General features: G+C 41.1%; 8 protein-coding genes and 1 pseudogene across 9 annotated transcripts; 5 read left to right on the plus strand and 4 right to left on the minus strand.

Annotated features, from left to right (window-relative positions):
• Nucleotides 1-8539: 8539 nt before the first annotated feature.
• LOC307077638 (olfactory receptor 2C3-like) lies at nucleotides 8540-10349 on the plus strand (the record flags this gene model as incomplete). The annotated part of the gene is made up of 4 exons (XM_079739067.1): nucleotides 8540-8916; nucleotides 9110-9336; nucleotides 9712-10014; nucleotides 10339-10349. The coding sequence occupies 4 exons, from the start codon at nucleotides 8540-8542 to the stop codon at nucleotides 10347-10349; spliced, it is 918 nt and encodes a 305-aa protein (XP_079595193.1).
• Nucleotides 10350-12039: 1690 nt separating this feature from the next.
• On the plus strand, nucleotides 12040-12981 carry LOC307077639 (olfactory receptor 8G17-like; the record flags this gene model as incomplete). The annotated part of the gene is made up of 1 exon (XM_079739068.1): nucleotides 12040-12981. One exon carries the CDS (start codon nucleotides 12040-12042, stop codon nucleotides 12979-12981), a length of 942 nt encoding a protein of 313 aa, XP_079595194.1.
• Nucleotides 12982-17736: 4755 nt separating this feature from the next.
• Nucleotides 17737-19931, plus strand: or6at1 (odorant receptor, family 6, subfamily AT, member 1; the record flags this gene model as incomplete). The annotated part of the gene is made up of 4 exons (XM_079739069.1): nucleotides 17737-17779; nucleotides 18079-18266; nucleotides 18646-19308; nucleotides 19770-19931. The coding sequence occupies 4 exons, from the start codon at nucleotides 17737-17739 to the stop codon at nucleotides 19929-19931; spliced, it is 1056 nt and encodes a 351-aa protein (XP_079595195.1).
• A 1571-nt stretch (nucleotides 19932-21502) lies between these two features.
• LOC307077642 (olfactory receptor 52D1-like) lies at nucleotides 21503-22453 on the plus strand (the record flags this gene model as incomplete). Its single annotated transcript, XM_079739073.1, has 1 exon — nucleotides 21503-22453. The coding sequence occupies one exon, from the start codon at nucleotides 21503-21505 to the stop codon at nucleotides 22451-22453; it is 951 nt and encodes a 316-aa protein (XP_079595199.1).
• A 2096-nt stretch (nucleotides 22454-24549) lies between these two features.
• LOC307076799 (olfactory receptor 52N5-like) lies at nucleotides 24550-25476 on the minus strand (the record flags this gene model as incomplete). Its single annotated transcript, XM_079737950.1, has 1 exon — nucleotides 24550-25476. The coding sequence occupies one exon, from the start codon at nucleotides 25474-25476 to the stop codon at nucleotides 24550-24552; it is 927 nt and encodes a 308-aa protein (XP_079594076.1).
• A 1050-nt stretch (nucleotides 25477-26526) lies between these two features.
• LOC307077643 (olfactory receptor 52N4-like) lies at nucleotides 26527-48751 on the minus strand (the record flags this gene model as incomplete). The annotated part of the gene is made up of 3 exons (XM_079739074.1): nucleotides 26527-26538; nucleotides 28328-28643; nucleotides 48465-48751. The coding sequence occupies 3 exons, from the start codon at nucleotides 48749-48751 to the stop codon at nucleotides 26527-26529; spliced, it is 615 nt and encodes a 204-aa protein (XP_079595200.1).
• Nucleotides 35459-38625, plus strand: LOC307077524 (olfactory receptor 8G17-like; annotated as a pseudogene). The gene is made up of 2 exons: nucleotides 35459-36255; nucleotides 38479-38625. The product of its transcript is annotated as an olfactory receptor 8G17-like (transcript).
• Nucleotides 48752-54180: 5429 nt separating the features above from the next.
• On the minus strand, nucleotides 54181-55119 carry LOC307077644 (olfactory receptor 52D1-like; the record flags this gene model as incomplete). Its single annotated transcript, XM_079739075.1, has 1 exon — nucleotides 54181-55119. The coding sequence occupies one exon, from the start codon at nucleotides 55117-55119 to the stop codon at nucleotides 54181-54183; it is 939 nt and encodes a 312-aa protein (XP_079595201.1).
• Nucleotides 55120-56843: 1724 nt separating this feature from the next.
• LOC307077645 (olfactory receptor 8G17-like) lies at nucleotides 56844-57830 on the minus strand (the record flags this gene model as incomplete). Its single annotated transcript, XM_079739076.1, has 1 exon — nucleotides 56844-57830. The coding sequence occupies one exon, from the start codon at nucleotides 57828-57830 to the stop codon at nucleotides 56844-56846; it is 987 nt and encodes a 328-aa protein (XP_079595202.1).
• Between the last annotated feature and the right edge of the window lie 14259 nt (nucleotides 57831-72089).

Raw genomic sequence — 72089 nt, forward strand, 5'->3', positions numbered from 1 at the left:
GTGAGCTGCAATGAAGAATACTGCAAAAGTATTAAGCTGAATGGTTATTGTTACTTATTTGTTAGCAATAATGAGAAATGGTTATATGAGAAATGGTAATCATGTAATCTATTTTGTATAATATTTAGATACAACCAAATAGAGAAAACTAGTCATATCATTACATTGCATTACAGCCCCCTCTTCAAAGGGAGTCAATTGCACCAACACAATTTATGCACAGAAATTACAATAGTTACTTTTCTGTAATTGTTTGAGCGTGCTCTCTGCATGTGCAACCCAATAATACAACAAAACTTGAACACGATTGGTCTGTCTAGCGCATAAATATGTAATTTTCACGCTTTTTCTACGAAAAGAGTTAACACCTTTAACACGCTGTTTTTGAATAATGGCAAAACAGCTGCAGGTTGAAGTGAACTACCAGTAGAGGGCGTGAGGCTACTGTGTCTTAAAATTGCACCAACATTACACTCTATTTACCGACTTGTTACAATCATATCACACTGCGTCGTAAGAGCTTCATTAACCTCACACAGCCATGAACACACCAGTCTAAATACATAAGTCTGAATGCACGTAACACAATTATATAATTATTACATTATTTGAGACTGCAAATTAAACAGACACCGGCAGGTGGAGGTATAATAGTGCCAAATGTACTCCAACCAGTGCTGGTACAAGCATACAAATATATGCACGATGAGGCCTGATTTATAATGGATAAAGTGTTTTAGTAGGCTCTTCATACAGAATGAAATCATGATCAGTATATAATTAGATCAAGTGTTTTGGTCCAAAACTCTGCTTTATAAGCTATGAGTTGTATTGAAGCCAGTGCAGTGATATGAGCATTGGAGTGGTCTGCTTCGTAATTTTAGTTAAAACTCTAGCAGCCTCATAATGGATGAGGTTGAGCTGTTTAAGAGCTTTTTTTGAGAATACGAACAGACATTTTTTGGCTATAAAAAGCATTTAACATGGTATCCATGTATTTAAAAAAGTAACATAGCCCTGAAAACATTATGACGAGATTATATTTATGTACCTGATCTAATGTAGGTTACAAGCCTCTTGAGGAATCCTGAGATTCACTTTGGAGTTTTGCAATGAATATTGGTCTAACCTTGGACTGCTGCTTTAAGTTGTTCAAATAACTCTTGTTGTAACATCTTGTCACTTGTTGTAATCTGAGAATTCCCTGTAATGTAGAGTTCATCTTTCAATGTTCAGTCTATTTCGGGTGAAATTGTTTTGATTGCTACACTTCTCGTTGGGCGCCGGGATTATTTTCTTTATTTGGTTTACTGCGGCGCTTCTCCTTTGTAATGACCTCAAATCTCCACCACCAAGCGCTGATTTGTCCTGGCCTTCAAAAATTTTTTAAGACCATTTCCAATGACGAACGTGGCCTGAATAGCCTATGCCGGCGACCAAAGTACTTCCATAATGATGTCTCGTCTACATAAGCGTCCAGTGGCGAGGTGTCATGAGGTTTCTTGATCGATTTAGTATGCAGTCTGTAAATGTTAAACTATAGGTCATAGCTAACAAGTTTAACTCTGATCTACCTGTTTACCTATAAAATAATTAGAAACCATGGAGCTGATTCGGACTGTAGGCCTACACAAACACACCCACACACACACACACCCACACACGCACACACACACACACACACACACACACACACACACACACACGCACACACACACACAAACACACACACACCGATATCCGTTTGTGAAGCTCCGTCTGGCCAGTGGTTAATTGTTTATTCAGAAAATACTACTTCTCGATAACAGCTATAATCGCTGTTTACATGTTGAACCTGCTAGCTTTACAACGGTAAAAAGCTGCAAACTACGTGACCAGCCGAGCTCTGGTGTGGGTATATAGCATATTAACTTTATAAAAATTCAGATTAACACTGATCATTATCCAACTGATTGGATAATTATTAATAGGCACTTTGCACTCAGGCGCCCCTGTGAACTTATCCACATTACCCATATGGTAGATTCGATATAGCAGTACACTTCTCCACTCCCTTGCTCGACACTATTGTAAGCTAGACCACTTCCTGCCTCAATGTTTTTAGAGGGCCTTAACCATGGTTAAGGAACTACTGAGGGGGGGGGGGGGGGGGGTAAATTAGGATGATTCCAGGGGCGCAGCACTGACGGGGGCGCCCCAGAGGACACTGGTATTATTACAACTATATGCAAGTAAATGTTGGCGAAATATTGATTCATATTTCTTTTAATTTTATTTTTTGGATTAAATCATCAAATTAAATGAACATGTGGTTTGTTTCTCCATTTTTACAAAATCATTAGAAAGTCTTCACCCTATTATCACCCCTCTCATTTGTCATTATTTGGTACAGCCCAAGTCTCACGCTACTGCAGAGCAAAGTAGCCAGGCAGATCGTGGTGAAGCAAGTGCAGGGGGGGGGGGGGGGCTCCACAACTGAATTCTGTCAGGGGGCCCAGAATTCCTAGGGACGTCCCTGCCTACAAACATATCCTAAGCTATACACTACTCATCATCTGTTATTAAATACACACAGACGGACTTGTTGTCAAAAAATACTTTTATTAAAACTGCAAAAATTGATCACAATTTACTCTGACCATTTGTTTGTGTGTGTGTGTGTGTGTGTGTGTAGCAGCGGCGGCTGGTGGCTTTTAAAGTGAGGGAGTAAGGACTGTGCGCTTGGTTGCCATTGGCCTGCTTGCACTGTTGGTGTATGGTGGCATAAGAATGTGAGACTCAAGTTGTTTCAGGGTGTTTTTGTGAACTACAAAATCGTAGGGAGGAATAGTTTTGTGAATAAAATTGATACAAAGCCGTGGCATCACTGTCATTTGAAAGCTGGTGGGCAGCATGTCTTTGAAATGGACTACAAGGGCAAAAGGAAAGGATGCAAAGCCCATTAGTCAAATCAGGCCTACTCTTGAGAAAAATTCTGGGTCTACTTTTGCCCTCAATGACTGAAGTTATTGGTTGTAATTTGGCTATGTTTATTTTCAGTTACAATTGTTTTAAGAAAAGACTCAAGACCAAAAGTGATGCCACTTAGAATGCATCATGCTCTGAATCATTCACCCTTTCCACAATATCAAACAGAACGGTCAGAGTAACAAACTAGTAAAATAACGAGAACATTATTTCAAACAACCTGATCTATAGGCATGGTGCCTAGCAAGGAAAGTCGCATAGCACCAGCGTGAACTTGACACTTGTTGTGGCGTTTGGTTGATCAGTGAAACCATGAACAGCCCACGTTGGAGATTTGTCATTATTCATTAGCAAACAGGGCCAGCAATACAGTCGATTGCTAGTAATGCTACTAGTGAGCCATGAGTACCTAGCAAACCATGTAGCATCCACAACACTGACGTTGCCATTACTTTTGGTGATCTCGATTTTGCGAAGTGGTCGCTAACTTAGCACTGTAACTCAATGAATGGAATGGTTTGTGTTATTAAACATGAAAAATTTTCTGTTTCCAATGTTTCCATTGTACACTTTATTCGCAAATGTTAGAATCTCGTTATCCTTCAGTTGACTTCACCGGCTTTGCGTCTCTTAGACTGAGCGGCAAAGCAGGCAGAGCGGGTTTATTATCGACAGCGTTGCCAGATTGGGCCGATTTCCCGCCAAATGATAATTTTTCCAGCCTAACGTGGTTAAAAGTAGCCCAATTGGGTGGGAAATCTGAGCAATCTGGCAACACTGCTCACCAGCCAGGGATCCTGCTTATTGGTTCATACGCAGCGCGAATAGATTTTTGCGCGAATCAGACGCCTTAAGGTACGGCCACACTGAACGCGTTACGCGCGTAATGCGCCTAACCTGTGTGTGTGTGTTTGTGTGTGTGTGTGTGTGTGTGTGTGCGTGTGCGTGTGTGTGTGTGTTTGCGTGTGTGTGTGTGTGTGTGTGTGTGTCCTGCTCTTCTGATCTTCTGTCTGTCCTGCTCCTATCTTTTCTCCTCCTCTCTGTACTCCTCCTCTGTGTCCTGCTCCTCTCTGTTCTCCTCCTTTCTGTTCTCCTCCTCTCTGTTCTTATGACTGTTCTCCTCCTCTCTGTCCTGCTGCTCTCTGTTCACCTCCTCTCTGTCCTGCACCTCTCTGTTCACCTCCTCTCTGTCCTGCTCCTCTCTGTTCTCCTCTCTGTTCCCCATCTCTCTGTTCACCTCCTCTCTGTCCTGCTCCTCTCTGTTCTCCTCTCTGGCCTGTTCCTCTCTGTTCTCCTCCTCTCTGTTCTTATGTCTGTTCTCCTCCTCTCTGTTCAGCTCCTCTCTGTTCTCCTCCTCTCTGTTCTCCTCCTCTCTGTTCTCCTCCTCTCTGTCCTGCTCCTCTCTGTTCACCTCCTCTCTGTCCTGTTCCTCTCTGTTTTCCTCCTCTCTGTCCCGCTCCTCTCTGTTCTCCTCCTCTCTGTTCTTATGTCTGTTCTCTTCCTCTCTGTCCTGTTCCTCTCTGTTCTCCTCCTCTTGGTTTTCCTGTCTCAACTGCTCTATGTTCTCCTCCCTGGCCTCATGGTCAAATGTTTCTTTGATTTCTTCTTGTTTAGTTTTTTACAAATAAATCTAGTGTATTGTTCTATAATCTTTTTGGCATTCTTCTCCTCTTACTGGTCTGTATCTCAAAGTTCTGTCTGACCTGTTTTCTGTGAGAGGATCAGGGGGGTTGTAATACCTTATTTATACATATTATGTTGATTTAAGATATGTAACTAAGGGTTTGAATGAATGCATGTAATTATTACGAAAATATAGCAAGAGCAATAACAAATAACAAATAAAACAACATAGAAGAAAAAAAAACGTCCAGGTTCTGCTATGAAGGCTATAGGTGTATAACATTTAAATAATCAAAGTACTTGAAGAGTAGTTCCTTCAATCCTTCACAAAAAAGTACCCGCTGCCAGGGAGGAAACTTAAAGGGACACAAAACAGGAAGACAGTCAATTGTTTTTTTTTGGTTACTTAGGTAAGCATTTGGACATAAACAAATTGTGATTGACGGATCGGATAGCAATGCCAAGTTCAAAAACTGTTGCGGGAACACGCTGGCTTTCAGAGGTAGGGGAGAAAGGATAGATCAGACGTTTTCAACTCCTGATTATAGGACCATTAATATCAGGAGTTTATTATATAGTGGTTGTTTTTGGAAATGATCACTGAGGTGCTGACCTCGGTGACCTCATAGTTGGCTACGGCCATGGTGGTTGGATAGGAAATATAGCAGTCAAGTAAAGGGACATGTGGGTCTAGGGGCCTGAGGCAGCAAATGGATCATTATAGTGGTGAGGGAATCCATACATAAATCTCAAAACATAAATTGCATGACCTTCACCATAGGTCATGAAGGATGGGTGATGACCGAGATTGCGGGTACAAGCGGCCGAGATGGGTTTGCTCCGGAGGGTGGCTGGCATCTCCCTTAGGGATAGGGTGAGAAGCTCAGCCGTCCTTGAGTAACTGGGATTAGAGTCTTAGAAAAGAGTCAGTTGAGGTAGTTTGGGCATCTGGTAAGGATACCCACTGGGCGACCCCCTTGGGGAGGGCGACCCCCCTTGGGAGGTGTTCCAGGCACGACCAGTGGAGAGGAGGCCTCAGCGAAGACCCAGGACTAGGTGGAGAGATTGTATCTCAACACTGGCCTGGGAACGCCTCGGGATCCCCCCGTCAGAGCTGGTCAATGTGTCCCGGGAAACGGAAGTCTGTTGTCAACAAAGAAGTTGATAACAAAGAAGTTATCAACTGTTTCTGATAATAATTAATCCCATAGGAAAGCGTCTGATAATGGGAGCTGAGTTTCGGATTGAGTTGGAGAGAGAGAAGTATGACAAGGTTATAGAAGTATGACAAGGCCATAATAAATTGCAAACTAGTCATTACCTAACCCGTGTTAATATTTGTTAATTGTTACTAAAATATCTATTTGGCACAAGTTAATATTTTTTTCAAGATTAATTAAATTTTAGTTGTTTGCATAACCCTAACCCAACCCTAACACACGACCCTAACCCTAACACACAGCAGGGTCATAGTTTAAACTTCGAAATTCGGACTTCCTGCAGCAGAGCAGGAAGTTCAGACTTCCGGGAAACGGAAGTCTGGGCCCCTGCTGGAGCTGCTGCCACCGCGACCCCACCCCGGAGAAGCAGAGGACGATGAAGATGAGGATGTTTTTTAAGTCCCCACAAAGAACACCAATTAGTTTATTTATTGTACACTTTATAGCTCATATAACAAAACAACGCAGCACTGCATAGTCCGATTTAATAACTTGAATTAGGTTTAACCCTTACCCTTAAAAAAATTGAAATCTGCTACTGTTAAAACCAATTTAAACTTACATCCACCTCTTTGATACTTGTTGACATCCCAAGGGATCAATAAGCCATCATAGGATTTGGTTTCATCAGAACAACATGTTACTGTTTCATCACATCAATAGAGTGGCCCTGAAAACTGGGCCACTAATGAGCACACACACACAGACTCCCTCCAACCCTCTGGGGATTGTTATTAATGAGACCTGGCTGGAAACAAAGAAGTTATCAACTGTTTCTGATAATAATTAATCCCATAGGAAAGCGTCTGATAATGGGAGCTGAGTTTCGGATTGAGTTGGAGAGAGAGAAGTATTGTGGAAGCAATGGGATTATTTGATTGGCATAACTCAGGATATAATGATTTTTTTTTGAAAATTATTGATGTATTTACTGTGTAACCACACACACACACACACACACACACACGCACACACACACACACACACACACACACACACACACACACAAGATAGACGAAAAAGAGAGAGAGAGAGAGTAAGGACGAGGGACCAGGCTTTTGCCCCATGGAGACTGGCCTCTGGCCTCTGGCCTCTGGGGCCATAGGTCTCCTCTAATTCTATCAGCCGGTGGTCACTGGGAGGCCATGTGGACTGATCATTATATGCCATACCATGGTAAATGAAGTATGAACCTTTTCAGATGGCAGTCCTGTCAAGACCAATGGCTACAGCATGGAATGCCATCTACCAGGGTTAAAGCTTTGTTGAATTCCACCAAATGGCATGTATTTTTATAATTACATAATAATAATAATAATAATAATAATTATTATTATTATTATTATTATTATTATTATTATTATTATTATTATTATTATTACTATTAATAATTAACTATTATTATTATATAAAAAAATATATAATTAATGCTTTCACCTCATTTCACCTCATGACAAGGTTTGGTAACACATTATAATAAGGTGACATAATAAATTGCAAACTAGTCATTACCTAACCCTTTGTTAATATTTGTAATTGTTACTAAAATATCTATTAGCCGTCCTTGAGGAACTGGGATTAGAGTCTTAGAAAAAGTCAGTTGAGGTGGTTCGGGCATCTGGTAAGGATGCCCACTGGGCGATCCCCTTGGGGGGGCAACCCCCCTTGGGGAGGGCGACCCACCTTGGGAGGTGTTCCAGGCACGACCAGTGGAGAGGAGGCCTCAGCGAAGACCCAGGACCAGGTGGAGAGATTGTATCTCAACACTGGCCTGGGAACGCCTTGGGATCCCCCCGTCAGAGCTGGTCAATGTGTCCCAGGAATCTGAAGTCTGTTGTTAACAAAGAAGTTGATAGCAAAGAAGTTATCAAATGTTTCTGATAATAATTAATCCCATAAGAAAGCATCTGATAATGGGAGCTGAGTTTCGGATTGAGTTGGAGAGAGAGAAGTATGACAAGGTTTGGCAACACATTATAATAAGGTGCCATAATAAATTGTACTAGTCTAATTGTAATAAGTGTACTGTAACTAGTCATTACCTAACCCTTTGTTAATATTTGTTAATTGTTACTAAAATATCTATTTGGCACAAGTTAATATTTTCTTCAAGATTAATTAAATATTAGTTGTTTGCATAACCCTAACCCAACCCGAACACACGACCCTAACCCTAACCCTAACACACAGCAGGGTCATAGTTTAAACTTCGAAATTCGGACTTCATGCAGCAGAGCACAACTTTGGACAAACAACGTCCAGGCCTCATCATCCACAGGCCAATGCCCACAGGAACAGGAGACACGTCCAGGCAGTGCCAGAGTCTGCTTGTCCCCTCCTGTCTCTACTGGTGCCACTCCAGAGCCCACAGCACCACGTAACCCAAGGTCCACTCCAGAGAGTTAACCCGGATCAGCAGGGCTGTACATCTCTTGGGAGACTAGCTTTAGCATAAAATAGACATTCACAATCTGGGCAGGACATTGCTTCAACTTCACAAGTAAAACACGCCTCTACACTTCCACACTTGATCACGTGATCGCAAATCTACTAAATGCATCCATACACAAAATGAAATGTGATAACCTGCAAGTTTTTGTCTTCTTTAGAGAATTGTTTGAGAATGCAATAACACATTATAGAATATGGTTCTGTAGCAGTATTTTTTAACTACCAGCATCGGGAATTTAAAACAAATATATTGACTTTTTGTTTACATTTTAGTTTGGATGGAGAACTTAACCAAGCCTACACCTCTGAAGCAGCCGATTGTGTTTGAGCTAGAGAGCTTTGAGGTGCCCCAAGACCAGGCTCCTGTACTCCTCTTCCTGGCTCTTTTCAACTACATGGTGGTGCTTCTGGCCAACGGGCTGGTGATGAGCATCATCGTGGCAGACAGGACCCTGCACAGACCCATGAATGTGTTCATCTGTAACCTAGCAGCCTGCGACCTGCTTGGAGGCACTGCTGTGCTCATACGGCTTATAATGTACCTCGCCACCGGGCAGAAGAGGATTGCGTATGGCGAGGCCATTGCCCAGGCCTTCGCGGTACACACCTACGGAGCTGCTGTTCAGACCATTTTGGCCACTATGGCTTATGACAGGTGTGGAACTGCATTAATATGATTTAGAAATGTGAGTGAATATGAGTATGACCTGATTCTTGATTAGCTCCTTTCAATTGGTTTAGGCTCATGATTAAGCAATGTGTTAACGTTTCCTCTAAACAGGTATTAGCAGTGTGTAACGTTTCCTCCCTGCAGCTATTAAGCATTGTGTAACATTTCCTCTATGCAGGTATCTAGCAGTTTGTGAGCCACTGAGGTACCATGCCCTCATGACACCGGCTAGGCTACTCTTCTCTTGGGTCCTGGCCTGGGTGGTGGCTCTGCTCTGTATCGGTGTGCTCTTTGCCTTGAATGTGGGAACCCCCTTGTGCGGCACCGTCATCAAGCACGTCTATTGCAGCAACCGTTCAATTCTGTTCCTGGCCTGTGAACCGACGCCAATAAATAACATCTATGGTCAGTTTCAATGCGGAAATGAATATCTTTTTGTGGAATATGGGAATTGTAGAATGAAGAACAACAGGCATTGTTTACCAATCATTTATAATTATAAATTAATCTAAGCCATGATATTTTTTTATAGGAACATATAATATGCATTACGGTGATCACTGTCAAGGTATAAAATAAGAGTTCAAAGAAAAAAAGTAAAGTAAAGAAGGGACTGTAAATATGTCAAGAGTTGTCTTCCTACATCTTAACAGTAGAGAGACACACATATCATTGATATTGGTGATTGTCTATCCTAAAATTTAAGCAGTAACTATGAAAGGAAAGCTTTCCATTGTGAGGAAAAATGTACACATTTTAATGTAATAATTTCTTCCCTAGGTTTGATCATGTCTTGGTCTTTAAGTACAGGATGCTTCCTTGTCATCGCTTTCTCTTACATCAAGATTCTGCATGCCTGCGCAAAAAACAGCAATGATGGCACCATGCGGAAGAAAGCTTTCCAGACCTGTGCTTCTCATCTTGTCATTTATTTGATCTATCAAATTGGCTCTACAATCGTAATTCTGTCCCAAAGGTTCACCTCAGCATCTCCAAATCTCAAGAAATTCTTCAGCATACTGATTATTATTATCCCACCTGCTGTGAACCCTGTTATCTACGGCCTTGTTACGAAGGAGTTACGTACCAGCCTATTGAAACTGTTTAAAACTAAAGTCCAATCCAGGACCCTGTTCAGTACATCATAATTCATAAAATAAATAATGAATTGACCATATTTGCAAGGACTACAATTTATTCATGCTGAATATAATATCAAAAACATTGTGGCAAATGTGGGAAGAATGTATATTTTTTATACTTATAAGTAAAATCAATCAGGTAGTAAAAGTTATGCTATAGCAATATTTATGTATGTAAGTCATGTAAGTCATAATATTTACTGGTGATAAATAAATAATTTTAACGCACCATAAGTGACTGGAACGCACTTATGGTATGTTCCAGGCAACCCGTAACCCGTGTTTTCACAACCTTCTAGCCGTGAAAGTGCCCTGGAACGGCAGTCAAACCCGCAACTCACTACCCGTGAACTTGCACAAGATAGATGTACTCCCAGTTCCAGCTCCTAACTTACGGGCTAAAAAGTGTCACTGGAACGCATCATTGCTCCCAAGTCATTCTGTGCCCCTGTTGTGTTTGCATAACTTCCTGTAGGTCTGGGACCCACATATTGATAATTTAAGTAATTTTTAAAAAATCTTTTTCATTTTCATCCTTTTAACTTATTGATGTACTAACACTTGTACTAAAACGTTAAAGCGGGATTCATTTGCATGATTATCTTGTACAACAAAATGCATACATAAAATAAAATTTGGAATGGATTTTTTGGCGACGCAAAGCAACCATAAACTTCTGGTTTGCCCCACAGAAACACGTCGGCCTAGTCTGTCCCACAGAAGAAGAAGAAATGTCCAACGCGGGTCACTGGACAATCGAACAGCGGAATTCATATTCCTGATTATCCTATTGAAAAAATATGGATTCATAAAATTAACCATTCAAATGGATTTTTCGGTTGAAAAAAGGCAAACGTTGCTTCACAAAAGAGGTCATCCTCATCCGTCCCAAAGAAGATTAAATTTCACCCCTGGGTACACGTTTTTCTAATGAAAGAACATCAGTTACATCAAATAACACAAAACATAGCAGCTCAGATAACCTTACACAATGGTAAGACAATGATTCAAACAACATGTATGTGTGGTTTTTAAGGGATAGCAGCATCGATACGAATCACCATGGAAATTATAGAAAATGTTCTATTAGCTAACAAACTAAACATCCTATACATTCACTGACTTTATTGCTAGAAGTGTTATCAAAGCGCATTTTATTGCCGAAACTACCTTAAAATGTTGCTTTTTCCACGTCGTTGAGGTTGGAGATCAGGTTATGTAGTTTGCATTGCTAGGGTTACTTGAGGAAGAATTGTTATGTTCAGGAAATAAGTATTTATGTAGTGCCTGTTACAGTTAAGGCGTCTACAGTAATGACGTCTAAATGATTATTACTGCAATAACAATAACAGTACTGTGATTATTAATCTAATAACATTTATTTTAATTTGATGGAACTGTGATTCAATGTGCAGTAAGCATACTGTGGAATGTTCTAAAGCAATCCTACTTTTTTTTTACCTTTCATAATGTCACGTGGTATCTTGTAAGGTCAATCCATTAGATTGATTGAATGATCCCTAATGATAAATAAAAAGTAACAGGACGACAAGGGGAGCATCCCAGGTGTTAGCCTGGTGTGCAAGTGGTGACTGCAACCAAAAACTTCAGCAATTGGAAGGCAAACAAGAGAAGGTACTATGAAATACCAATTTGAAATTACAAGTAGACAAGTCGATCATATTTATACCAATTTTATTTATATTATATATTTACTATATTTTCCTTTTTTAATTATTCAAAAGAAATAGTCAATTTCTATTATTATTGTTGAGTAAATAATAGAAAATAATAATGATCAATGCAAAATTACGTTTCTAATTAAAATTGTATTGTCAATATTGGCATCTTGTAATTAGTGATGACACATATTCATTATGGTCTTAATATTGTCTTACCGCTACATTAACTACCCAAAACTTTTCAGATAACAGATTTTCTTTATTTTGCATTTGGTTTCAGCTCAATGGAAAACTACACATACAACAGTTACATGCTTCATTTGGAAGGGTTACAAGTGACAAAGGACACAATGTACCCTGCGTTCATCTTCCTGCTGTTCGCCTATCTTTTCATCATATTTGTGAATGTGGGCATGGTAGTAATAGTGTTCATTGAAAGATCCCTTCACCAGCCTATGTATTTCCTTTTTTGCAACCTGCCATTCAATGACATATTAGGGAACTCCATCATGGTGCCACGGCTGCTTGCATACGTCTTTGTGCCTCCTTCTGAACGCTTCATCAGCTACTACGAGTGTGTGGTCCAGGCCTTTACCACACACATGTTTGGCACAACTTCCCACACCATTATGATGATCATGGCCTTTGATAGATACGTGGCTATCTGTGTTCCCTTGCGCTACGCCACAATAATGAGTAACAAAATGGTTATTAATCTGACTGCTGCAGCATGGGCAGTTGCGTTTGTTTTTGTGATAGTTCTCATAAGTCTTACCTTACGACTCAACAGATGCAGGGATGTCATTGAAAATTATTACTGTGACAACGCTAGCTTATTTAAACTTTCCTGTGAAAGTGTTTTTATTAATAATGTGTATGGCCTCACATTTACTGTGCTTCTATTTGTTGCATCTCTGGGCAGCGTGCTCCTTACCTATGCTAAGATCACAGCTGTCTGTTTGTCAAGTAAGAACAAGGCTTTGAATAGTAAAGCCTTAAAGACTTGCAGCACTCATCTGTGTCTCTATTTGCTCATGGTGATTAGTGGTTTGTTACCTATTGTCCTCCACCGTTTTCCCAAGTGGACACATGAACGAAAGATTGCATCAATCTTGTTCCATATAGTTCCAGGCAGCCTCAACCCAATCATTTATGGCTTTCAGTCAACAGAGGTCCGAAAATTCTTGTCCAATGTGTTGCGGTCCAAGAAAATGTCATCTGTGTGAGGTTGTAGCTTTTGTTGTTGTAAATACCAATAGCGGTAATAAGACAGTGAATGCTATCCTCACTTCCTAAGAGGCCTTATTTGTATCTTACCTATTTTTTTACTCATGTGTTTAACTTCTTAATATAATAAACATGCATAACACAACATAATTGTCCCAGTATATTATTTGCACTTCATGCTGCGTTAACCATCAGGTTTCTCGGATCCATAATCTCCGAGACCCTTAAGTGGGATTGATTAACTAGTTTAGGAAGTCCAAGCCTCCTCAGGAGATTCTGATCCATTTTTAATTTGCAATAATCAAGTTCTCTGCACAACCATCACGGTCTGTTTTGGCCAGCAATGATGCAGGAACAGACTATAATGGACAGTCAGGACTATAGAAAATGTCTGAGTCAGGAGCACCGTACACGATAATCAGACACAAGAAAGGTTTCTTTCCACAGGTCGTCGCTCCAGTGAGCACTTTAACTGCCATTGAGTGTCAGTAACAGTCCCCATGCGAATAATTATAACACCATCAGCAAACGGTACATACAAATTCAAACGTATATATGTTGTAGGGTTAGGGTTAGCCCCAACCCTACCGTTTGAACACCATTTTTTACATATCATTGAAAAATATGAACTAAAGCATGCTGTTTATATATTGTATATTGTATACATGTGTATACTGTCATGTCAACCAACCATGTTTATATAAAATAACCTGTTAATCATCCCATATTAATGCCATCATCTTTGCAATCGCTTGCAACAAACTCAAACCATGGACTTATGGCCGTCTACGCTCATATATTTTGCAGAAAATATGCAACAGCGACCACTGGGGTCACAATCTACAATGGGTAACAGATTACTGTGAAGCTCCGTCTGAGCTGCGATTTATTAAATGTCCATGTCCGAGTGAGGGTTAGGCTTCTCGGAAACCTATAGTATAACGCTACGATGTGTGGCACATTTCATATACAACATATAACAGTCACACAATTACGGTACTAAATAAAGTTCCATAAAGTCGGCGTGGGACCATGAGGATAACACGTCCCCCTGTTTTCTAAAACTCTCAGCCCAAAACGCATTTATTAAAATCTCGTGATTTTCAAATTCCATCTGAAACAGTGGGTTTAGTGGCTCTCAAATATATCCAACCCAGTCTCACACCAAAATGTATGCGTGTATGTCCAAGGCCAAGTTACCATGGCCCACGACAGCCAGACAGTTACCATTATGGTCACAAATGATAGGGTTACCATCAGTGTTGGGAAAGTTCACTTTCTACGTGAACTAGTTCAAAGTTCAGTTCACAAATTTTAAAATGAACTAATTCAGTTAAACGTTCATAATTCAAAACTTTGAACTAAGTACACAGTTCCAAAAAATTAACTAGTTCGTAATTCTTTTTTTCAATATGTTGCTGTGAGCTATTCGTTTTTTCCGGCATTTTGAACATTGAGCCCCCTTTGAGGTTTGTCTAGGATGAAATAGAGTGGTTGAATCAAGTATTGTAGCTTAATACAGTTTCTATCGTGTTTTATTGCACATTTAGCACATTTTGTAAATCCCATTGTTATCTGTTGGAAGACTCATTGCTCCTTGGCCGGAAACGGAGAGGGGGGGTGTTCACGTTTGGTTGTAGTATTTTCGCTCGGTTCTAGCCCTACTACTCCGTTTCCGGCCAACAAGCAATGATTCTAAGAGGTATTCTAGTCCGCTGAGCTATGAGCCAGAGAGCTAATGTTATGGATTGTACATATTTATAATTCAAAATTCGTCTCAGCCTTTATACCACAGATACTCTAGGGTCTATAGCATATAACCGTGTTGTCTGATTACAGCTTAATTCATTTTCCACAATTTAATAGCTCTCGTTTTGAACAATAATCACCGCGCCATTCGTTTCAATGGGAATTGCGCCGGTCTGTACTTTTAAAATAAAGTGTACATCTTTATAATTTGAAATTCATCCCAGGCTTTATACGACAGATACTATAGGGTCTATAGCATATAACCGCGTTTTCTGATTATAGTTTAATGTAACAGTAAACTGGCAACACCGCAACTGCAAATTAACCGCACAGAGATTACCATGGCAACCGGTCAAACAACACAGCGTTCTGCGAGCGTATCCGCCGTGTTGATAAACAAATAACCCCCATATTGATCGAAGTTAAACTGAGTGAGCGTGCCATTCACAGACACCAGAATGAACGAATTCACAGTAAAGTTCATCAGGCAGTAATACAGTACGTTCAGTTCACGTTTGCCCAAAATATGAACGAGTTCATGAACTATCGTTCAATGAACGCGTTCAGGCACAACTCTGGTTACCATTGACCACTTTTATATGAATGAGGGCATTAAACTCTACTAAAACTATATGTTTGGAGAATCTAGCCCAACTGGAAGTCACAGAATTAGTCTGTGATCTTGGGGCCCAGTACACTTGGGAACGACGTAAACACATGTCTTTATTTTCAATATGAAAGAGGGCCTAGCCGTTGCCAGAAATATTTTAAATTTGTTGACAAGAGATAGAAACTTGTCCATTAGACCTTCAACCAGGTTGCATCTTGGGATTGCTCTGTATTGTGGGTCTCTTGGCAAAAAAGGCGGACCATAACCTCAGGCCACGGGGTTCATCAGGCCACGGGGTCGTCCGTGGTTTAGGGTTGCTAAACCACGGACGACCCCGTGGCCTGATGAACAAGGTTTGTGTGGGGGTCCCAGTCAGGCCTTTGAATAAGGTTGTCAATTCTTAGGTCGGTAAGACCTTTCTATCTCCAAAACTATATTTTACACCACATTCTGATCAACTAGGTCTTGCAGGCAACACTTAGTAAAAAAAACAGACCATTTGGAAAATCTTTTTCTGTAAGCGAAGATAGAAGATATGTCAACCACGGGACCCAGGGGAACATGCATTTGCATTTTGGTATTTTTAGCCAACTCAAAAGGGTAGAGGGGCTAGACCTCCAACAGTAGCGTAAATGGGGATAAAACATTGAGCAGTTTATAGTTCCCCATTTTTGATAGGATGGAGAGGGACATTTGTGCCTGAAGGTGTGTAGACACAGCTGGCCTGTCTACAGTTTTTCAAGGCTGGGTTCAAAAGGTTAAAAGGAGACGGCACCACGGACCCTTATCAGATAAAAAAAGTGAATGTGCATTACGCTCATAACTTTTTGTCATTATAAAAGAGAGGCCTGATTCTCAGATATGCATATTGGATGGTTAGGGTGTAGGTCTGGGAAGAAATCTTGCAAGCGAGCTGCTGGGTGCCATGAGATGGAGCATTTGCTAAGGCTTAGTGAGTCATTTCTTGTTGGGCTGGAGCCCCCAAATCAATAACCGTATATGTCCTTTGAGACCCTCTTAGATATAAAAGAAACCCCAGGTTATAGCTGACTTGTTACTGTCATTGACTCAGAAGTCACCTACTCAATGCATCACTTCCTGTAGATCTTAGGCCTCCTAATTGATCATTGTAATATATTTGAATGCCCTCTTTCATATATATGACACCACCACCACCGGGTGTGGCAACAATTCTCCATATCCATATGGGGAGGGGGGGGGGGGGGGGGGGGTGCTTCAATACACACTCAGGATGAAGAATGACTTCTCACACACAAAATAAAACCCTATTCTCAAATAAAACCTTCAAAAATATAACGGATAGTGCCACTGGCATTACACAAAGTGGTTATCAAACAATAAGGATATTAATTGAAAGCATCACATAACCCCCATAAAAAAACTATTATAACTAATTGGCTTTTCCTTCTAGAAAGAATAAAAGCTGTGGTATTGCTCATTAAGCACCCATATCCTCCCAATGGACTGTCACGCTGTTTTGCGCGCACAATTTTACCACCATGAAGATTCGACAATCAAAGATGAGGCTTTAGCAAAGATTCAAATCTTAAAAGTTCCAGTACATAGCACATTATTCAGAGTGAGTAACGCCTTAGCATTAAGTGGTTGAGACGCTATGTACGGGCAAGATGGACACTTTTAAGCCTTTCCCCCAAGTTAAAGCAATAAATCTCTCTCTCTCTTTCTCTCTCTCTCTCTCTCTCTCTCCCTCTCTCTCTCTCTCTCTCTCTCTCTCTCTCTCTCTCTCTCTCTCTCTCTCTCTCTCTCTCCTACACACACACAAACACATGTCTGTAATTGTGTTACTTATTCATTTAGTGAAAAAAACAACTGTTACCATGACAATAGACATTTCCCCCATTTAGTTTCCCTGTATGGTAGCCAGGGTCATTAAAAGGTCCCTAAAGCCTCTTTCACCAAACTGGGTATAATTAGCATTAACTAATATAGTGGGTGTGATTTAACAATATTGGAGGTTCGGAGGTGGACTTGATCGAGGTCAAATGTGTATTTAAGATTAAATTTTCTTTTGGCTAGTTGTGACCAGTGACATTTCACCAAGCAGTGCAAGGTGTAGAGGAGTTGGTCGCTCAGGTAGGATCTACGGACAAATAATATTATATTACTCCACTTTGCAGGTATGTAAAGATAAAGTTTGAATGTTGTCTGTACATACCGGCAATGTTGTCTACATACCTTATACAATTGTATGCCTCTTGACTTGTATTCTAAGATGTATAGCAATCAGGAATAAAAAAATGTTATTCCTGTTCCATGCATGAAGAAAATAAGTTGTTATATTTTACATAAAGTGACTTGTGATGAGACTGTTTTACGTTTTGTGTTGTAGGTGTTTACCTGTCTACTGAGTAGAATGGACCTAAGGACGTTTGGAAATGTACAAGGCAGCCCTACTGGTAAGTTGAATACTGAATATAGGCCGGCCTACTAGATAAACTAGTATATCTACAGTGAGTTCAGTTTGAAACTACATTTCTATGTATGATTCTGTTGCTACCACATTTCAGTTTTACTAACAATGTTTACTCAATTAAAGACCAATCAATTGCATAGGGTTCTGATAGTTGTATTTCACTCCCAAACTCAAAATTGTTATCTAATATCAATCAAAATGTATTATAGATGTAACAGTTTCCTGCTGGTATATACCTTGTTTTGAATGTAATGTCATTATTCACTGTGCCCGCTTCTTTAGATGTCCATGTGAGCTGGGCTGGCGGTCAGAGAGCCATGACTCAGAACGGCAGCCGGCCGCCTGAAGTCCTGTCCTACTTCATTATCCAGGGCCTCAGCAATCTGGGGGAGACCAGGATCATGGTTTTCTATATCTTCCTGGTGGCTTACATCTTCATCCTGGTTGGAAACAGCATGATCATATTTATGGTAATTCACTTCTTATTCCCATGTTGAGCTGCAAGTCATCATTTATATGCAAAAGTGTCTTCCTCAAGTGCATGATAATATATCAAATAGTTCTCTCATTGGACTCGTTTGTAGATTAATCTATTTGATTAAATCTGTCTGCTCTGACATTCGTTCACAATTTAATTTTTTGCCCATTATTCCAATGTTGCTGTTATCGCGTAAAAATATTTTGTATATTGTATAATCCAAAAAGATATATGTATATATTATTCAAAACATAGGTCTAACATGATCTCTAACGTTGTCATAATAAAGGGATTTTAATTAATTTGTCTTTCTTCAGGATTTGTCCTGATCTCAACAGTTTTGTTTGTCATTGTTTGTCATTTGTATACAGAGTTTGACCAACCCAAAGCTCAGCTCCCCCATGTACTTCTTCCTCCACAATTTGTCCCTGGTCGACATCCTGTATACCACAGTCACCATCCCCAACATGCTCTCTGGATTATTGACCAAAACCCACACCATCTCAGTCCGTGGCTGCTTCGTCCAGATGTACTGCTTCATCCAAATGGCTGTCACTGGACGGGGCATCTTAACGGTCATGGCATATGATCGCTACATGGCCATCTGCAACCCATTGCACTACACAGCGGTCATGACCAGGCCCTTCCGCTGTGTCCTCATCGCAGCGGCCTGGGTCTTTGGGGCCATATGCAGCCTCCCCGGGACGGCCCCTACCTGGAACAAGACCTACTGCGGCCCTAACATTGTGCGCCATGGCTGGTGCGACCCGTCATCCGTGAGACGTTTGGTCTGTGGTGACACCTATTCAGATAACATTCTCTCACTCTCCTCTGCCTTGGTGGCTCTACTGCTCACCGGAGTGCTTATTGTGACCTCCTACATTTTGATTGGCTTGTCGTTATCCAAGATGAACACGGCTGAAAGGCTGAAGGCCTTTGGTACCTGTGCTGCCCACCTGACTGTAGTGTCCATCTCCTATGGCTCGGCCTCCTTTGTTTACATATCTTACCGTGTGGGAAACTTCCCTGCAGAGGTAAGCGGCGTTCAGTGCGTTCCTTCTGCTGTTATTCAGACTTTATTATTATAATTTTACATTTTTGACGAATGCCTAACCATTAAGTTGGTAGTAGTCTCATATCTACAATCTCCATATTTTTGCAAGCAACTCAGAGATAACTTGTCTATAACTTGTAATATTTTTATACATTTTATATATATTTAGCATGGAGCAAACTTGCTTCAGCTATCTGCCTGTTTAGATCAAAAAGCACAAAAGATAGAAAATGAGCATATCATGAATAAAACTCAAATTGTTTCTAATTCTAACATTCTAATTTGGTTGAGTATCCAGCCAGTTCAACCTACTCAGCTGCTACAATACAGATCTATCTATATAAATCCATTTAAATACGTATTTGAATAACGTTATTCGATATAGTATATTCAAGTGCTCATGAACTATGTGATTTAAACAATGAAACTACTATGTTACAGGTCCGCATCATTGTCTCTGTTTTGTACACGGTGCTCACCCCCTTCCTCAACCCCGTCATCTACAGCCTGAGGAACAAGGAGCTGAGAGACGCCATCAGAAGCACCTTCTGCAGGCGTCCTGCGCTAGCTGCCAAAAGGCTAATCAACACAGTCTATCCCTGAACTATCACACTAAAGTTGTGGCCTAAACATTTTTTCCCTGCTGCAAACTGCAGCAGGCTGTACATTTGATTTCATCCGGTTATTCTGCAGGTTATTATGAAAACTTTTATTGCACATTTCCGTTGTAGAGCAAAATTGTTATAATACAATTATTATTGGCCTTTATAATGTCGGCCTGTTTGAATGTGTGCATATCCAAATGTAATGATGTATATGAGGAAGAGGATTCATAAATGATCTGTTTTTGCCCTTTTTAGATCTAAATACAGATTTCAGTGTTTTTTCAGTAGCCATTATTTAATCAAATCATGCATGCGATTTGATCAGTGGGCACTCAACTTCATCTAAACAAATTGTTAAATGTAAAATTATTATATTGTTTTCACAGATGTATTTCATGTGAAAATTACACATTAACTTTGAATGAATCTACTTTTGTGAAATGATGTCACAGATTTTGCTCCTGTTCCTATAGTTCCTGTTTTAATTAATTAACACCACCTGTGTAAATAAAAATGTGCTTTGCCTGTTTTTGTGGCAAGTTAATTCATTATGAACTTATTACATATTGCAAACTATTATTTGAACTGTCGTTATTTCTTATTCTATCGCGTTATGTCTCATCTGTGCTTGGATTCAAATCTATATGTTCACTGACATGCATGGCATTATATGGTGAAATAACACTCTCAATAAACTATATTCAAAGGTCTCCAAGTTCTCCTCATTTCATGTATAATAATGATAGGGATTTTGCAAGTAATCCTGACAGGGTGATCCAAATATGATTGGAAATAGTGTCTATAATTTTAAACCTCCATTATACTGTGTGAAAGTGACCAATGTAACATAATTAGTCAGCTAACAAAGCAAATACTAAGAATGGTCTTGATGCAGGGGGCATGGCAAAAACACAAGCTGATTGGATACAAGGGTTACATGAGCAGCTTGCCTCAAAGCACAGGGGGCCAAACTCATTCACCTTATAAAAGGGTCTGCCTTTCACCTCTGGTCCAAGGAGGAGGAGGAGGAGGGTCACATCAGGCAAGGTAAAGCAGTCAGAAACAAATTGACAATCTTGTATGTTTGGCAGGAAGATCATCTGTGCCATATAATATGCATACAAGTAAAGAATACAGGATTTCCACTGTAAGATCGTAATGCGTACAATTCAATAAGGTTTAGGGCTTAAGTTATTAAGTTCTGTCTTGAATTTATATGTTTGGACATTGATGTAATGACTTTCACTTGATTAAATGTTCAGTTACACATATTGATACTCAACAAAGACACATCTCTGTATCTTACAAGCTGCAGTATAATAACAATCCTCCTGTTAGTTGTCATCTTTGCCTCTCATTTACATTCAAGGGAGAGAAGGTGGTTGATTTATCAGCCCCCAACAAAACATAAGAAGGCTATTTTTTTTTTCTAATTCATAGTTTTCCCTTCATCTATTAATGTGCACTTTGTTAATGTTGTTTATGCTATACGGTTGGTAGGTAATCTACTCTATACACTCTCAACAAATATTCTCTACAATTTCTGGCAGGTGTCCTCGATATTCCAATATGGAGAACCTGACTTTCAACGCCGACATTCTTTTCCTAGAGGGGTTAAAAGTCACCCCACAATCTTCTTTTCCTGCTTTCATCCTCCTCCTCGTCATATACATCTTCATCATGGTGTCCAACATCGGCCTCACGGCCATGATCTGCCTGGACAGGAGCCTTCACCAGCCCATGTATCTGCTCTTCTGCAACATGAGCATCAATGACGTCTTTGGTGCATCCACCGTCATACCCCGCTTGCTGAGTGACATCTTCATATTAACAAAAGACAGATACATAACCTACAAAGAGTGTGTTATCCAAGCCTTCTGCTCTCATTTCCACGCTGGCACCTCCCACTCAGTGCTCATGGTCATGGCCTTTGATCGCTATGTGGCCATCTGCAGCCCATTGCACTACGCCACCATCATGACCAACAAGATGGTGCTGAAGCTGACTTTGTTGGCATGGCTTCTGGCCCTCGGTTCAGTAGTGATCCTCATAGGCCTCAATGTACGTCTCTCGAGGTGTAAGAGGGCTATATTTAATCCATTTTGTGACAATGCGTCCCTGTTTAAACTGTCCTGCGACAACATCATCATCAATCACATCTACGGACTTGGCAGTGCTGTGGTAATCCTAGGCTCTTCCATTGGCAGCATAACTATCACCTACTTAAAGATCACCATGGTGTGCTTGACCAGTAAGAACAGGGTTTTAAACAGCCGAGCCCTGCAAACCTGCGCCACACACCTAGCTGTGTATCTCATCATGCTAGGCTCATCCTTTGCCCCAATGGTTCTACATCGTTTCCCTAAATTGTCAGACAGTGGAAAACTAGCTTCCATCTTGTTCCATGTCGTCCCTCCTGCCTTGAATGCTGTTATCTATGGACTGCAAATTAAAGAGGTGAGGCAGAGGATTATTAAAGCTCTTTATAATAATAATAAAGTTTCTAACTTCACTTGTTAAATTATTTGCAAAAATGTCCTTTCCCATCATGTTTATTGGAATAGTTAAGTTTTATTTAAATGTACATACATTCCCTTACAAAACCATATACCAAGGGCTAATATGGAGCTGTTCTACCTTAAAAGGTCTTACACTGCAAATACGTAAAAATGATTATTGGAGTAGTTTTGTCTACCTGTGGGAGGAGATGCACTATTCCTCCAAAGACCCATCGGCTCAGGTTCCTCTGCTTTTAGAATGACAACAGTCCCAGTTCAATACGCTTTTCCACTAATAGCCACAGTATGAGAAGACTTGTGTCTGCAATCTCAACAACAGTTAACGAAAGGCTACTGATCAACTACTCACCTTTGTCTAAGGTGAATTAAGAAGTTTAACTTCAAATGCACACACATGTTGTTAGCCAGGGGTTGATCAAACCTCCAACAATACAGTGCTGAACCAGTTTTTTGTAGGCCAATGTCATTGATATATTCTTAAAATTGCACACAACATGGGTCTTTTAAGGGATTCAAAAGAAGACCATAAATGCTTGTATCATTAAAATATGTTTTGGGATGAGGTCCTGATAGAGCTCTTCAAAAAATATATGATGGCCTATTACGGCCGTTTCAAATGCACTGCAGGTACTGTTGTTACAACCAGTGCAAAAATAATGCTGCATATTTCAAGAACTAAAATAAATAATAACCAGTGTTGCCTTTCTGGATTCACCAGGCCTCCAAGAAGAAACTACAATTTTAGTTTTTCTGAGACACCACATTTGAGTTGCAATCTGTCTTATAGTATTTGACACAGGGTTTGTTATTCTCATTTATGTACCCATGATTAAAAATTATTAAACTATTCTTTCACTTAACTTTTTCAAGCCCAACAGTTTGTCTTCATAATTGTAGTGTCTAAGGATACATTCAGGTGCAACACCCTCAAGAGCATCATGCAGTATGTTGACAGAAACATTTCCGTACATTAAAGTAGTCCAATGTTCAATCATAACATTTTCTTTAAGCTCTGTTTTAGTGCCATCACTTTTTTCGTTTTTTTTCAAGCTGATCTTTAGTAAGCACTATTGGTGAAGTCAGTTTTATTGTGGAACTTGTTAAGAACTTTCCAAATTATATCTAAGATTTAAACATACATTTTTATTTAATATCAACCAAAATATTGATTTTGGCAAAGACAAAACATTTACACAAAGAAAAAGTTCGTTTGTCTATTCAAACTTCATTTTGGAAAAAAAATTAACTTACCATTACATCCTTTAGTTTTTACTTTGGAACAAATTTATTAAAAATCACAAATTGTATACCAGGCAATTTTATTGACTCTTCTTATCTTATCGAAGTTGGTTATAATGTGATCAGTAGTAGTCGACTGGCACTGGCAGTATGGTCTGTGCAGTGGTTGTTTTTGATGTCCGTGTCCAAAAGAGTGTTGAGCTTATTAGACTCAAAGTATTACACCAAGCTGGGTTGGTGTGTGGATCTCAGTTTGCGCAGCGGTTGATTTTGATGTCTGTATCCCAGAAAGAATTATGCTTCTGGAGACAGTCGTTTGTCTAGGTAGGAGCAATAGTCTCACAATGCTACCACCAGGTCTGCACCTGGTACTACTATTTCAGGTTCCAAAACTGGTATTACAAGAGTGTATTCCTCGCTGTCAGGAATCCCTTCAATATACACAATTTGACAAAAGCATTTTTAAGACTTACCATGACACAAAATCAGCAGGTTATGGGCTCGTGTGTGTGTGATGGTGTGTACTAAAGTAACAGCAGACTGAGTAAAATCGTAAAAGATAATAATGCATACGTTCCCCAAAATAAAGATGATATTTATTGTTAATTTGCATTTAGCTACAATGCACACATGTAATTAAGTATGATTCATGTGTTTGTACACTTTACCTTTACCAACTTTACTGTACTAGGAACTCAAACTTCAATCATATGTTAGAATATAAATAATTTTATTGTGAGAGCAGCTGGTTCTGTAGTGGTATCATCATAATAGCATGCCTATTATGGTTACAAGTTATTGGTAATGTCTTCCACGTACAATTCCACCAATTTAACTATCTGCTTTTTATAAACCAATTTAGTTGTGATTAAACAAGGCAAAGATCTTTTGTCTTATCTGTTTTATTTGCAGCCCATAGACGACAGCGTTGAAAGCAGGGGGAACCAACATGATCACAATGGAGGCCATTTTCCTCTGCTCTGATAACTCAGGGAAACGGTGCAGAGCCACAAAGCTGAACCCTGAAATCATCATGATGAGATACACCGTGAGGTGCGTGGAGCAGGTCTGCAAGGCCCGGCTGTTTAATGCCCTGTTGTTACTGGTTATGCACACCATGGCAATCTTTAGGTAGGTGAGCAGTGTGCTGCCAAGTGAGGACCCTAGTAAGACAACAGTGTACCCAAGGCCGTAAATATTATTGATCACCACATTCTCACAGGAGAGTTTGAACAGAGATGCATTATCGCAGAATGGATTTGTTATCGTGCTTCTACAGCGGGACAGGCGGGCAGTAAGCCCGATAAGGATGCCTACTAGCAAAATGATGACACCCCATGCAAATACACTCAATTTCAACACCATCTTGTTTGTCATTATATCTGAGTAATGCATGGGGTTGCAGATAGCTACGTAACGGTCAAAAGCCATTATCATTAGAACTGAGAGATAAGTACCTATATGAAGATGAAAGAAATATGCTTGGAGTACACACCCCATATAAGTAATATAGCGCTCTGCACTTTCTGTAAATATGTCACTTATCAAGCGAGGTAAAATGGCCGTAGCACCGAAGATATCATTGATGTTTAGGTTGCAGGACAGCAGATACATGGGCTGGTGAAGGCTTCTCTCTACTGAGATCAGAACTGTCAGGCCAATGTTGGACACCATAATGAAGATGTAGACGGCCAAAAGGATGATGAAGACAGGAATGGAAGACTGTGGGGTGACCTTCAACCCCTCTAGGAGTAAGACATCTCCAATCCATGTCTGGTTCTCCATACTCAGGCAGCTGGTCAGAATCAATCAAAATGTGAAATACATCTGCGTATCGTCGGCATGAACATGTAAGACTTACACACTTACGGTATAGTGTCACGCTGTCTGTGATGATGTCATGAGCTCCGTCTTGGCAGCGGGGGATATTGACAGCCACGTCCAAAAAAGGGTTAAAGGTACAGTCTGGCATCTAGTGGAACAGACCTGGCAGGAATGTAAAATAAGTATGATTTAATTGAAAAAAAAAAAAGTACCACTGTGCTATTGTCACCTTAGAATGAGCCCTTTGTGTCTCCATAGAAAAAAAAAAAATACCACTGTGCTATTGTCACCTTAGAATGAGCCCTTTGTGTAGGGAGCGGGTCCTCTTCCAAGGCGGCACACCATGTTGCACGGCCATGTTTCTACAGTAGCCCAGAATGGACAAATGGCTCCAGAGAGTACGCATTTAAAGAAATGACTTAGACTTGGGGTGAATGTTATCCCAATGGATACAAGCTTTTTATGATACTTTATTAGTACTGTCAGTGTGTTAGCATTATAGCCTAATGAGCGATGTTGTGTATGAAATGTGCCACACACCGTGATGCTATACCGTGTGTCTAAGAAACGCAACCCTCTCTTGACAAGGACATCAAAGGCAGCCTCTGCCCAGATGGCGCTGCACACATCCATACAAACCATGGTGTGATAGTTAAGTGTCTGAAAAGATTAACCCTCCCTCTGACCTGCCTCATATAGCAAGTGAAGCCCTCCTTTTTACAAAAAAGATCTGTATTTATCTGTATATATGTATTTGGAGGAATCACACATTTTTGAGTATATTTGTAGTGGGAGCTAAAGTTGATGCATTCGTCCAATATTGTGATATATAATTTATATGTTGGTTTGGGATGTGTGCATTTCGGTTGACAGACCTATGTGAGGAGATGGAGAATGAGATGGAGAATTTCAAATCATGAAGACAAGTTCACTTTTGTGACTGATGCAATGGTTTGCCAACCTTCAGTTAAACACATATAATCAAAGTTTAGATGCTTAAATTAATTAATTTTACATGAACGACTAAGAGATAGAGAAAACAAATTTAAGAGTGCCATTTTGAATGTATTTGTACTAGGAGCTTAAGTTCATGCATTCTTCCAAATCTTTGATCGATAATTGATGTGTTTGTCTGGGATGTGTACATTTCGGTTGACCGACCTATGTGAGTGAGATGGAGAATGTCGATGGCATGGAGACTAGTTCCATTCACTGACAGGTGCAGCGCCGAGGTGTGCCCCAGGGAAATATTAGTCAAGTATGGGTATACAATATTTTTATCATGTAAATAAAATGAAATCTAAATGTTTAATTTATAATAACCCTTATTATAAATGCATATTTAACAAAATTATACACAAAGTGTGTAAATGAAATGAATTTATAAGGCTGGCAGAGTATATTCCGACCCCATATCCTAGCAGTGTTAAAGCCTAGTTCTACTAGTTGATCTAGACAGGGCCAATATTTTGTATATCATTGTTGTGTAGACGGACAATGATCAAAATATAATTTCTTCGTCAGACACACAATACTTCATTTAATAGGAGCAACAATTGCATTGCTGGAAATAAAATACATTCTCAAAATTGCACATTAAAAAATAACAATAGTAAGAATGTAACATATAAGCATGACGACCAAATGGAAATGTGACACAAGGAGAAAAATCATGGCAGGCTGCACATGTAGTTACCTAGTGTATGATGTATGTCTATGTGCATGTGTATGTCAGCTTTACCTTTCGTGATTGGAACTCCAACATCAGTCATATATGAGAGCATGAATGCTTTTATTGGAGCAACTGGTCCTAAAGTTCTTACATCATCATGGCATGCCTTTTATGGGGACGTCTCTAATCTGACAAACAAATGTTGGTTTTGCACAACAATGAAGCTTTGGTTGCTATGATAAATAATCTTTGCAGTACCTATTATTAATAGATTTCTCAGAGGTCTGATCAGTATGTGCATAACTGCCACTTTCATCGTTTGCACAATTTGCACAACGGTAACTACATCAAACTTTTGAACTCCAAAACCCAATTTAAACATCAATGATAATACATGCTGAGCACCAAAGCCAATAATTGTAATAATTATTTTCCCACGTTTTTTATTATAATCTTTACATTATATTTATTTACAATTATGTAAGTATATATACATTTTGCAATTAACAATACATTGCATTGTATTACTTTCTCTTATCTGTAAAGCAATTTGGGCATTTATGCTATCACCAAGATCACTCCTAAACAATTTCTGGATAATTATTCTAGATTAATTTAACACTTCTGCTTGTGTTAATGAATTTGTGCACTTATTAATGAATTAATATATTATCATAGATGTAAAAAATGTTGTTCCACTCGGACTGTGCATTCAAAAAAGAGAAAAACTGATAAATTGGTAAATACATTAGTAATTATTTACACTTAATAAATATCATACAGTATGAGCCAGCAAGCATTTTCTACCTCAATATGTAAGGCTAAGCAACCTGAAAATTATTAATGCACACCTACTCACAATGGATGCCACTCAAACTTTGAGACTGTGTCATGGTACAGCAACACATTTGTCTTTGGTACTTCACATGAAGTACCATTTTAAAAATCAAAGTAGTTTATTACAAAATATTAATCTAAGAATGGAGTTAACTTTGCTGGTTCAAATGCCTATTTTGAATTCGTAATAAGTGATAATGTAACTGTATTTTTATTAAACAAGGTAACAATCTTCTGCCTTATCTGTTTTATTTGCAGCCCATAGATCACAGCGTTAAGAGCAGGAGGGACCAACATGGTCACAATGGAGGCCCATTTTCTCTGCTCCGATAACTCAGGAAAACGATGCAGAGTGATTGAACTGAGACCAGACAATATCATGATGAGGTATAGAGTGAGGTGTGTGGAGCAGGTCTGTAAGGCCCTGCTGTTTAATGCCCTGTTCTTACTGGTCAAGCATGCTATGGTGATCTTTAGGTAGGTGAGTATTGTGCTGCCAATGGATGAACCCAGTATAACAACAGTGTACCCAAGGCCGTAAATATTATTGATCAAGACACTTTCACAAGAAAGCTTGAATAAAGAGGCATTGTCACAGAATGGATTTGATACCATTCTCCTGCAGCGAGACAAACGGACAGAGAGGCCTATAAGGATACCCACCATGAATATAATTACGGCCCATGCAAATACACTCAATTTCACAACCATCTTGTTCGTCATTATGTTGGAGTATTGCATGGGTTTGCAGATAGCAACGTATCGGTCAAAAGCCATTATCATCAGTACTGAGAGATAAGTGCCTATGTGAAGATGAAAGAAAAATGCTTGAACGACACACCCCATATAAGTAATATAGCGCTCTGCACTTTCTGTAAATATGTCACTTATCAAGCGAGGTAAAATGGCCGTAGCACCGAAGACATCATTGATGTTTAGATTGCAGGACAGCAGATACATGGGCTGGTGAAGGCTTCTCTCCACTGAGATCAGAACTGTCAGGCCAATGTTGGACACCATGATGAAGATGTAGACGGAAAAAAGGACGATGAAGACAGGAATGGAAGACTGCGGGGTAACCTTTAACCCCTCTAGGAGTAAGATGTCTCCAATCCATGTCTGGTTCTCCATACTCAGGCAGCTGGTCAGAATCAATGTTAATTATAAACATGAACATTATTAAATAAACATGTACACATAATTATGATGTTGTAATGAGTAATACTATACCAACTTACAATTGTTTTAATGTTGTTAAGATGAATTCCTATTATATCAATAAAACCTGCTCTAGTCAAGATTTTACAGTTGTAAAGAGAGAGTGGAGAAAAGTCATAATTATCATATGCCAAGATACATAAGTCCTATCGTCACCTTTTGACAGGCAAGATGGATTCCCCTGACCAATCAGATAAGAGCTGTACTGATTGTTGATAAATGAGCATATTAGGTTTTATATATAGTTACAATTTATAAAAAATTGCATTTATGAAATACGTAGTTGTAGAATGTGATTTTTATTTTGGTTAACAACATATGAAAACACTTTTTAGAGGTTACTTTAGTGACAGTATCGCCTTGATCTACAAAATAAGAGCTATTCCTTTTCAAAGAAAAATATAATTATTTATTTCCATGTTTTTCAAAGCTACAGGGAGGAACTGCGGAGGGGTGGAAGTACCTAGGACTGGTTAAACATGAATGGCATAATGTGAATAGACAGGACATGGCATTAAGACATGTAGGAGTAATTTGATGTGGGACAGTTTGATATGAGCGAAATATATTCAACCAGATTAATTTATAATAATGGAATTCAAGCAAACATATGTTCAATTCATATGAAATAAAATGCAATATAAGGCATCAAAACTGCAATTGAATTGTAGCAAAAGGAAAAAAGCAGCAGGAATAATGTGAAGAAAATATACAGAAAAATAAGAGGCATGTAAGATTAAGAAGATGAATGTATTTTTATTTGGTCTACAGTGTTTTGAATTTAATGAATAGCATTATAACTAATTAATGAATTTGCCTTTTTGTCATTACAAATTGAACCCTCCAATCAAGGGTTAAAATGTATATGTTTTTCCTTTGTGTGTGTTGCCAACTCATGATGGAGCTATTGCCCTGAGTAGTACATTTTGTTAATTTATCAAGCATTTTAATGTTTGAAAGTGCATAGATATTAACAATAACAATATTTGTTGATCTCTTTATACAAAGACAATAAAATAAGTGAGTCAAGGGAAATAATTCTTAACGTTAACACATGTGATTATTATGTAATCTGATGATGTATGTGTGCGTCAGCTTTACCTTTTGAGCTCCAACCTCAATCCTATGTGAAAGTCGTCAACTTTTATTGGATGAGGAGATGGCCCTAATGAACTTACATCATCTTAGCATGCCTTTTATAGTGACCTGATGGTATTGTGTAACACAACAGACAGTTGTGGAAATACAGTTTGTAGTGTTGATTATTAATTTAGGTTTGACCTGTAGGTATATGTGCATAACTATTATTTGTATCATGATGAGTAATGTTTTCTTCTTGGTTATGTGTCAACATCATGCTATGGTGAAGGGGAGTGTATCATTTTAGTTTTGTACCTCATTTGTATGATATTTTGAGCTTTAATTTTATTCAATTTATATAAAATTCACCAAGTTTGAGGGGTTGTCGAACCCTACTTAAAATGCCTTTCTACACGTTTGGTTAGTTGGTCATTTATTAGGTGACTGCTGCATGCAGCGCTGAACTATTGTTCTTCTTAGGCTTTCTTTCTTTCTTTCTTTCTTTCTTTATTATTCTCTACATCTTTGGGACATATCTCCTTCCTCAAATTTTCACCTAGAGACTCCATTACAATTTTAAAATATTCAGATTAGCTTAGAATCTCTTCAGATTTTTAAAATATTTTATACTCTTTAAGATATTTTACTTTTAAAATACTATTTTTCACAATGGAAGTCAAGCCCATTCAGACACTTCAACTACTTCATACTTTTCATGCTTTTCAATTCTTAACTGTTAACCTTTGTTCAAATATTTAACAAATAAACACACTTGTATCTTCAATAATTGATACCTTTTTACTTTTTTCATAAACACAGTTTATGTTCCATATTGGCTTTTTTTTCAGTTGATCTCATTGATTTACACTGAGGTTAGAACATGAGAACGTGCAGGCAGTGTTGCCAGATTGGGCGAATTTTCCCCCGCCCAATTGGACTACTTTTAATCACGTTAGGCTGGAAAAATGAGCATGCAAGTACATACAATTTCGGCTGGTTAAAAAAAAGACTGGCAAGATTGCTATAATTTTTTCTACAAACATCAATCAATACCATACCTTTCATATGGCATATCGTTTGTGCAGCTAGTACCACTATTACTTTAGCTACTACCACTACTTCAGCTACTACTACTACTACTACTACTACTACTACTACTACTACTACTACTACTTCAGGTACTACTACTTCTACTTCAACTACCACTACTACTTCAGCTACTACTACTACTACCATTACTACTACTAATACAACTACTTCTACAGCTAGTACCACTACTACTTATTAAACGAAGAAGGAGAAAGACGGTGGTGCGATCTACGAGAAAGACGCAGAGGAACTTTCCTTACAAGGTTTTTGTCGGGACAAAAAAAGTTTTTTGTCGGTCAGCAAAATAAAGAATATGTTGGCGTTTTGGTACTTGAAAAAAATAGTAAATCGCATTTGTAGCCTACACTCAGATGGATACTCATTCTTGCATGCGAGTGGCTTTAATAGTAAAAAATATTAAACATTCAGAGTATGCAAATTATTCTGAAGAGGTCTACTCCGCCTACTCCAACAAACCAAGAAAGCCGGCTCCTTGAAGAAGGGGGATTTTACCCCCTCGGTTTAACACAGGCAGGACAGTGAAATTTCAGGGCGTGCCAAGCCAAGACCATCTGGCTTGGCAGTGATAAATGCCTAATGACTCATTGCAAAGAAGCATCTAGCTGTAGAAATGCTGTAGTACTTATTCCAGGCCTATATGTGGTGCTGTTTCTGCTACAGAGCGCTGTATACAAAAATACTGTCCGTAATCCTTTTTAGCTCATCATAGGGGCAGGATAACAGTATATATTCCCCAGCAACCAAACCAGGGTCAATATCTGATGCAGCACCGTCACAAGCCTGTAGTCCGCCATTGATGTTGTTAATCAGCTCAATCAAACTGTGGTTAGATTGAGCCACTAAATTTTTTAGTGGCTCAATCAGTTGGTTTGAGAAGTAGTGCTCTTCTAATACTGCTTCAACCTTAGCGATAGTGGTTGAAGTTGGCTAATTGCTATTAGGTGACTTGTTGAGTGTGTACGGTGTATGGTGCTTGGATTTGGTACAATTCAAGAGAGGTGACTCTATAGGAGAGGACGTTTTTATTTATTTTTTCGGGGGGGAATTGAACAATAATTTAACATCCCTGGTCATTATTTGTGTACTGCAGGTCTGCATGTCTTATTTCATTGCAGCGATAGCAGTCACAAACCTTCATTAGAAGAATTTTTATTTTTATTTTGTCCTTCAGAATAAACCAACCCAAAGCTCGTCGTTGTCCTGCTGTTCTTTTGTCTAATGAACATCGTCACATCAGCTCAGTTAAGGGTCCAATGAGGATCTTTAATATATTTGAAGATCCTCAAGACTCTGGTTGGTTTTGAGACTCCATTCCACTTGGAATGGAGTCTTTTAAACTTTTAAAATGTTCATATAAGCTTGGAAATCGCACAAAGCCATTCAATCTTTTTAAATATTTTAGAGGTCCCATGGCATGCTACTTTATGGATGCTTAATATAAGTGTTAGTGGGCCCCTAATACAGTATTTAAAGACGTTCAAGAAATTCTGTTCTTATGCAGAATTACAGCCACTACGAGTCAGTCCCACAATGAGTTTTCGTGCCGTATGTGCGCTAGTGTTTGCAGTGGATGTATTGCAATGGCTCGGATTCCTAATATCCTCCAGAGGCGCACACAGCTTTTGGCCGTGTTCTGTAAATATTCTAGAACACTCGGTTGCTCCGGTGGGAGTCCTGGAGCTCTATATCTAAATAATATAATATAATATATATTATCACGACCAAAAGCTGTGTGCGCCTCCGGATGATATTATGAATCTCAAACGACTGCGTCAGGTTCTCCGACGTCTCTGGTTCCTCCACTTCCAGGTCAATCTGAAGTAGGCTACAGACTGAGCGGTGAAATGGAGGAGGAAGGGATTGTTGTCGTTTGCGGACTCCCGGTACTTCCACAACGAGACTCATAGTCAGGGTTACCTCGGCCATGATTGAGAAGAAATTTGGGAAAAGGTACTTGGCTTTGACTCCCTGAAGTCCAGAGGGTTAGGGTCATGGTTTCCATGTGGAGTGGGCGCACCACCACCCGGTAGCGGGTCTCAGGCGGGAGACAATCGTGGGCAACAATCCCTTGCTCCTCCATGTCGCGGTTCAATATGTGCTGTGTTCCAATAACCATACTTCCATGAGTACACTTAAACATAGTACAATATGTTGTTCCAAAGCGAATACTCAGTGGTGCAATAACCGGAAATTACGATCACGACTGCCGCCGCGGCTCCTCCCCCGCAATAAACATCCCGCTTTGAACAGTGAACTATAAAAGCTATAAAAACTACAAAATGACTCTATTAATGCAGGCTATGTGAAAAATGTGCAGACTTTGGCTCAGCCTGGCTCCGTCCTCTTCCGCTACATAGCTAAGATGGCTGCCGTTGAGTACGAAAAGTGTACATTGATCCATACTTTTGGTATGGATTTGCGGTTTGACCGTATTGAGTACACCATCCGGGTCCTTTCAGTACACTTATTTTTGCCCGATCTTAATTGGAACGCCCTACGGACTCAAACTAAGTATAGTAAAGTATGGATAGTATGGATATTGGAACACAGCACTGGACTACAGGGAGTGAAAGCCAAAGTTCCTTTCCCCCAATTCTTTCTCAACCATGGCCGGGATAACCCCCACTATGAGTCTCATTGTGGAACTTCAAGAGACGTCAGAGAACCCAAGTCTTTTCACCAAAATGCTAGCTTTACGCAAACCTTACTTTATGTTGTGCGTTATGCGCCATAACACCAAAAGCAGAAGGGGTATCCAAAGAACAAAGAAATGTACAACACTTGCGTTACAGTGTGTGTATTCAGCCACAAACATACATGTGGCGCTCGCATGGTCGTAGCTCATTATCTCATGGGTGAGACAAATTCGCTGGGCAGGCAAAGCAGAGAAAGGGGTCTAACCTGGCCCCTTGTGACGACATATGGGGCCAAATTCCAAATGGGCGCGTCTGAGCTTTCATTTTCAAAGGCGGAGTGCTCGTTTTACACCATCATCCCTGGAAAACCTCATGAAGTGAAATGTTCATGCCATGGGACCTTTCAACTTTTTAAGATATTATTTAACTTTTTAAGATAATTAAAATATTATTTTTAAAATGGAAGTCTCTGACAATTCAAGTACTACAGAATTCGCCACCTGGCTGAAGTCCAAGATTGGCAAATGCTGTCCATCAGTAAGCTGCAGAGGCCTCCTTGGCCTGGCCTCCTGCGGATTACTGAAGGACTTCCAGGACCACCATGGCAATCCGCCCCCCCTCCGCCCCCCCAATATTATTTTCCAAAATCCAAATGTATTTTTAAGATAGAAAATATGGTTGTGCTATTGAGCTGTATGCTAGTAAACACCACCACAGCAGTCACAAAACAGAACAAGCAACATTGGCAAGAAAATTGGGTACAGAAACCGGCAGCCCTTCCCCAGAATGAAAAGAAAACAGGTATTCAGGTATTATATGGTATTCCTATTCAATCTTGTTATAGCAAGGCTGTGTAGTTCACATATAATATTCATACATTTATGAGAAATTCCAAAGAAGGAGGAGTTTGTTAACTTTTGCCATTCCAGCTCTCCTGTCGATGTGCAATAGAGTTGTGTCAGACATTATTGGCTCCCAGTGCCCCCAAGATAATAGTATTATATTCATATAAGCCATGACAGAGGTCTTGATAGTCATTTAAAGACGGCTGCTGACTTTAAGGCAATGACAAAGACTAATTAGGCAGAAACAACGCACAAAAACAAAGAGGTACTTTCAAATGACTCATCATTGGCTGATCATTTTATTTGGTTTAAACTGTGAAAAATTAAAAAATGTTACTGAAATAATGCTGAATGTAATTAAAACTGATGATTATTTGGGTAACTTCTTTACTTGTGAAATATGTTTTTTTTTGTTTCTTGTACTTGTATGTATTTACTTCACTTAAATAGTTATACTTTTGTTCACTAGAAAATAAAATGTCCACTATGTTGCTTTATAACTAACTAAGTTCTCTCTCACTTCTTTCTTCCTTTGATTTAGTTCAATGGAAAACTACACCTACAACAGCTTCACACTTCAGGTGGAGGGGTTAAAGGTTACACAGCAATCAATGTACCCTGTTTTTCTATTTTTTCTTGTATCCTATATTTTTATCATGTGTGCCAATGTTGGCATGGTGGTCATAATCTGCATCGAAAGGAGTCTTCACAGTCCTATGTATCTTCTTTTCTGTAACCTGCCAGTCAATGACATCCTAGGAATCTCCATCATGATGCCGAGGCTGCTTGCAGACATATTGGTGCCTCCTTCTGAACGCATAATCAGCTACTACGAGTGTGTGGTCCAAGCCTTTACCACACATATGTTTGGCACAGCCAATCACACAGTTCTGATGATCATGGCCTTTGACAGATATGTAGCTATATGTAACCCTTTGCGGTATACTACTATTATGAACAACAGAATGGTGATCAAGCTGACTGTCTCTGCCTGGGGGGTGGCCTTTGTGCTCGTGGCTGTTTTGCTTGGGCTGACCATCAGACTGAGCAGATGCAGAACCATGATCACAAATCCTTACTGTGACAATGCCTCACTGTTTAAACTCTCCTGCGAGAGTGTGTTAATTAACAATCTATATGGGCTGTCATTTACTGTGGTGCTCTTGTCATCTTCTATAGGCAGTATGGTCCTTACTTATACAAAGATTACAGCAGTCTGTCTGACTAGTAAGAACAAAGCTTTGAACAGTAAAGCTCTAAAGACTTGCAGCACTCATCTCTTTGTATACCTCATCATGCTTTTAAGTGGATTTGTGATTATTATTCTGCATCGCTTCCCTCAGTACGCAGACTCTAGAAATGTTATTATAATTCTATATAACATCATCCCCGGAAGCCTAAACCCCCTCATCTATGGAATACAGTCCAAAGAGATCCGTTTATTCTTGTCAAACAAGTTCCATACTGGAAAGATTTTTCCATAATTATTGTTTTTTTTGATTATTGCACATTTAAACACAACACAACTAGTCCATGTGACTCCCATCAGAAGTGCATAACAGCCAATGATGGATTACCGCATGAGCAAAGTGGGCACATGTCCAGGGCCCTGGCCAATGGGGGGGCCCTTGATATATTTATAATTTTTTGATTTAAACAAATTCAAAATTCATTCTTTGGTCATAAAAGGATTTGAATGTTTTTTGATTTGCAAAATAAATACATCACATTTAAAAAAAGATATTACGTGACGGAACGTTAATGTCGTAGTGCTTGGTCAACGGTCAATTTCACAGTGAAAATGGAGAAACGTGTGCTAAGTGAATTGGCATAGCGTAAAAGAAAGAAAGAAAAAGACACTAAAGTACTGGCCTGGTACAACAAATACCGTCCATCTCAACATTTTGACTCGTTAATTCGTTAGAGGAAGTCAGTAGGTGCTTTTAAAGTCATGAAATTAACCTGACAAATTCCATGTTCTACCGTTAAGACGAGCGTCTCTCTCTCTCTCTCTCTCTCTATCTCTCTCTCTCTCTCTCTCCTGGCTGCGCGCTGCATTATTATGTGTGTGATTGTGGATTGCATGAGTTATATGCGACAAAATTCAGTGTGCTAGTGCGTGTATTTGCGTGTTGGTAGGGGTCCATGGCTGGTTTGTGTCAGGGCCCGTGGTCATGTTAATCCGTCCTTGATAACAGTAGTTTGCAAATTGTTCACAGGCCCCTTATAAACAGAGAACAAAAAACACATAAGCATGTATTAGAATGTCACCCATCACAGCCCACAGAGCGCACAGGTGGTCTAGCTGGTTCAGACTACACGATTTCAGCCCGATTTTGCCCCGATTCGTTCGCAGACAAATTTGATGTTATTGTTCTTATGGGTCTTTCTGCTGTGTTAAATGTTTGACTGAGTCGTATAATAGTCATCTTTGATGTGTGCTTTATTGTGTCTGAGTCAGCTTAAATTGCTGTGAGTAGGTTAATGTGATTTCTGTTGAACATTTTTGATTTGGTTTGAATTGGATCGTGTTTAGTGGTGGTTTATTCATAATTTCCTTACGTTTTTCGTGACGTTTTCATATTTGTACGCATAACTGTACACCAACCTCTCTGATATTGCAGTCCAGCTCCACATTTTTAATCTTTTCGTTTGTCCATTTAGCGTTGATATGATTCCTGACCTAACTGTACAATTTACTCCATACCTCCTTTATTGTGGCCTGAGCTTAGCCATTATTTTGAGACTCCCTTACTGCCACTTCGCTAAACGTAGACAAGTCTTTTGTGTCAAGCATTGTCAATAAAGTCCATAGTTTTGGTATAACAGTCTCTGGTTCCAGTTTATTAAGGGTCTTGTGCATTTAATGTCACAGCTTAATGGTTGCTGAATATAGCAACTATAATCGAAACTTGTAAATATTTTTTTCTGATTTCTCTATTAGTCCGAGAGTGAAGCCAAACAAATTGATATAGAGTTTTGTGTTCAACACCAAATGACAAGACACTGAGAAGTCCTCCTGGAAAACTGGCTAAGGGTCGAAGTGGATCCACTCTGGGAAAGGCACTCGCAGGGAAGGCCGGATCTATCATATGGGCACGTGCCCAGAGGGCCCAGATTTTGAAAGGGCCCTGGCTTAACACAATGGCATCATACCGGGGATAACATCTCGTTTGCCATGTCAAGTCACTATTTCAGAACTCGAATATCAGTTGAAAATCCAATTAGTTTCTGAGATAAAAAATATATATTCAAACTGCATAAGCTGCATTTTGTAAACACCACCACAGGCATAGCTATGCTTCTATACATTTCACTTTTGATGTCGAGATGTGAGAGCGTTTTCATTAACAATCTACATGGACTCACATTTACTGTGGTGCTCTTTTCATCTTCTATAGGCAGTATGGTCCTTAGTCATACAAAGATTACAGCAGTCTGTCTGACAAGTAAGAACAAAGCTTTCAACATTAAATCTCTTCAGACTTGCAGAACTCATCTCTTTGTATACCTCATCATACTTTTAAGTGGAATCTTGATTATTACGAGGCATCGCTTCCCTCAGTACTCAGACTATAGAAAACGTAGTGCAATTCTAATACACGTCATCCCCTCAAGCCTGAACCCCATCATATATGGAATACTGTCATGGTTCGCCCCTGGTTTTCCCATTCACCTGCCTGCCACCCTGATAAGGGTTAAGGGTTGTTAAGGGTTGCTGGCCACTGCTAGCTGGCAGAAGTGGACGGCGTGACAGTAAGACCCATCCCAGTGTGGAGCCAGTGTACGACAGCTTTCTATGGGATCGTTCAACCACACATAAACCCCACCTCACAAGGGTTGTTTGCTTGGAAACCATGTTTGTATGTTGCTGTGCATGTAAGGCCAATAACACACACTTCTTGCATATGCCAAGAACCATTCATAGTCCAGGCGAGGGTTGGATGGGACCCATGCAGGTGTCCCATGACCTCTGGGACCAAGATTGCAGGAACAAAAATTTGGATAGACTGACCTGCATCAAACAGCAATAGAGCAATGCATAACCATCTGTGAAATTGAACCGGGTAAACTCATGCCATAGTCTCTTCCCACCTTGTCTACCATCTTTCAACCTCCACCTAGGAGGTCTCTGACCATTTTCTAGCCAGGACAAAACATGCCCAATGTCTGCGTCCTCGATCTCCCTGACATTGGATCCATTGTGTGACAGGATGTAGATCAAGGCCTGGGCCATAGGACCCTTGAGATCTGGAGGAGAATGGGGGCTAAAGCTACTTCAACTGCTGTAGGGGTTGGAGTAGGAGTTTCAATGGGGCGGGGGGTTCCGCCTCCATCCCCAGCAACAACCGGGGCGAGGGGGTGGTACTGCGAGCATCTGTCCTGGTGTAGCACCACCACAAGCCCGGGCATCCGCAGCTGGTACACTACCTCAGACATTCTGTCGAGGATCACCCCAGGCCCCTGCCAGTTGCAGCGAAGTTTAGGGGAGACACCCTTCTTCCTGACGGGGCAGCACACCCACTCCTTGTCCCCGGGTGTGAACGCTCTTTCGCAGGGCAGGAGTGTCATAAACCCGGTTCTGCCTCACCCCCTAGGCAGCCTGAGCCTGGCGGGTTTAGTTGATCACCCGCAGGCGATCCATCAGTCTGCGAAAATAGTCTATAGCCACACCCCCATTAATCTCAGGCTCGGGCGGGGACCCCAGCCACCGGAAGACCTCTCCAAAGACCTGGGACTCAAGATTCCACCTGCGCCGTGTAGGTGTCGCAGCAGTGGACTTGCAGCTCAACATCCCGCCGACAGCCCGGCCAGTAGAACCGTCCCTGCAAGCCCGGTAGGCCTTCACCTCAAGCCCTTGTGCTGACACCTCCGGCCAACCGGGGAGCTGCCCTCCCCCCTCCAGCCAGTCCCTCACCAACGCCAGGGTCTCGTCGTCCTGTTGCTCCAACTGGCACGCCGTCAGCAGGAGCCACCCCTCCGCATCACCGGTAGCCTGGACAGCCACCACTGTCAGAGACTCGTGGCCCCGCTCCTGAGGCAGGCAGTAGCTGAACTCCAGGGCTGCAAAGGGTCATCTGGATAGTGCGTCGGCGTTGCCGTGGAGACGCCACAACCGATGCTGGATCTCAAAATCACACTCCTGCAGAGCCTCCAGCCATCAAGCCACCTTAAGGATTCTTAAACCTGAGGAGCCACGTGAGGGACACATGGAAGCGCTTGCCATGCAGGTAAGGCCTGAAGTGCCGCATGACCAGAATGACTTAGAGTGCAGCTGTAGTAGGCCACAGCATTTTCCCCATCCCCCCACCCCCTGGGAGAGCACCGCACCGACCCCCACATTGCTGGCATCAGCATCAATGATAAAGGGGCGAAAAGCATCTGGTAGGCCAGGACCGGGGCCTCGGTGAGAACCGCCTGAAGTCGGGCAAAGGCAGTGGCGCAGGCGTTATCCCAGACATTGGGCGGTGGAGAGGGCTGGCGACTGTGGCAAAGCCCCAGACGAATACCCCGCCAGGCCTAGAAAATCCAGAAAACTGCAGTTCGCTGGAGTTGGTGCGGGCGGGCCAGCCCCGGACTGCTGCTGCCTTGGCAGGCCTAACCCGGACTGCTCGTTCACCACGTGCCCCAGAAACAATGTTTGGGCAGCAGGGAAGCAGGGTGGCAGGGTTCAGCTGGAACCCAGCTCGCCTGATTGAAGAAAGAACCTCCCGGAGGTTCATCCTTGACCCACATCCGCGCCCCGCCAAAAAGTCCTCCAGGTGCACCACACAACAACTCTGTGGGACGTCTGTGAGCACCCTCCGTTCGAACGTAGTTGGCCGGTTGCACAGCCCAAACGTCATTACTCTACAACTAACACGGCTCCTGCCCGATGGTGAAGGCAGTCTTGGTCCGGCCTCGGGCACCAGCTCCACCTGCCAGTAGCCGCAACATAGGTCGAGGGAGCTGAACCAATTAGACCCCCCTATGTAATCCAGGGCATCCTTGATCAGAGGGAGCGGGTACGAGTCCTTCAGGGTTACTTTGTTGAGGCGCCGATAGTCGACAAAGAACCTCCAGCTGTCCTTTTTCCCTACCTGCTGGGCCGCGCGTTCACCCTCAACTCCGACCACGCCCCCCCCCTCCAGTGGCTCCACAGCATGAAAGATGTCAACGCGAGGATTACCCAGTGGTACCTCGCGTTGCAACCCTTCAACTTTCGGGTTGTGCACAGGCCTGGGGCGCAGATGGCCGTGGCGGACTTCCTCTCCCGTTCCGGGGGGGGGGGGTGAGTTGGCGGCCTGATGTGTCCCCGGCCTGTGTCGGGCGGCTGGGGTGTGTGGGGGGACATACGGCGTCTGGCCCGCAGGGGGGAGTATGGGCATGTTGGGAGCACACCGGATCGGCTGGGTGGATTGGGTCTGATTGCTGACACCTGCTCGCAATCAGACCAATCAGGGAGTGTGTATTTACGTGCCTGCTTTATCTTATAGTAGAAAGGGATCGGGAGCAGAGACAGAGGACTAGAGCCCTGAACTACGTTACGAAAGTCTCTGGAAACGCTCCCTGTGACCGTGGTAGCGGATTTATGATTTCTGGACTGTCGTAATTGAAGCAAATAAAAGACTTGTGTGTGTTTCCAAGCAGATCCGGAGTCCATTCGCTCATTGAACCTGCTACACTATGAAAACTATAGAATTCTGTTCAACCCAACCTATCATCCAACCCATTCTTATCCCAGTCTTCAACAAGTGGTACTTGATTGATTATAGAAAAATATATACTTGTGGCAAACAACTACAAAGTCCAGAAAATGACATGTCAGAACCGCAGTGGCCTAGTGAAGATTGGTCCTGATGTGACGCAACAATTTGCACTTTGTGCCTTCTCAATAAAATTCTTTTCAGTCCTTCCCTTGCCTTAAATCATATATTTTAGGCAAAATATTACGATTTTGCCTAATCGTAATATGGTGATGATTAGGCAAAAAGGATCCATTAAATGTTTTCATTTAATTTTACCACATTTTAATTGCAGCGTGATCACAAACTCAATGTGTTGTGGCTTTCTGCTGACTGTCAACGTGAGTCAATTGATACATTTTTGCGAATCATTTCACAAACCTCTGGTTGTCTGCTCAATGCCACTTTTGCCTTCATCAAAAATCTATTATTATTATATGCATTAAATTAAAAAATATATATATGTAAACACAATCTTTATTTCTATTTATTTCAAATAGCATGTTGTTTACCAAAGCAACAAACTATCGTTGGCAATTCAGAAAACTCCTAAATAATGAACAAATATAAAAATAAAGAAGAAAGATAAAGACTAGTGGCATATTACAGAGTAGGCCCTTGATTTGCTCTTTCAAATGCTTAGTGCATTTCTATTAATGTAACTTTGTTCTTATTAAACAAGGCAACAATCTTCTGCCTTATCTGTTTTATTTGCAGCCCATAGATCACAGCGTTTAGAGCAGGAGGGACTATCATAATTAATATAGACGCCACTTTCCCTTGCTCTGCCAAATAAGCGAAACGGTGCAGAGCGACTGAACTGAGACCTGACACCATCATTATGAGATACAGAGCAAGATGTGTGGTGCAGGTCTGCAGGGCACGTCTGTTTAACACCCGGTTTTTACTTGTCAAACATGCTATGGCGATCTTTAGATAGGTAAGCACTGTGCTGCCAAGAGATGAACCCAGTAAGACAACAGTGTACCCAAGGCCGTAAATATTATTGATCAGGACACTATCACAAGAAAGCTTGAATAAAGAGGCATTGTCACAGAAAGGGTATGATATTTTTCTCCTGCAGCGAGACAGACGGACAGAGAGGCCTATAAGGATCCCCACCATGAAAATGATCACGGCCCATGCAAATACACTCAATTTCAGAAGCATCTTGTTTGTCATTATGATGGCATATTGCAGGGGGTTACATATAGCCACATGTCGGTCATAAGCCATGATCATCAGAACAGACAGTGATGTGCCAATGTGAAGATGAAAGAAAAATGCTTGAATGACACACCCTATGTAGCTAATGTAGCGGTTGGCACTTGCTGTAAATATGTTGCTCAGGAAGTGAGGTATGATAGCTGTAGCTCCCAAAACGTCGTTGATACTCAGGTTGCAGAAGAGCAGATACATGGGCTGGTGGAGGCTCCTCTCCATGCAGATAAGAACTGTCAGGCCAATGTTGGACACCATGATGAAGATGTATAAAAGAAACAAGAGGAAGAAGACAGGAAAGGAATACTGTGGGGTGACCTTTAAACCCTCTAGGAGTAAGACGTCTCCACTCCATGTCTGGTTCTCCATACTTTGAACCTGGGAAAATTAAAGCAGAGGGAAACAAGGGTTGCTAGGTTCAATTTATACATTATTTATGAAACTCATTTTTTGTTTTACCTGTAAGATCATTTGAGCAGCAAAAAGGGCATATTGGTATGCGTTTTTATATTTAAATTCCAACTAAAGTTGCATTGTCTTAAACGTATATCTTTGTTTATTGTTTAACTTGATAATTGTGTTGTAATGTTTTTTGGATGTGAAGCTCTGATTACAAAAGATAGTGAATAGCACTTTTACCAGAGGCTCATATCATTGTCAGAGGGGCCGTGCAACGAGTAGTTACATGGAGGACCAAAATTGCCTTTCCTTATACTCGAAATGCACTATTCAAATATTTACCACAACATATAGCATACTAACATAATGGTGCAAAAAGACAACAAAAAACACATCAAATACAGATAGACATTATACAATTGGAATATTCACTGTGTTTTGAGGTATTCAGTACATTCATTTTACCTTCGGTTTTTTGTTGTATTATTCATTGTGCATTGAGATCTTTTGCAAGCTCACCTTACTCATTCATTGTTCTGAATTGTGTAAAAATAATAATAGTATATTAATAATCATGAATTTAAATTGCAACATAAAATGTAAACATCTTTATAATATATATATTGTTAATTGACAACATATGCCATAAAGATGTGACCAGCTTTAAACCAACACAATATATAAATATACTTTGAGCCCCTTCACTTTTCCCTCATACCTTTAACAAATTTTTATTTGTAAATTTATTAGCTATCATTGTGCTTCCAGCAAATGGGAGCTATTATGAAAATCAAATTAAAGAAGTTGAAAAGAGTGCATTATATTTCAACTTAAACATTATGTTATTTTATCAAGTAAGCATATACAGAAATGTAGCATTGTGTTAACCAATCATGATCATATGTGTGCATGGGTTGCTCAGCTTTACCTTTTGTGACAAGGTCTCCCCTCCAGCCTAAGCTAAGGGAAGGAGTGAAAGCACTTTTATTGAGAGGCACAAACTTTTTCAAACTGTTGCGTCACATCAGCACCAATCTTCAATAGGCCACTGCTGTTTTGACATGTCATTTTCTGGACTTTCTAGCATTGTTTGCCATAACACTCACAAGTATATATTTTTTCTATAATCGCTCAAGTACCACTTGCTGCAGACTGGGACAAGAATGGGTTGGACTATAGGTTGGGTTAAACAGAATTCTATAGTTTTGCTTTGAGTTGGAACCATGCGAAGGACAGCACCACCTTGCTGTGCATCTTGGATGAAGGCCAAGTTGCTTTGGTAGGTCAATAACAGAGAATAGTCGATGAACCACTCCAGCCACTGGCTGTACAATGGAAGTCTGGCAAGTGTCTGGTTATCTCGATAAATATTTATCTGCATACAAATGCAGAAACTGTAGGCCACAGGTTTTGGCATCGGAAGCATTCAGATTGCTTCCTGTAGATGAATTTTACTGAAAATAAAGTTTGAGCGGGCATTGAATGCATGCAGCTAAGCTAAAATATCAAGGGGGGTTTTAAGTTTTTAAGTTTGGGTCGCAAGACGGTGTAGCAGGCAGCATGGTGCAAGACGGTATAGCAGGCAGCATGGTAAAGTTTTGTGTGTCGGTATGCAGTTCTTTTGTTCGTTTTTTCAGGCTTTAATTCAGTTTATTCCCACCAAACATTTAGACGTCCTGGAAGCATCGATGCATTGCAAAATAGCTTCTTAAATTTTCCACTCAAAAAGTTGCACGACGCTGACAGCAAACAGTATCGCAGCAAACAGTAAGACGCTAATTAAGCTAACAATGACTAGTCAATGACAATTGGGAACGCTATAAGTGCTGCAAGCCAGGAAATTACGTCACAAGAGCAACTCGTGCAGTCTGGTGTATGCACCAGAAGCCAGGGAGGATTGGGCCGGTGTGGGCCGCTCGGATGAGCCGGGAGAGACATGGGAGCAGCACCACCCAGTGGCCGCTGGCAGGATCACACGGTTGGCGGTGGTCGACCACCACCTGGTGACCAGGATGCCCAAAAGTTTTCGATGGCAACGTAGCTGGAGCCTTACCTGGCGCAGTTCCGGCTCGCTGCGCTACATTGCAGCTGGGGTGTGGAAGAGTCAGCCAACCACCTTGCCCTGGCGTTGGAGGGGATGGCGGTGCAGGTGCTCCTGGACCTGGCCCCAGCAGACCAGCGGTACCTCCAGGCCAACAGAAGTTCAGCTGTAAGCCCAGCGTGGGTACCCCCAGTTCCCTGCTACTGCTAGGGGGGGCCTGGCCCTGCCTGCTCTCCTTCGGGGAGTTGCCCCGGAATGTCTACTGCAGCACATCTGCCTCACCAGGCCCCTGACCCTCGGTGCGGCTCTTGACGAGGCGGAACAGGAGGTGGAGCTTTCCACTCAACCCAGCCTGCAGCCGACCGGTGCCTCCGGTGGGTAGACTACTACGAGCGGGATGAGGACGGAGAGGAGGTCCTCCAGGCATGGACTTCGCCCCAGCGTCCCCGTCAGCCTCCACCACCCACCTACCAACGTGAGTCCGGAGCTAACGGGTGCCGCTCATGGTGCGGCGAGCCTGGCCATCTGGCCAGCGACTAACCTGCACTGGCAACACGGGCTAGAGCCCCTCATCTTACGACGTAGTGGCCCAGTGAGGAATCCCACCCCTCTCCATGTCGGTGTGCTCTGGTTGGCAAGACTGTACCTCCACTGCAGGCTCAACTGCCGACTCTGCTAGACCGTGATGGACACAGGGTCAACCATCTCCCTGGTGCGTCCCGGCATTTTCCCGGGTATCATTGACGCTCACTCGGGGGGAGGGTGGTCGGCGACCAGCGTCCGCCTGACAACTTTGACGGAGCAGGAGACTGGAATAAGGGGGAGGAAGCGACTAGTCTTCAGGGTGTGTGACCAGGAGGTGATGCATGAGTTTTGGCTCGCCGACATCCTGGACACATCAGCCTGGACCTGCTGACCCATTGGGGTGCCCAGGCTGCACGATCCCTGCATTCCCCGTGGCCCTGTGTCTGCCGCCTTTGCTTCCCCCAAGATCGCCGAGAGTGTCCATGCGCTTTGGCTGTGCAGTGGAGTTGACGTCGACGTTCAGCAAAGTCAGCAGCTGAGACTACTACTTGAGGAATATGGGGACATTTTCACAGCTAGGGAGGAGGACTGCAGGCGGGCCCATCCCAGGACAAGGTCACTGCAATCCTATCGGATTGCAGTGCACGGTCCAGCCACTGCAGCCGCTGCCCTCATATTTGGGCAGAGCTCCGGATACTGATGGACTTGTAGTTTGGGTCCCCGCCCGACCTTCCACCTATAAACTCCTAGGTGGAGGTTGAAAGATTCTAGACAGGGTGTGAAGAGACTATGTCATGAGATTATCTGGTCGTTTTTCATCGACAGACTGTTATGCATAGCTGTGGCGCTATCAGATGCAGGTCAGTCTATCCAAATTGTTGTTCCTGGAATCTTGGTCCCAGAGGTCATGGGACACCTGGATGGGGCACATTTGACAGCTCGCCTGGCCTATGAAGGGTTCTTGGTGCACACAAATGGTATGTGTTAATGGCCCTACATGGACAGTGACATTCGAACATGGTTCCCAAGCACACAACCCTTATGAGCTGGGGTTCATGTGTGGTTGAATGATCCCAAAGAGAGGTGTCGTACACGGGCTCCACACAGGAATGGGCCTTACTGTCATGCCGTCCACTTCTGCCACCTAGTAGTGGCCAGCGTTCCTTACCCCCCCTGTCTACACACCTGCCGGCCATCGTCATCTGAGTATATCATCCCTAGATCTCCAGAAAATCATTGCTAGATCGTTGCTTGAACTTAACCGTTATTAGTTTGAATAGCAGGATTCAATAGTATTGCAATATTTTGGCCACCATTCAATATTATTGCAATTCTTAACATATTGCGATACAGGAAGTATTGCGATTCGATTCTGCAATATATTGTAATTCATGTTCCCCATATTATTCAAGGGCATTATAAAAAATGAGGAAAATAAGACTGCTAAACTCACTTCAAAGGTTCCATTTAATTCTGTGAATCACATTATCGTCTACACATTAACTGTGTTGTGTTTACATTTGCAGTAATTTGTCTCTTTTTTTGTTGTTTTTGGTTGTAAGACAAATTTGTAATTAGAAATGGGGACATTTCTTAAGGTAAGAGTTATTTGGTTATGCCTGAAGTCAGTGGGAGCTGACGTCTGACTGAAGACAAAAGCTTCTTAAATTGAGAAATAAATGGATGCAGTTCTCCTGACACTCCAAGAGTATAAGCTATAGACTCTTTGTATATCCATAAGAACATATTTGAGGCCAATACTCAAACTATATATTAGCCCAAAACTCTGCTATTCATTAAACATGTTACTTTGCCAAGGTGATGTCATAGAGCTTGATTGTAAATTGTAACGTATACTTATTTTGACTGGGATTACATTTTATTTGATATTGATATGAACAAGAAAACCTTAATGTCACTCATGGCAAAACCTTTCACAATTAGTAATCATAATATAAATGATGTATTTGTGCTGAAAACTTTAAAACAAATAAAGAAAATGGCTCAGATATGGCATCATAATACATGGTGCATGATGTGTATATGGTATTGTAATACAATAATTGTGAGAACAAAAACATGATCATTATTCCCATTGCTTTTAATGAATGTTATTGTCTTCATCTAAGCTTTTCAAAAATGTTCTGTGCGCATAAATCTGCAAATTCAGTCATACATATCTTTAAAGTTTTGATATTAAATTTTGAAAACAATTATGGAAAAACCTTTCTGGTGTGGAACTGGTTTGACAAGAATACACGGATCTCTTTCGACTGTATTCCATAGATGATGGGGTTCAGGCTTGAAGGGATGATGTGAATTAGAATTGCACAAAGTTTTCTATAGTCTGAATACTGAGGGAAGCGATGCATTAGAATAATCAAGAAACCACTTAAAAGCATAATGAGGTATACAAAGAGATGAGTGCTGCAAGTCTTAAGAGCTTTACTGTTCAAAGCTTTGTTCTTACTGGTCAGACAGACTGCTGTAATCTTTGTATAAGTAAGGACCATACTGCCTATAGAAGATGAGAAGAGCACCACAGTAAATGACAGCCCATATAGATTGTTAATTAACACACTCTCACAGGAGAGTTTAAACAGTGAGGCATTGTCACAGTAAGGATTTGTGATCAAGGTTCTGCATCTGCTCAGTCTGATGGTCAGCCCAAGCAAAACAGCCACCAGCACAAAGGTCACCCCCCAGGCAGAGACAGTCAGCTTGATCACCATTCTGTTGTTCATAATAGTAGTATACCGCAAAGGGTTACATATAGCTACATATCTGTCAAAGGCCATGATCATCAGAACTGTGTGAGAGGCTGTGGCAAACATATGTGTGGTAAAGGCTTGGACCACACACTCGTAGTAGCTGATTATGCGTTCAGAAGGAGGCACCAGAATGTCTGCAAGAAGCCTTGGAAGCATGATGGAGTTACCTAGGATGTCGTTGAATGTCAGATTACAGAAAAGAAGATACATAGGATTGCGAAGACTCTTTTCAATGCAGACTAACACCACCATTCCAACATTGGCAAACATGATAAAAAGATATGATACAAGAAGAAATACAAAAACAGGGTACACTGATTGCTGTGTAACCTTTAACCCCTCCACCTGAAGTGAGAAGCTGTTGTAGGTGTAGTTTTCCATTGAACTAAATCAAAGGAAGAAAGAATTGAGAGAGAACAATTACCTATTAAGCAGCATAATGGAAATTTGTATTAATATTTTAAAATATTATAGCAATTTTGCAATTTTGAGCAATAATATAAATATGACAGTGAAGTAAATACATTAGTACATCTAACAAAATATATATATTCATATGAAACAGCAGAGAAATTCCCCAAACAATTTGTTGCAGGCATTCATTACATTTTTCATTGCGTTCGCCAATGAAAAATCTAAATAAAATGACTAGGTAAGTAATATAAAAGTACCTCTTTCTTTTTGCACGTTTCTTCTGCCTAATTAGTCTTTGTGATTTCCTTTCCTTCCTTGTCATGAGCCTTCTTTAAATGACTATCAAGACCTCTGTCTTGACTTTCATGAATATAATTATATTATCTTGGGAGCACTGGGAACCAATGAAATTCTGACGCAACTCCCGGGTCTGTGGGCCACCATCCTATGGGCCAGACATGGCCCAGACGTATTAGCCTTGTTTGTTTGCCCACATTTTGACCTACTTCACCTACCAAAGGGCTAGGCTAAGCCTAGGGGCTAAGGCTCAATCCTGATTCTGCCCTTAACCCAAAATCTCAATCTTACGCCTCGCTGTTGCGCGTTCACTCGCAGTGTAGTCTTGTGCCGAAAGTCATTTTAAGGTAGGGTAAGACGGAGGACTTACAACTCCTTCAAGTTAAGTTGTTCAATAATCACACTTCCAAATCCGGATTGTGGCTTGCTCCCGCAATACCTTGCGAGAAAATGGAAAATCAAGAAAAATCCTAGGCAGGATGGCGGGCTATAGATATGCGACAGGGTCGCAAACAACAAATGTAAATTTTTCTATGTTAACAATCATTAAATAAATGATGACTATCGCATTATCATTATCATGCTGTTTGAACATTGGATAGGCATAGTCTTTATAACAAGAACAACCACCAAAACTCCTGAACTGAACATGGAACATGAAAGGGATTGTTGCCGTTTGTGGTGCTGCGGCAGCGAGTTTTTCAAAATAAAGGAGTGTCAGTACTGGACATATTTCCATTTTGTTCAACAAAATGGGACAATGATATCCATATGTTCCATGTTCTAGGGACTCTAGGTTGTAGATAAGCTTTAATCACCTGCCAAGTAATGCAATAGTTAATTTGAAAAATGCTTATTAGCCTGGAGAATGGTGGATCAATGTGACGATTTTTTTTTTATAGATAAACCAGTGTCTTTTTTTCATTTGTTTTGGTACAAATATCTATCTTTCGTTCTTATCTATATATCAGTTATTATATATTGTACATAACATGTGGCCATATCCACCTCAGGCAACTCTTCTGCATTGGTAGCCCTAAGCCCCCCAAACCCCAGGAAGATAGAAAGAATAACCATCCACTGATGGTTTTAAACCGACCCTTTTTTGGGACCCTTTGAACAAGTTATTGATAAAATGTGATGATTGATGCCTTTTTGTACTGTGCAATATTAGTTCCATGATATCACTTTCTTGTTTGTATGATACTTATGTTTTACATGGATGACATACTACCTCAAGTTCGAAGTTTATTCTGGTTTTATATATTATGTTAATCTTGTATAATGTTTGATCCAAAATAAAATGCAATATTGCAGTTTCTAACCGATTGTGAGCATGAATAATATTCTTATTTAATCATACCGTGTTTTTCCATGTGGGTAAGGTTGCGCACCTAAGACACATCAAACTATATAGTAAAATTCCAGAGAAAGATATTGTATCAAAAGATCAAAAAATTAAATTAAATTAAAAATCAAAACCCTGTCAACGACTACTAATGACATACTGTAACTTGGTCTTGAAGGGATTTCATCCAATTTCGTAGGGGTAGGGTTGAGCGGTAGGGTTAAGGGGTAGGGGTACGGTTAAGGGTTTGGGCCAAGGGATGTAACGGGATTGGGCCTAACTCTGCTTCCAAAGCTGTTGCTTGTTCTGTTTGTTGTTCTTGTTCTACAGATCATTTTGCTTAGTATATTTTCCTAATTTCTGTCTTTTTTTCTTCTCGTCATGGGTAGACTTTTTGCTGTATGTTCTGTTGTTATTGTTTATTCTACAGAACTTCACTGAACTATTTGTGTCTGTACAAATAGTCTCTCACTCCATCAAATGTGATAATAAAACTTTTACCTGCCAGCAATGCTGTAACGTTTCCTACAAGGGCCCCTGAGCCCTCATTCAATTAATCATTGAAAATAGTTTCTTACAAATAAATGTTTGTGTTGTGTTGTTATGTATTTTGACATAGTTTTGGAGCAGGATTTTACACTGGAAACCCAGAGTTCTCGCAAGAGAACAATTTTAATTTGCTCAGCGAGTAACTCTGGGAATATAATACTTATGGCCTGTTCAGATCGCTGGGAATTATGGGGAAAACATTGCGACGTTGGAAAGTTCTCATGAATGACACCTCATCATGCTCTGATGATCCTACTTCCTTTCGGCAACTGGGGCCAGATTTTGCCAACAGAGTTGCCCAGTTGTTGACTTATAATTTACAAGCAACGCGCATGAACAGGGCGGCCTGCAAGGCCAAAATTTTGACCGGTGCGAAAGTTTTACTCAATATAATAGAATCAAGCATCATATCGCATATCTTTTGCAATGTCTACACTTTATAGATTGACGTTGTGACCATTTGTTTGAAGTTTTAAGCGTTGTATACTGCTAAACCAGATCTAGATAAGGGCAAATGTAGCCTTCCATACAGTGGCAATACAATGTGCTTCTCATAAATAAAAGCAAAAGGACAGTAGGGGATAGGCTACATACACAGAACCTATGTTCCATGTCCAACAGATGGTGGCGGTAATCTTGTTGGTGTGATATGTTCCACTGACGAAGAAGAGCTTTTAGATTCCGAACAAAGTGCACATGAACGGTTGCTGTCAGTAACAAGCGTTAGCATGAGCGTAATAACTGATTAGGCGTCTTGTTATTACCAGGACACATGAATGGCATTTCATTCCCCGATTCCCCTGGATCTGAAGATTAACCAATCAAATCTGTGTATCTGATATAGGCGGGCCAGAAGCGAGCCTAACAGATTACGACAGATCTGCGCCGGAATCAGTCAGTCAACATTGCAAGATGGCTACGGATGAACACCAGTTACTAGAAACGGCTTTGGCCGCTACAATAAAAGAGTTAGACTTGGCTTTTCCTCTTAAAGTGGGACAGAAGAAGGCGCTCAAAGCTTTCCTTCGCAAGAATGACAATTTTGCTGTTTTACAGACAGGATACGGCAAGAGTATAATCTATCGGTTAGCTCCACTGGTAGCTTAGCGTATGAGGCTCCGGAATCGTCACCCTGTGTATTCTTCTGATTGGTCGTAGTGTTATCCAATTGCGTGCAGTGATATTTTTAAATGCATGCTTGGTGCCGCCCCTCGAGTAGGAACATTTTCATTATTCATTGCTAGAGTCTACAACTTTCTAGATGTGGTTCTGGATTTCGAGGCTAGCAGGATTTATCATTCAATAGTCAAATGCTTTCGCCGTTGCACAGTCACACATTGTTTTTAAGAGGCTGTATAAAATAGGTTAATGTGCCACCATTTAGGGTCTGGCACGAGTAGGTTGAGACCCCCATGCGTTTAACAAGTTACAATAATTACACCTATCATGGAACGTCTCAAAATCTAAAGTAAAATGCATAGAAGCAAAGCTCTGCTGTGGTGGTGTTTACAAAAATATCACTTAGCTCAGTAGCTGCTTATGCAGTTTGAATATATATTTTTTATCTTAAAAATTAATTGGATTTTCAACTGACGTTACGCTCTGAAATAGTGATGTGACATGGAAAACATGAGACGCTATCCCCGGTATGATGCCATTGTGTTAAGCCAGGGCCCTTTCGAAATCCGGGCCCTCTGGGCACTAGCCCATATGATAGATCCGGCCTTGCCTTCGAGTGCCTTTCCCACAGTGGATCCACTTCAACCCTTACTCAGTTTTCCACAAGGATTTTGCAGTGGCTTTTCATTTGGTGTTGAACGCAAAACTCTATATCAATTTGATTGGCTTCACTCTAGGACTTATAGACCAATCAGAAAAAAAAACATTGACAAGTTGGCTTATAGTTGCTATATTCAGCAGCCATTAAGCTGTGACATTAAATGCACAAGACCCTTAATAAACTGGAACCAGAGACTGCTATACCAAAACTATAGACTTTATGGACAATGCTTGACATAAAAGGCTTGTCTACATTTAGCGAAGTGGCAGCAAGGGAGTCTCAAAAGAAGGGCTAAGCTCAGGCCACAATAAAGGAGGTGGAGCTGGACTGTAATATCAGGGAGGTTAGTGTAGAGTTATGTGTACAAATGTGAAAACGTCACGATAAACGTAAGGAAATTATGAATAAACCACCACTATACACGATCAAACTCAAACCAAATCAAAAATGTTCAACAGAAATCACACTAACCTATTCATAGCAATTTAAGGTCACTCAGACACACTGAAGCATCGAAAATGGCTATTATACCACTCAGTCACACCTTTAACACAGCAGAAAGTCCCATAAGAAAAAATAACACGGAAAACGGCCCAATCAATGGATTAGTTACAGCCACACTAAAATCGAATGATTCTGGGAAAAATACTGTTTGCCTCCTTTAAGTCCTCTAAGGCTCTTTTTTTTTGTATTGCTGGACACTTTATTTTATTATTGAGTATTTTACATTCCATGGGCAGCTAGAGCTGACCATGACAACAACCAACCAATAACAAGTGAATTTCTCATATATGGGATGAAATAAAGTTCTTATCTATCTTATTTTATTCTCATGCGTTTTTGATTCTTTGTGTTATAAAGAGTAGGGTGTGAAAAATTTGCAAACTGTTGTGTTTAAATGCGTAGAAAAAAAGCATTTATTGCTGGATTGTTGTTTATTGTAACCTTTATTTTCGCTGGGCTTATATTTTATTTTATATTTATGAACAAGAAAACCTAAATGTTACTTCAATAGCTTTCACAACTGATATTCATTATAACAATTATGTTATTGTATGCAAAATTAATTATTTGTGATGCAAATACATGCAAAGTAGATACAATATATACATGCAAATACATTAATGTAATTGTCTTCATGAAAGTTGGATGAAATATTCTGTGCCCATAAATCTGTCACTTAAAAAATCTAAACCCCTATGGAAACACCTTTCCAGTATGGAACTGGTTTGACAAGAATGAACGGATCTCTTTGGACTGTATTCCATAGATGAGGGGGTTTAGGCTTCCAGGGATGATGTTATATAGAATTATAATAACATTTCTAGAGTCTGCGTATTGAGGGAAGCGATGCAGAATAATAATCAAGATTCCACTTAAAAGCATGATGAGGTATACAAAGAGATGAGTGCTGCAAGTCTTTAGAGCTTTACTGTTCAAAGCTTTGTTCTTACTAGTCAGACAGACTGCTGCAATACTTGCATATGTAAGGACCATACTGCCTATAGAAGATGATAAGAGCACTACACTAAATGCGAATCCATATAGATTGTTAATTAACACACTCTCGCAGGAGAGTTTAAACAGTGAGGCATTGTCACAGTAAGGATTTCTGATCAAGGTTCTGCATCTGCTCAGTCTGATGGTCAGCCCAAGCAAAACAGCCACCAGCACAAAGGTCACCCCCCAGGCAGAGACAGTCAGCTTGATCACCATTTTGTTGTTCATAATAGTAGTATACCGCAAAGGGTTACATATAGCTACATATCTGTCAAAGGCCATGATCATCAGAACTGTGTGAGCGGCTGTGGCAAACATATGTGTGGTAAAGGCTTGGACCACACACTCGTAGTAGCTGATGAAGCGTTCAGAAGGAGGCACCAATATGTCTGCAAGCAGCCTCGGCATCATGATGGAGATTCCTAGGATGTCATTGACTGGCAGGTTACAGAAAAGAAGATACATAGGCTGGTGTAGGCTCCTTTCAATGCAGATAATGACCAACATGCCAACATTGGCAAACATGATAAAAAGATAGGATACAAGAAAAAATAGAAAAACAGGGTACATTGATTTCTGTGTAACCTTTAACCCCTCCACCTGAAGTGTGAAGCTGTTGTAGGTGTAGTTTTCCATTGAACTAAATCGAACGAAGAAGTGAGAGATAACTGTTAGTTATAAAGCAACATAGTAGACATTTGCTTTTCTCTTGAACAAAATGAAAACATAAAAGTGAAGTAAGTACAAGGAACAAAATACGTATTTACTTAAATTAAAACATATTTAACAAGTTGAGAAATTACCGAAATAATCATCAGTTTTCATTAAGTTCAGCATTATTTCAGTAACATTTTGAATCACAGTTTAATCAAAATATAATGACCAGCCAATGATGAGAAATTTGAAAGTACCTCTTTGTTTTTGTTGTCTTGTTTCTGCCTAATTAGTCTTTGTCATTGCCTTAAAGTCAGCAGCCGTCTTTAAATGACTATCAAGACCTCTGTCATGACTTATATGAATATAATACTATTATCTTGGGGGCACTGGGAGCCAATAATGTCTGACACAACTATATTGCACATCGACAGGAGAGCTGGAATGGCAAAAGTTAACAAACTCCTCCTTCTTTGGAATTTCTCATAAATGTATGAATATTATATGTGAACTACACAGCCTTGCTATAACAAGATTGAATAGGAATACCATATAATACCTGTTCTTTTTTTTTCATTCGGGGGAAGGGCTGCTGGTTTGTGACTGCTGTGGTGGTGTTTACTAGCAAACAGCTCAATAGCAAAACCATATTTTTTTTATTTTAAAAATACATTTCGATTTTGGAAAATAATATTGGGGGGGGGGGGGGGGGGGGGGGCTTTTACTCCATGTCGCCGCTCAGTCTGTAGCCTACTTCAGATTGACGTGGAAGTGAAATAACCAGAGACGTCGGAGAACCTGACGCAGTCGTTTGAGATTCATAATATTATCCGGAGGCGCACACAGCTTTTGGATAATATATATTATATTCTATAGATATCTATATATAATATTATATTAATTACATAAAGAGCTCCTGGACTCCCGCCGGAGCACCCGGAGTGTTCTAGAATATTTACAGATCAAGGCCAAAAGCTGTGTGCGCCTCCGGATGATATCATGAATCCGAGCCATTGCAATACATCAACTGTAGTGTAAACACTAGCCCACAAATGGCACGAAAGCTCATTGTGGGGCTGGCTCGTAGTGGCTGTAATTCTGCACAAGAGATGAATTTCTTGAACGTCTTCAAATACTGTATTAGGGGCCCACTAACACCTTTATAAAATCCTCCATAAAGTAGCATGCCATGGGACCTTTAAAATATTTTTAAAAAATCGAATGGTATGGTGCAATTCCAAGCTTATATGAACATTTTAAAAGGAGTCTCTAGGTGAAAAATTGTGGAGGGATTAGGGTCTCTAAAATTTGTAGAGAATTAATAAAAAAAGATGGATAGAAAGAATAAAGCCTAAAAATACAAATAAAAACAGCCAGAGTCTTGAGGTTCTTCAAATATATTAACACATAAATTAAATTATGAATTGAAAGCATATTATATGTTCATGTATTTATTTTCCATGCATTTCTCATCACCCTGACAATGTAGAAATCCACACAAATAAATGGCTTTGCAAAACAACAGCAACTTTGAGATATAACTTGATATTACTTGGATATAATCCTGAATATTGGATTTGATTATTCTGTTTAATGATCATCAGCCCACCTAAAAACATATAAAAATGAAAAGTAATTACATTTATGGCAGTAAAGTCATTATCTTCAGTACCATTAACATAAACTGTTTATCATCCTAGTGATCTTTAGAAATCATAAACAGCTCCACCCTTAATTAAAGGTAAAACATTTTTAGGCAAAAAGATATTTGAAAGGAGCTTTCGTATCTCTTTTGACTGAACACCATATATGATGGGGTTGAGGCCACTTGGAACTATGTGAAACATAATGGCGGACAGCTTCCTGTAATCTGAGTACTGAGGAAAGCGATGCATCAGAATAGTTAACATTCCGCATAAAATCACTATAAGGTACACTGAAAGGTGTGTGCTGCAAGTCTTTAGAGCTTTACTGTTCAAAGCTTTGTTTTTATTGGTCAGACAGACAGCTGTGATCTTTACATAAGTGAGGAACACCCCGCCGATGGAAGATGTCAAAAGCACCACAGTAAATGTCAGGCCATAGGCATTGTTAATGAAAACGCTCTCACAGGAGAGCTTAAACAGTGAGGCATTGTCACAATAAGGATGTGTAATCAAGGTTCTGCATGTGTTCAGTCTGACAGTCAGCCCGAGCAGGACGGCCACCAGCACAACAGCCACACCCCAGGCAGAGAAAATCAACTTGATCACCATTTTGTTATTCATAATAAGAGCATAGCGCAGAGGATAACAGATAGCCACATATCTGTCATAGGCCATGATCATCAAAATGGTGTGAGAAGTGGTGCCAAACAAGTGTGAGAAGAATGCTTGGACCACACACTCGTAGTAGTCGATGAAGCGTTCCGAAGGAGGCGTCAAGATGTCAGCGAGAAGCCTTGGCACCAAAACTGAGCTTCCCATGATGTCGTTGATTGGCAGGTTACAGAAAAGCAGATACATAGGCTGGTGTAGGCTCCTTTCAATGCCAACGAGCACTAAAATACCCACATTCATAATTATGATTAATAAATAGAAAATTAGTAAAAAGGCAAAAACAGGGTATACAGATTGCTCTGTAACCTTCAACCCTTCTATCTGAAGGGTAAGGCTGTTGTATGATTCGTTTCCCATGGCTGAAATCAAATACATATATATTGCAATAAATATAGCTGTAACTTTAGTTATTTTCCGATGTCACAATATTGTCACTGTTTGACGTAATAAAAAAAAACATATTTAGGATAAAAACATCTGGTTAGTGTTATAGTAAACTATAGTAGACACTGTGCCTCTTTTTCAAGCTTTTCCCTCGACTATTCTTTTTTCAATCATGTTTTAGAATTACCAGTGTGCCTCAGAATCAAGTACTGTACAAGTACATCACTTGTGTGATGCTTTATAGGGGAGGGTTTTTAAAGTAAACATATGCTGTGTGGGTCACCCAGTTCACACCCTAGCAACAAGCTGGGCACCAACAACATTCCGCTTCCTGCTCCACCTATTTGTGACAATGTTGTGCTGTAATAATAATAAAGCTTTATTGCAGACACAGGTCCATACAACACATCACACACATAGTCCTTCCTCTCCTCTAGCAGGGCCTCTCCTTCAGCTCCTTCCCCACCAAGTTCAGTTCTTCCCTGCCTCATGGTTCCTTGTCATTGAGGGTTTTATGCAACCTCATTGAGGTGTAAGTCACCAGATAGCCTCATGATTAACATTTACTGATATTCTTCATAGTTCATAGTTAGCTGGAAGTTTCTGGAACAAACTTTGATAGTTATGTTGAAATGCATTGTGGTTATAGGCATGTTGTTAGTTTACATGTACTTTATGTTTGGCAAATAGTTCGCCTATTGTCTATTTTGTTTTGTTTTATTATTATCCATATGACCTACTTCTTCAAAGTTTCAATGTGTCAAATTGAGCCCCTCCAGTTAGTTGGTGGGAGAGTTTAAGAATTAAAAAAAAAGGAAATAACCTAGCCAGTCTCACACCAAAATGTAGCTACGTGTGCCCAGTGCAGTGGTAAACGTAGTAGTAACCTCACACATAAGGGGGTCATTTCCTCGACCAAGGATGGATTACTGCACGGGCGGTGGGCCTACAAGGCCAAGGCCCAGGGGCCAAGAGGGCCCGAAGCCCAAGCCTCCGCACTACCATTTCAATATTGTCTCTACAACATTATACCTACTGATATCTTAAGGGGGCCCTTAAGCCATACTACATTGGTTATGTTATGTAATATGTCTCAATAGGGCCCCTCAATCATATGCCACGGGTGGTGTAATTTATCCCTCATACGTGAAAGGGCCCTCTCAATCAAATAGCTTGGGTGGTGGGGGGGCCCTTTTCTCGCTATCTGGGCCCAGGGGCCCACTTACTCATAATCCGTCCCTGGCCTCGGCGGCACTCGGGGAGGCGCTGTTCTGTCTGGCACACCTTAGTATATGTGTCAATTTCCTAGCCACTGGAACCCAGTTCACGCCAAAAACAAAACAATTTACGCCACATCAGCTGTCACACATAAGGTAAGTTATGAACATAACTATGGATCTATGAGACCGAACGATGACCGTCACCATGGTCTTACAACGAATGATGCCATTCAGCTACCTGTCGCGAGATCCTTACACCAAAAATGTCACATGTGGCTGAATGGAGGCAGGTCCCGCTGCATAAAGCGGATGCAAGGACATGGCCCTTCCTCCTTGCCTGGAACGCTTTGTTTCGTTCCGAGTGACAAAAGAGGGTGACGGTCATCGTTCGGTCTCATAGATCCATATTTATGGTCATAACTTACGATCTACTTCGACCTCCCTCTGACCATCACCATGGTCTGATGACTAGTACCAAAAGTCTTGCGAGGAAAAGAGGAACCCTCTTCACTGATTGGCAGCCGTCATGAGAACAGTGGCGCCGACGTGGTGGATTTCACATTGATTCTGTTAAACCTGGCAAAAATACATGGAGTACTCCAGGATGCTGCCACACAAATGTCAACCAGAGCAACCCCTTTCAAAGCTGCCCATGAAGTGGCCATGCTACGTGTGGAGTGAGCCACCAGGCCCTCAGGGACTGGGAAACCCTGCTCAGAGTAAGCTTGGGCAATAGTGTCCACTAGCGAGTGGGACAAGTGTTGTTTCGTGATTGGTTGACCCAACTGCTTGCCCTTTTTCCACTCTCACGAGCACGCACGACTCCTGAGCCTTAAGCAGTATGGCCTATGAGTCGGGGTGGAACACATTCCCCGGCTGTATCAGCATATTTATGATTTCCCTCTTTACATCCTCTGGGAGGGCAGTCTGGGCCAGCCAGATCCGCCTACGAGTCAATGACGACATGGCCGAGCCTTCGTCACGAGGCATTTGGGTAAGGGCAGGCAAGGCCGCATCCATAAGGTCCTTGGTTACCTGGTCAACTGCACCAGCAGCCTTCCTTATAGCAGCTAAAAGAGCAGTAAAGGCATTTCCGGACAGAGCAGCGCGAGTGGTTGCATTATAGGCCTTACAAGCAAGGTCCATCAGCTGGGCTAGCATCCCCCGTCGCAATTATGAGCCCTATCATTTCTGCAACAGTGAGGACTTTCCCCACCAAATCCCCTGCACTGGCGTCCTCTGTGCCGTCACCTCTAGACGTTGAAACCCCTGGGCGGGAGGAGGCATCACTACGCATATCCTCAAGGTTCCCTTGGTATTGCTGAGCCCCCAGAAGAGAGCCCTGTGAAAAGAGCGAAATGGCGTCAGGATGCCTTGAATGTTGCTCCTGGAGAGCTGGTAGGTGACCAGGTGAGGTCCCCGCTCAGCGGTCGGTGTTTGACCGTTGAGGGTGGGTCCTAAGTTGTTTACCCTGTCGGTCAAGCCGCGAATGGCCGCCAGAAGCTGGGTGTGCATGCCCTCCTCCCCTGCCGTATCCCGAAAGGGAGAGGAGTGTGTGTGTGGTGGAGCAGGAAGCCTATGAGGTCCACCTCTTGTGTTTGTGGGAAGGTTTATGGGATTGTCCTCTCCTCAAGAGGCAAGTCAAGTGCGGCGGGGCAGGGGTTCTTGACATTTCCAAAGAGATGAGCAATGCCTAGACACCCCGGGCACTCACAGTGGCCATCACTTGAGTCCATGGCTGCTCCACAAAAATGGCAAATCTGGAATGCCATCTTGGGCAATCAGGAAACTCACGCCACCCTTATACCACAACTCTAGCAAGTGTGCTTGAGCCTGTGATACAGAAGCAACCCCACCTCCTGCAAACAGTGGCTACTGGGTAGCCACTGTTTGCAGGTAGCAGAATAGAAAAAGCTGCGGACAACTAACGGATTAAGAAAGTGGCTACTGCAATCCTGACAAATGCGAGTGTAATGACCCAGGCTGCTGCGAACAGTGCTTAAGGGGACAACAGAATGCAGCTAACTGTGCACAGTGAAGTGTAAGACACAATTATACAGGTTATACCACGATGACAACTGCCTGTCCAGCCTGCTGCAAACAGCGGCTACCGGGATAAGACAGTGGCTACTGGGACAGGTGAAACAGACACGATACTGACAAATGCAGTGAGTGTATTGACCCAGCCTTCTGCAAACAGTGGCTAAGGGGACAACAAATGCAACTTACTGCACACAGTAAAGCGTAAGACACAACAATTATACAGGCTATACCACCACAACCACTGTTTGTCCGGCCTGCTGCGAACAGAGGCTAACAAAATAAGACAGCTTTTAGGTTCTATGAAGTGAGCAGAGTAGTCGAGTCTGCTGCAAAGCAGCTAACGTAATGAGTAGATGTCAACTACTGCCACAAGTGAACAAGATGAAACAATTGTTCATAGGCTATATGACGTAAGCAGAGTAGTCCAGCCAGCTGCGAACAGTGACAACTGGACAGACAACCCAGTGTGGTGTAACCAGTATCTGAGAGTGATTAACCTAACATAAAGGCTATTGAGAAATACACACCAACTTAGCCTGCTGGGAACGACTGCTAAATGAGAGGCACAGCTCAGCCTGCTACAAGCAGCCGTCAATACCGAATGCAGCTATGTGCGGCGACAGTTTATTTACGTATTACTATTTTTATTTTGACTACAGACAATTTCCAAAAAAAATAAGGATATCAAGCCAGAGTCTTAGAAAATAAGGAAAAATAACCTTCTCAGACAGAGCCAGCGCTTGCTGTTTCTGCGCCCTAGGCTACACGACATCAACTTGCGCCCTGGACAGGTCTTCCGAGCGGGGGGTGGGGGGGTACTACGGTGACAGTTACGGGGCGCCCTAGCAATTGCTCCCGCGCCCCCTCCCTTCTCCGTTTGCTTCGTATATTTTAATTGACTAATTAAGGGCGCCACCAGAGGGCGCCCCCAACGCATTTGCCACCCTAGGCAATCGCCTAGGTCGCCTACGCCGAGCGCCGGCCCTGTTCTCAGATATGTCCTATGGCCAGGAGTAAGCATCTAAATTGTCAAACACTGAGAACAAAACACAAAACACTCCTGCAATGCAGGTGTTAGGCCTACTGATTTACAAACAACCCTACGGTCAAAACAAAAAAAGAATGACTGCACCCGGCAGCCAAGCTCATTAGGCTATTTTTAAGCAATATATATTTTATTTTTACAAAAACATTACTACCGTTCACGCGAACGTGCAGGGTTTGTTTTATATGGGCCAAACCCCGCCTGCTTCCGCAGAGGGGAGTCAGCCTATCACTTCAGTCTTGTGTTAAATCGGGTATAATAATAAACTTAAGGCTGTGGGGAGAAATTGTCGCTTCTAGGTTGACCACTCCAGGGTAGGGTTGTCACGATACCAGAATTTCAGTAGTCGATACCAATACCTGTGAATTTCCACGTTTTACGATACTAATTTGAGACCATGATTTTTTTTTAAAACAACATGACCCATGTACTTTTAAATTTACTAATTTATTGAAAACTGCTTCAAAATGTCAAGTATTTAACACCACTGTGCTTCAACATCTTTTTGCACAGAATTTAAATTGCAGTAACCAGGGCCGGCGCTCGGCATAGGCGACCGCCTAGACTAGAGCGTCAAGCGCGTTGGGGGCGCCCTCTGGTGGCGCACTTAATTAGTCAATTAAAATATACGAAACAAACGGAGAAGGGAGGGGCGCGGGAGCAATCGCCAGGGCGCCCCGAACCGTCACCGTAGTACGCAGGACAATGCGTACTACGACTGCGACTGAGCGAGAGAGTAGAAGCCTGCGCCCCAGCTGACTCTCATGCCCAAATGACGGAACGGAACATAGGCATATTCGGGTTAACGTATAACGTGACACAACAGTGATAGTGAACGGAAACTCACTCACCTTGAATTCTCTAAACAATTCGGGGTGCCTGTCTTGAGGTTTTTGGCCAGGTTTGACGTGCTTCCTCCTTTCGTTTGAAAACTTCTGAGGCACTGTTTGCATGTCGGCTTGTTTGAGTCTAGAATTGCTCCGGATTCATCTGCCTCGAATGCAAAATATTTCCACACGCGACCCATTATTTTCGAAGACGGCAGGTTTTCTTCTTCAGCGCCGCTGACTGCTCTGTGCTGCTTACACGCGTATACTGCCCCCTTCAGTTCCGCCAAGAATCGACATGGCTCGCCGAGTGAAAAGTTGCATATTCGGTTCTGACGTTACCAGAAAAAAGGAAGTATCGAATTATTTTTTTCGTGTTGGCATCGAATTGGTACCGAAGTATCGGTTCTTGTGACAACCCTACTCCAGGGTCATGCTTTATAGATTTGCTGTATGGTCCAAGAGACGTTCTTGCTATTCTTGAGAACACAGCGCCCGATCTAGATACACACACGTGTCCAACCCTATCTCAAGTGAGTGAACCTCGAAATCAAACCTCACTTAAATTGTGTGGTATTTTAGATTATATAATTTAGTTAAATGTCAAATATATTTTAAATTTGTGTAAATTATGTTTTGCGGCTTTGCTTTTTATGTTAATGAGTTATATATGTAAATTGTGTTATATTTTCAGTAGCTCACTAAAAATAATTCATCTTTGTTTAATATGTGCTATAATCCATTCTGGTACATGTGGGAATTGTGTTTGTTTAGAATTTATATCTTCTTTATTCTCTGAATTGTAACTGTGAATTAGTGGATATCCAAAATGAACCTTTTTATGCTTTGAATCAATATCATTTTCCTGTAGTGCCAATAAATTAATCTGTACCATTTTCCATTTTAAATATGCTGTTATTATTGCAGTTTACAAGGATCATACACTAGATGGATGCCTTATTAAAACAATTAGCAGCAGATAGGAGTGCCACTACTTTATCCCAGGATGCAGCTCGTGGTATAGCAATGAATCAGGCGAAGCTGTCTCATAAGGCCATTATAAGCGAGGTGCAAACCGGAAATGGTCACTATAGATAATAACTGAGAGCTTACATTGTCTTATTGTCTTGAGAAAGATCATGACTTATGGACATTTTCCATAACAAACCCTGTTATTTTAACCCAGTCTCACACCAAAATGTAGCATAGCTACGTTGCTCCACCGAGGAAACATAGTAGTTTCATAATAATGGGTCTGAAATTGTGCGATGCCTATGTTTTATGCCCTATTATTTTCTATCTGCGTGCATCCACGTCGCGTGACTCTCAAATTTCTCTGTGCAAAAAAAACAAGGTGGCTGACATGTTCTTAGTGGAAAGTACAATAGTTTGATTTAGATTCGGCATTCAAATGCATTTTAATAATAGTTGTCTTTATCGTTATAATCTTCATTCAGTGATCGCATATGATATCTAGGTAGTCAGTTAAACTGCTCATGGCGTTCTTTATGCTGATTTCGGGTTTTGAGGGACTTGAATCGGGGTAGGCTATATTCTGTTAATGTAATTGTAAATATCCCAATTCTGTAAATATCCCAAATTATGTGTGGAGCAATGAGCAAGATTTTTGTTTCGAAAAATATAGATTCTAACTTCCTGTGATAGGAACTGGATGCTCTGCAATGTAAGCACTGTTCCGATTGCTTGCGTTACAATTTATATGTAAAGGTTGATTTAAACAAACTCAAATTCATCACCTGAATAGTGCACTTCAGTCATTTACTAATTTAAAGATAATGAATTAGCTGGCTTTTACAACAAAGCATAGCCCACTAATTGCCATAACAACGATCTATTTCGACCTCTCTCTGACCGTCACCACGGTCTTACCACAAATGATGCCATTCAGCCACCTTTCGCGAGACCCTTATATCAAAAATGGACTGGAGGCAGGTCCTGCTGCATAAAGAGGATGCGAGGACATAGCTTTTCCTCTTTTGCCATGTAGCTTCAGTTCATGAGATCCTGGTATGTTTAAACTTGGGAGATCTACAATCCGTCACGTTAATCATGCAGGCACCTTGAGCCCCTGAGGATTGCTTACAGTTTTTGTGTTGAAGTTTACCTTTCTACCCTGTTTGAGTCGATGTGACCCCAGATGTTCGCATGTATGGTGGATGGTTTAAGGCTACAATATGAAGCTGTTTATTATCAAGCCACTTACTTAATTTGGTAGGATAAAAATTACATTGCATTCATGCCAAGATATAATTTTCTTAATGGAAGAACACACATGGACTTCAAAATACTTCCCAGAAGTTCAATTTAAATGTATTCTCCAGAATATTTTACCTTAAAATATCCCAGCATTATGTTGTGCTGTGAGAACAAATGTATTGCTTTTATCCCAATTTAAGGCCAAAAAACATAGGCATTTCCCAATTTTAGAGCTGTGATTGTGAAAATATGTTTTCCGCTGTGGACTAACGTAGCTATACTACATTTTGGTGTGAGATTAGGTTAAAGTAAAAGGGTTTGTAATGGAAATTTCCATAAATCATGATATTCTCAAGACAATAAGACACAGTAAGCATTCAGTTATTAGTGTGGTTGCTACTGCAAGTACATCTATTGTTCTTCTTTTAAAATAAAAGCCAATCAGCGTTCACTCCCTGCATTCCAGGGTGATCAGCAGCATGAAGGAGAAGTGATTGTTGCCGTTTGCGGAGTCCCGGAGCTCTATATCTAAATAATATAATATTATATAATATATAAGTATCTATATAATATAATATATAGTATCACAGCCAAAAGCTGGGTGTGCCTCCTGATGATATTATGAATTAAAGAGTCGGGTCGGACGCCTGAACAGCGCGGATCGATCACAGGTTTTTGGATTGCGAGCGAGACTTCTCCGGTGCTGGATGTGTTATTCAGGAGCGGAGGAGTCAACGGAAACCGTCCACAGCGGATGATTAGCTTTTTTTGCACAGCAATCTAAAGCTCTAGCATATCTTATAGAACACGTCCAAAAGCTTGTTCTAGGCGGGTTTGAAAATGAGGAGCGCTTGTAGTTCTTTAGAGTCCATTTACATTTACATTTAGGGCATTTAGCAGACGCTTTTATCCAAAGCGACTTACAATAAGTGCATTTGTTACAATAAGTACATTTGTCATAAGAAGTGAAACAGTATATCGCTGTCGGTACAGTAAAGATGTTCATAGAACCAAGTGCAAGTATTACAATCGCTAGGCTAACCCATTCCCCGTGTAAAGCAACGATAGCAGCTACTGTAGATGCTACACAATTAAGTACCTTGAATAAGTGCAATGTACAAGTGCCAGGACGTACAACATTCAATGGTGGCTGTGCATTGGTTTCTATGCAGAGTCGAGATGAACTCTGAACAGGTGAGTTTTGAGTCTTTTGCGGAAGCTGGTAAGCGACTCTGCGGTCCTGACATCGGTAGGGAGCTCGTTCCACCACTGAGGTCCCAAAACAGAGAAAAGTTGTGACTTCGCTGATCGACCTTTGCTTGCTCTTAGCAATGGCGGTACCAGACGTCCAGCTGAGGTAGTTGAGCAGAGGGATCGAGCTGGGGTGTGTGGCTTTACTAATGCTTGGAGGTAGGCAGGGGCAGTTCCATCGACTGCCTTGTATGCCAGTACCATCATCTTGAATCTGATGCGAGCTATTACAGGGAGCCAGTGGAGGTCTCGGAAGAGGGGGGTTATATGTGAGAACTTTGGTAGGTTGAACACGAGGCGCGCTGCTCCATTCTGGATGCGCTGCAAGGGTTTAATCGCAGAGGCAGGGAGTCCAGCCAGGAGCGAGTTGCAGTAGTCGAGGCGGGAGATGACCAGTGATTGGACTAGAAGCTGAGCTGCTTCCCTTGTGAGGAAGGGCCGGATCCTGCGGATGTTGTAAAGTGCAAATCTGCAGGATCGGGCCACCGCAGTGATGTTTGCGGTGCAGCATAACTGATTGTCCAACACTATACCAAGGTTTTTGGCAGTTGGAGAAGGAGATACAGTGATGTTCTCAACAGTGGCCGGTAAGTCCATGTGTGGGCAATCTTTCCCTGGTATTAGGAGGAGCTCAGTCTTGTTGAGGTTAAGCCTCAGGTGATGGGCAGTTGTCCAGGTGCTGACTTCTGCCAGACATTCAGATATGCGTGTTGCAATCAGGGCTTTGTCAGATGAGGGAAAGGAGAGAAATAGCTGAGTGTCGTCAGCATAGCAGTGATAGAGTCTCCCACTCCTCTTACACTCCCTGCTTTAAATGACGCAAAAATCCACATTTTGCATAATTTAAAGCAGGAAGTGTTAGAGGTAGATACAAATCTCTCCCGTGCAGGTTTCTAACGATACAAAGCTAAATGCAAATGGGTGTATGTGTCCCTTTAAGTTCCATATTGGCTTCGTTTTCAGTTGGTCTCATTCAATTACGCTGAGGTGAGAGCAGGGAGGATGTGAAAGCAGTGTTGCCAGATTGGGCGTTTTTTTTCGCAGAATTTTACTACATTTTACAAGTTAGCATTTTTGCAAGCACACTCTCAGTTCGTTAGGACGAAACACATTCTAGTTATCTATAGTAACTAGTGATTTCAGTTTAACGCGTTATTAACGGCGTTAACGCAAACCATTTTTAACGGCGTTAATTTTTTTATCGTGCTCTTTTGGCTTGCCAAACGTTGTAGTTTTTTCACCTGCTGTGACAGCAGGGGCAGGTCCAGAGAATGTTCTGGTGGGGGGCACAGGGGGTAACAACAGTTAATCTGGGGGGGCCGTCCAAAAGTAACAAAAATGAGAGGGAAAAAGCTTTGTACAGTAAACATAGCTGTTTGTTAATCAGTTTTAAACATCACTGAAATTCTTACAATTAAAAAAAGCCCATTATATTAAAAATAAATAAAACAAAAATGTAAAATAGAATTTTCAAAAAAACAGAATAAAAGCTCAGTGTTTTATTATAAGTAAGCAACAACATCAAAATGAAATTAGGACAGTAACAGCACTGCCACTCAAACTGACAATAACAACTGCTGAACTATTTACATAACATACATACACACACAATCAGATCATTATTTGGGAGGTGCTGACACTTTAAAATAATGATATCCTGCGATTGCCGTGTTTGCTGCTGAACAACTTAACAAACTCCTCCATGTCCAAGGCCTTGGCTCTCTTGGACTCCACACTTAGCACTCCAGGATCACTAAGTCTTTCGTTTTTCATGGTGGTGCGCAAGTGATTTTTTTATCAGTTTCAGTGCAGAAAAACTGCGTTCACAGGCAGCTGTGCTGACAGGTAGGGCCAAAGCAGTTTTGCACAACCTGAAAAGTTCATAAAAGACATCTTAAATGGCTCCAGGAACTCTGTAAACTCAAGCAAACTGGTGAGATTCCTCATTCCAGCTTCCTCCTTTCTCTTCAAGATCCGCTTGGCTTGGTGGAGCTCATGCTTCAGATCCTCCAGGTTTGTCTCATAAATGGTTCCAAACAAAAACAAAGGATCCTCATCTAAAAAGCTGTTGCTTTTAGGATTGAGTGCCTGAATCCCTCTCATGATGTCACAGTTGGTTATTGAAAACCGCCTCTCTAGCTCAGCATTTACACGGTCTAGGATTGGATAGTAAACAGTCTGACAAAAGTTATTCTTGTCGATGTCACTGTAACGTTGACCAACTGTGGACATGACATCTGTGTCGTTAAGAACAGAGCTTGTTTTAAGTTGCCTTTTAGACATTCTCTCTGTGCTGATGTCGCACTGTTGAGCCATGCTTAGCACTTCTGTCCACAGCTGGTCAAAAGATGATTCATCCCTGTATTTTAACATTGAGTCCTGCAGTGCCTCAATGAGGTCAATTGCTCTGGCGAGGTCCAATGATGAGGACTGCAGCATATCACTCAAAAACGTTGTGTCTCCGAGAATTCTTTTGAAGGTTACTGGAAGGCAAATGAAATCTAGGTTTATCTGCCCTCGCAGTCCACGTGCCTCTACACTTCTGTCTCCATTGTTCTCCTCATCAATGTCATGAAGGACTTGTAGCACAGCTGGAAGCCGGTCCATTAGGTTCCGCATATTATCTGCAAGCCCACCTAATGTCAGTCTGGGCAACTCTCGAGGCTGATCCTTTGGATACATTGAGCGCTGTATGTCCTGCCACTTCTGGTGGACATAGGAACCGGACAGAAACACATAAAGGCGCTGCAACAAGGAAAAAAACCATGACGCCTCTGGTACTGCTCTGACTGTGTCCACAATGACCAAACTTAAGCGATGTGCATTGCAGTGCACATAAAAGGCATGCTTGGCCTGGGACTGTATCCGTGCAGACACACCACTGTGCTTACCACTCATTACAGAAGCCCCATCATAGCCCTGCCCCACCAGCTGTTCTCTGTACTCTAAACCATACTTTTGCAGGCTATTAACAATTTTTTCAGTTAGCCCAGCAGCATCAAGTTTGTCTGCATGCTCAAAATGCATGAAGCTTTCATGCACTGTACCTCTGTAGTAGTACCTCAGTACTAATGAAATTTGTTCCTCTTTTTTTAAGTCTTTTGTTTCATCAGCTAGAATACTAAAGACCCCACTTTCCTTTACCTCTTCAATAATTTCCTTTCTCACCATGTCTGCCAAAACCTCTAAAATCTCATTCTGAATGTGGTTGCTGGTGTACTTGGCATTGCTATGTTCCATTTTCTGTTTTATTAAGGGATCATGTTTGGCTATGAGCTCCAAAATGGCCAAAAAGTTGCCCTTGTTTCCAGAGTCCTCTGATTCCCGATGGCCACGCTGTGCTATGTTCTGAGTGGCTGTGCATAGCAAAACATCAGCAACTGTTTTGATATACTTCCTGTTTTCCTCTACCTTTTTTTGGTACTCTTTGTCCATTGCCTGGAGCAAAGATGTATTATTGTCAACACCCCTCTGATACTCCTTCCATGCCATCATGGCATTAAGATGGTGCTCTGCTTTGGCATGTAAGCAGAAACCTCCATCTTTATACATGGCCTTTTTCCAATTTGAAAAGCCAGTAGCGGAGTTGAATGTTGTCTCCGGAACAGAGGGCAGCGAAAAATGTCTGCAGACGAAACAAAAAGTGCTATCCTTGCACTGGGAATATTCAAGCCAGGTGTAGTCTTTATACCAGGAAGCATTGAAAGCTCTTGTCCTACCCTGTCCGTGCTGAGTACGGGGAAAGTTCTTTAGGGTAGGTTGCGCAGGGCCAGCAGCTCTGGTTTGAGAAATGTCTGAAAATATTAAAAATAAATATCAAAAGTCTGGAAATTACTACTCATGATCCAAACTGACATTTAAAGACAAAAATGTGCTTTTTGTTCTTGTTCCCACATCCAATGTCTGACAAACATATGAAAACATGTGGATTCTGGAATTTTTAAATTATGAAAAATTAAGTACATTTTTAAAAGATGTTTAACATTTTCTTTAACTTTTTAAAGTTGAGTTGGATCATTATGCAATTAAAACTCCAAAGTAAGATTTAGATTGTCAAGCTTTACCTTTTTAAATACATTAAGAGACAACGGCATTTCAGCAGGCAAGTAATAAACATTTTTTTAAAAAAGAGTTATTCACATGTTGCTGGTGATAAGTTAATAGAATTTTTAATAAAGATACTACCTTGGGGACCTTTCGGTGTCGCAAAAGTAGCATGAACTGGGGGGTTTCTGCTGGGGGGGAGCTGCTGTGACTGCTGGAGCTGCTACAGCTGTCGTCTGATTCAGCAGCATCATCAGGGTCAGTCCTCTCCCTTTGTGCATCTGAAAGTATTCATTGACACAGTCAACACATCAATTTTATTTTTAATTGCACATTCATGATTTAAATTTTTAATCAAGTGTACATGATTATTTGTTTTATAATACATAGCATGAATTACAGATATTTAACAAATATACAATTTTAAGTTCATAGTGCCAGTTTTATACTGTGATTTAAAATTAGGTAAGCAACCCTCAGAACTTTTTGCATGATAATGTTTTGACTCTATAGAGGCTTCTATCTTATTCCATTTTAAGCCACTATACAAACATGACTGAACAATAACCATCATGATTTCTAGGCAGATTTTTAATTTTTCAATTTTTGGCCTATGATGTTTGGTTATTATCAAACATACACACACATATTGGAGGTTATTTACAGATAAATTAATAATAATAACCCTTTCTTTAAACAAATCTAATGGAAATTTGGGATAAAACAAAACAACAAACCTTTTTGTATACAAAAGCAGTGTTACACTGCCTCATTTGTAGTTATTATAGTTTATACAGTTATTTTACAGTGATTTTACAGCCACTACAGTAAAATAAACAAGTGTTTGATTATAGTTATTTTATACAGTTATTTTATATTAAAACTCTCCACTTGTTGACGATCCATCGCTTCACCTCGCACACAGGCAGCACTGACTTTCGCAGTCAATTGATTTCGCGGTAAATTGCGATAAGGTACTTCCGGCTTCATTTTACAGCCGCGGATCAGACGGCCGCTGCATCGCGGCAGCGGTAAAATGTTAGCGGTTTTAAAGTGACCATAACTTAAGTTATACATCACAGATTCAAACATCCAACCCCACATTTTAACACCTGAACCCTCCCCTTTCGATACACAGCAACAGGACCTCAATGTAAGGTTTAAGGTGTAAAAGTTTTTCTTCTCAGAATTCCGTAATTTTCCCGCGTTGCGCTAGCGGCACAGATCCGTGCCGCTCGAGTTCTAAGAGTTAAAATATGGTATCGAATTAATTCATTCATCGACTAACTGTAAATTTGTGCAGAACACGTCGCACATTTTAAAGCTTTTCCCTGGTCCTGGCTGTATTTTCACCTGGAGGTCCGTGAGTGCTGGTCTGGCCCTGGAAATTTTGACCCTGTTCTGCTTGGCTGCGTTCGGCTCGACTCTCATCCTGGTCACCTGCACTTTCCCTGCTAATTTTCGTCTTGGAGAAGAAATCGAAGATGTCTCCCTGCCTCCGTTTCATACTGTAGTAGTAGGCTACATTGAAAAACATAAATAACGCCTATTACTGAACGTTGATTCAGATGGAGAGCTAACTAAAGTAAAACACACCTGTCGT

The sequence above is a fragment of the Pollachius pollachius genome (assembly GCF_949987615.1).
Source record: "Pollachius pollachius genome assembly, chromosome: 6".
Lineage (NCBI taxonomy): Eukaryota > Metazoa > Chordata > Actinopteri > Gadiformes > Gadidae > Pollachius > Pollachius pollachius.